This window comes from Cenococcum geophilum (assembly GCF_001692895.1).
Source record: "Cenococcum geophilum 1.58 unplaced genomic scaffold K441scaffold_34, whole genome shotgun sequence".
Classification (NCBI taxonomy): domain Eukaryota; kingdom Fungi; phylum Ascomycota; class Dothideomycetes; order Gloniales; family Gloniaceae; genus Cenococcum; species Cenococcum geophilum.
Genome location: NW_027137592.1, coordinates 919973 through 986701, shown reverse-complemented (window position 1 = coordinate 986701; position 66729 = coordinate 919973). Strand labels below are relative to the sequence as shown.

The following is a 66729-nucleotide window of genomic DNA, read 5'->3' as shown; positions in this document are numbered from 1 at the left end:
AAGGGGTCGCTAGGACCGATGTAAACAAATATATAGGGTAAGCCGCCAAGGCGCTAGCTTTAGGCGGGCCAATTGCAGGTCAGCAGAATATGGCAGAATTTGGTAGGTAATGTGCGATAGCGCCATTACATCGCCCCCCTCTTTAAAAGAAAGCCTGCCCTTAGGCTTAGTTAGAAAAAATAGGGTAGCACTAGGCTTATAAATATAGGATTATAAAAATATAAGATAAGGAGATAAAGGGGACACGAGTCCGTCCTAACTAAGTACAAAGGGCGATTGTGGGCTAAGTGGAAGCACTAGGCCAGAAAGAGTAGCCGCTAGGTCTTAGCACGGATCTAACTAATTAGACAACTTTAACCGGCGGTCGAAGTTCCTAGACATCTGAAATTTTACGGTACTAGCAGAAAACGGCAGAATATGGCAGAATTTGGCAGATAGCTATATTAGGGCTTTAGGGCGTTTTTGTCCCTATATTTTTCCGGTAACTTATTATCTTTATTATACTAGCATTCTATCTATTTATCTAGGTACTTTAGGGGTCTAGGCGCATTAGGGTATTAGTTATAAAATTCTTTAAGCTTTTAGGGGTAGCCTATAAAGTTCTACATAGGGTACTAGGTTAAGTTAGGATCGTAGCCCTTCTATTAGATACGGTATTTTAGCGCTCCCCATACTATCTTATAGGCTAGCATTTTATTAACCTCCTATTTATTATCACCGTTTACTTAAACTAGTAGGGGAGGCTCATTCTTTTATTTAGGTAATAGGTTATTTATAGCTTTCCGTAACTTATCTAGCAAGAAGATAGGGTAAACCCTAATTAAGTCTAGGAGCTTTATTTTATATAAGTTGCCTATCTTTTTAAGAACCTTATATAGTCCTACTATTTAGTAGTCTAGCTTACGGCTAGGTCGTTTAGTCCTCTAATTCCTTATTATAACCTAGACTATATCGCTAGGGGTAAAATCAGGCTCTTAACGGTGTTTGTTCGCCTGCTATTCTATTAACCTTTAAGCTTTTTTTAGGTTCTCACGGGCTACCGTCCAGGCCTCCTCCAATCGTTTAGCGTACTGTTGGGCCTTAGTATAAAATAGCTTCTCTTATACAGTTTAGGGTTCTTTTAGCCTTTTCCAGTTAAAGCTTATATGGGGTAAATATCCTATTTCTAGCTGAATTGGGGCAAACCCTATAGAGTTATAGGGTAGGGTTGCTTGCGCGTAGTCTATTAAGGGTAGTAGTTTAGACCAGTTATTCTAGAAATAGTTAATAAAGGGCCTAAGCCTCTAGTCTAGGTACTAATTTACAATTTCTATCTAACCGTCTATCTAGGGGTAATAAGCTATAGAAAGCTTTAGCTTAATACCTAAGATCTAGGTAAACTTATTCTAGAAGGCCGATATAAACTATAGCCTATAATTAGATATAATAGTATCTAGTAGTCTATAGATTTAGTAGACGTAATAAACATATAGCCGGGCTGCCTCTTTAGTATTAATATTCTTATAATATAGAATTAAGAACAGGCGTTTACTAAAGCGGTTAACTATAACTATAACTATATCGTATCCGTTACGGTCCCTAGGTAGTTTATAGAAGTCTATAAAAATATACTACTAAGAGCGCTTTAGTATTAGAAGTGGCTTAAGTAGTCCTAGGGTCTTATCCCGTGGGATTATAGCTCTCTAGCAGTCTTTGCAGTTCTATATATATTAATTAATATCCATAACTATTCTTAGCTAATAGTAGCGGCAGTTAATAATTTTACGGGTTTTATTCTTACCAGGGTATACCGTAAAGACTTAGCAATAAGCTTCGCGGATTAGTTTGGTCTATAGATTATTAATATTAGGGACTATAAGCCACTCCTAGTATAGAAGCAATCCTTCCTTTATCTTAAAATTAGGGTCTTTTTTTACGGCTTATTTACAGAGGGCCCTTAGGGCGTTAGCCGTACGGTTTGCAGTTAGGAGGCAGTTAATTAGCCCTATTAGCTTATCTAAGAACTCCTCTATTAGTGCTAGCTTGTTTTACTAGGAGTCTAGCTCCTTAAGAATCTATAGGTTAAGCTGTTTTAGATAAAGGAGGGCGCGTGTCTAATATTAGGTCTTTAGCTTATCCTAGGGTCCTACGTCTTATTCTCTTTAGGTTAGGGTATTAGCCTTAAAGTTTTACTTACTAGAACGATATATAATTATAAAGAAGAATTAGAAGAGTATTTTGGCCTACTAGGCTTATCGCCCTATAAGCTGCTTTATAGTTATAAAGTACTTTAGGGCTTTATAATCTATATATATCTTAATCCGAGAGTTTATACCTTTAAGCTCTACGCGCTATTAGGAGAGTAATTAAATAATAGCTAGCATTTCTTTATTATGTACTTTATAGTTATACTTAGCTAGGTCTATTATCTTTAAGAAAAAAGCTATAGGGTACTATTCGCCGTTTAGATATAACTGTAATAGGATTCCCGCTATAACCCTATTAGAGGCGTCTATTTTTAGCATTAATTTAAGGTCCGGGTTATAGTAATAAAGGATTAGGGAAGAGATAAGCCAATCCTTTACCTCTTTAAAGGCCTCTATATAGCTATTATTAAAGACAAAAGGTGTATCCTTCCTAGTTAGTCATATAAGAGGTTTTACTATAATTCCGTAGTTATAAATAAACTAGCGGTAGAAATTATAAAAACTAAGGAAGAATTGGATTCCTTTTACTATATAAGGGGGCTTCTAGTTATAGATTACCTCTACCTTTTTAGGGTTAACCTTAATTCCTTCTATAATTATAATAAACCTAAGGTATTTTATACGTTTTACTCTAAACCCGCATTCCTTAATATTAACTTATAAGCCCGCGTTCCGTAGTCTCTCTAGGACCTTTTTAATATAAACTTAATGCTTAAGTTTATTATCTAAGTATATAAGAATGTCATCTAGGTATACCGTACAGAATTCGTTAAGGTAATTAAAAAGAACGTTATTTATATACCTTTAGTATATAGCTAGTCCGTTTATTAGTCTAAAAGGAAGAACTTTATATTTATAGGAACTATAGCGGGTATAGAACGTTGTTAAATCTTTAGATATAGGGTTTATCTTAATTTAGTAGAAAGCTTAGCGGATATTAAGTTTAGTAAAGATCTTTACCTAGCTTAGACGTGCAAGGGTTTTGTTAATTAAAGAAATAGAATACTGGTCCTTTTAAGTAATAGTGTTTAGCTTTTAATAGTTAATATAAAAATAAAGGCCTTTATTAGGCTTTTTTATAAATAGAATAGGGGAAGTAAAAGGGGCTTAACTTAGCTCGATAAACCCTTTATCTAGGTTATTAATTAAGTACTACTTTATTACTTTTAGCTTATCCGTTAATTAATAGTAGAGGGGGCTATAGCCTAGCAAGTTATTAGCCTTTAATTAAATCTTATAATTATATATCTAGTAGGGGGGTAACTTATCTAAGGCCGCCTTTAAGAATGCATCCTTATAGCCTATATAAATAGTAAGAAGAAGGCGTTTAACTAATTCCTTATCGGTTTCCTTATCTAGCCTTTCCTTTCTATTATTAATAATTTGGTTAATCTTATATAGGCTTATTATAAAGACCTTATTATCCTTCTAGTATATATTAAAGTAGAACGCTATAGCGCTAATTGCGGTAATATCTATAGTAGGGGGGTTAACTAATAATAGGGGCGTATGTAACTTTAGGGACTTCTAGGGTATTAGCGTCATCGTTACTCCTTTTAGCTCCTATTATATCTTTTAGAGGTTATCCCTTATATCCTATTAATACGTTCTTTTCTATAACGGTTAGATCTATATAATTTAGATATTATCTACATTATTATCTATCCTGCTTTTATATGTAGAGTCCTCTTTAAATATAGCGCTTTAGAAGAGTATCTTTATTAGTATAAAGTTCTTTCTAGCTTCGTGGTGGGCGTCCTCTTAGGTAAAGGCTAGGTCACGGGCCTAGATATCCTACTAGTAGGTAGAGTTAGCCCTTACGGCTAGTGTATTGCGGTTAGTTTAGATCTCCCTAATAAAGGAGGGTAACCTTAGTCTATCCTCTGGCTAGATAAACTAACTTTTTTGTATGTTTAACTAAATATTAAAATAGGATATCTATTTTTGTTTAAGGATTATATCGTGGGACCCTAGGTCTAGAATATAAAAGAAAATACTATATTAGCGTTGTCCGTTAAGAGCGATATATAACTTTAAGATATAGGTAATAGGCCGACTGGCTTAGCCGTTATAGCCCTTTACCTAGATAGGCTTCTCTAGTTAGATAGCTTCTGCATTTAGAAACTTAGTAATATTATTTATATAGGCAGTATTTATAAAGGCGAAGCTATTTACTCTAGTATTAATAAGGGCGGTTATATTAACTCTATATCTATTTTAAGATACTATATATAAAACCGTAAAATGCTTTCCACCTATTAACTAACTAAGATTAATCTCTTTAAGATTAATAGGGTACCCTAAGGGGGAGTCTTTCCCTAGAATTCTTCTTTTCCTAACTTATTAGACGTTTCTCCTTCCTCTATCTCCTTAATATTACCTATATCCTTTAGCTCCAGGCAGAATAAGGCAAAGTAACCTTACTTATTATAGTTAAAGCATATAGCCAAGGCAGGGTTAATTAGAGTATTACGGCGAATACTAGTTAATAGCGTAGTATATAGCTGGTCGGGCAAGGCTTGCTAGTATATAGTTATAACCGCCTTTAGTATAAGAGCAGTTGTAACTTATCTTCCTACTCTAGCTTCTATAGGTATAGCTAGCGAGTTCTAATTATTATGGAGTCGCTTTTACTAATTAGGGCGGGCGTTAATCCGCTTTAGTTTTAAGTCTAATAATAGGTAATAAGCTGCAAGTCTTTTATAGGTTAATAGGTTATCTAAGGTTATAGCGATCTTTTCTTATAGCTAGATTGTTAGCTTATTATATAGGTCTAATTAGTAGTTCTTAAAGGGAACTTAGCCTTCTCCTATAAGGTATAGGAATTAAGTCTAGAATTTAGCAAAGGGTTAGTTTAGTTTTATTATTAGGTAATTATAGTTATAACGGGCATTCTATACTTTGTTCGGGTTAATATAAATAGCCGCTAGGTGCCGTATTATCTTATTAACAGATATAAATTAGATAGGGAAGTCGTCCTTAAACTTAGCTTAAAGGTGCCATTAGGCGTCCCCAGTAGTTTGACTAAAGAGGTAGAGTATTTTAGCTTCTTTAGAAAGGAAATAGTTATAGTTAACGCAGAGCTTTCCTTATACTTAAATCCTCTAATTTTTAAAGGTAAGGTCTATCCTATTAGACAGTAGTAGGGGGTTAGGGAGCTTAACAGACTTTAATTACTTTATTATTATATCCGTACTCCCTAGTATATTATATTTAGTAGAGTAAACAGGTTAGCTAGGGCTTTAAGAAGGGGAAGCTAGGCTATTTTATAGGGCCGTAAGGCTTTCTAGGATCTCTTATAGGGTCTCTTATATATTTCTCGCTTTAAGACAATTAGCTTCCTAGCTAGCTATAAGGGCGTAAATCTACTCGCGTATATCTATAACATTATTATTATCTTCAATTTCTAATCCTAATTGGATCTTAGATTCCTCTTGGGTAAAGGCAGCTCTCTTAGATAAGCTTACTTTAGGTGCCATTATTAGCTTCCTAAGGTTTATCGGTATTGTACGCTTTAGTTTTAATTCTGGGGGTATAGGTCCAGTCCTGTCTAGTTTATAAGGTAGGATATTATTTAGGCCTTCCTAGGCAATATAGAGTTGTTTTAGTGTCTAAGTATAGTACGTTAATGCGTCATTGCAGATAAAGTTTCTTTAGGGTAGGATATTATTAAGGCCTTCCCAGGCAAGGTAGGGAGAGCTTAGTATAATATCACGGCTTAAACAAATGCCTCTAAACCAAAGCTTAAACGAATGCTATATTACAAGATACTAAGCTAAAGAGAAGGAAAAGGGGTCGCTAGGACCGATGTAAACAAATATATAGGGTGAGCCGCTAAGGCGCTAGCTTTGGGCGGGCCAATCGCAGGTCGGCAGAATATGGCAGAATTTGGCAGGTAACGTGCGATAGCGCCGTTACAGATAGTGCTTTTTACAGCGCTAATACCTAGTAAGCTTGACTCGTAAGCCTATTAAATTTGCAACACTACCGGTAGGTATATAAGGCGTTATATTAAGCTCTAAGCTCTGCGAGGGCGTTGGAAGTTTATTACGGAGTTAATTAATTATTAATAGGCGAGAGCTACCTCTAGAGCGAGAGGCTGCTAGCTAATTTCCATCCAGAGTATATATAATTAAGAGGTTAATAGTTAGAGCCTTAATCTTGCCACGTCTATTAGTATATTAAGCCTATATAATAAGTTGCGTGTTAATCTTCTACTACTAATCTGTAACTTTAGAATCTATATTAAACCTAACGTCATGAACGCCTATATGCTGAGTGTTAACCTTTACCTTAATTGGCCGGAGCTTAACGCGAATACCTTGCTCTTAATAATATAGCTCCCTCTTACAAATAGGAAAGACTTAAAGTCGCTAAAGATTATAATATTAAAGGCTTGTATTAACAAGAGTTTTAGTAAACGCTGGCTCCTTTAGATATTAAATTAATATATTATAATTGTAAGTAATAAACACGCCGCCGCCAGCTCTTCCTATATTATTAATCTTACTCTCTACGCATAGGCAAGGTAGCGGAGTTATTTCTTCTTTATCCTTAATCGTATTTTATGGAGGAGCCCGAGAAGCCCAAGAAGCTTGAGGAGCTTGAGCAGCTACCCGAGAGGCTGTAGCTTGATATCGCGGTGTTGACATATTTGACTGTGGGTAGGTAGGATCCTGTGTCGGATACGGCGACTTATACGGCCTTGATTAAGTTGATCGGCTGATCTAACTTTGAGAAGCCTGTTGGCTCTACGTACGAGAAGTCTGCTGACTTTGTATGTAGTTAAGCTAAGCCTCCGTATCTTCCTTATTGTCCTTATCTATAGCTTCCGGATCGTTTTCTATTTCCTTAAGCTCCTCTAATATAAAGTCTGACTGAATGGCGTTGTATTCGCGTCTTGGCGGCTGTTGTAGGGCACCCTAGTAAGAAGTCTATAAAGGCAGAGGCGTATGCAATAAGGAGGGAGGAAGGAAGCTTTGTCGATTTTGTTGAGGGTGAGGAGACATACCTGTTAATTAAGCCGCTACGCGTTTTAAAGGAGGATTTATATTGAAGGCAAATTGACGATTTTATAGTACGATTTTGGATTGATATTAAGACTTTGGCAAGCCAGCCAGGTAAGTTCTGAATAGCTTCAATTTGATTGCCCCTAGCAACTAGCACGACCCTTGCGTGCAAGCACTCGGCTTCGCTTCGATTACTATGTATAGTTGGTGGCAATCAAGCGAGATTGGATGCGCGTACCGAATTCAAAATTTCGCAGCGCTCGCTAAAGGGGGGGGGGTGAAGCTGGTCGTGCATTTGACTGTACAGTGATGTGCACGACCCCCCCCCGTTTAGCGAGTTGCAGATTCGGTTCAGGTATCCAATTTCGCCTGATTGCCGTATGCTTGGCTACAAGAACTTTACTTCTGGCGGACTTGCGACCGGCCTTCCTCCGCAGTGTCGTGATCTTTGTCAAATATCGTAAGGTTTCCACCCATACGGTATTGCCAAATTTCATCGGCAATTGAAGAGACAGCGTTGTATTCGCGTTTTAGCGGCCATAACGGAGGCGTAGTTAAGGGGGAGAAGAGGAAGCGTACGTCTTCAATTTGGTTCTCCTGGCCAACCGCGAATCTCCAGGTCAACCAAAGCGATTCTCCAGGGCAACCAAAAAGGTCCTTGCGCGTAGCCACAGCCGTTCGCTACAATTACTATGTACAGTCGGTGGCAATCAGGCGAAATTGGATACCCGTACCGAATCTGCAACTCGCTAAACGGGGGGGGGTGAAGCTGGTCGTGCACATCACTGTAGCTTCCACCCCCCTTGAAAAAAAAAGTATATTTCGCTTCGGTACGCGGGCTCGCCAAATCGCGTACATGTAGTCGTAGCGAAGCCGTAAGAACTTTGCTTCTGGCGGACTTGCGATCTGCCTTCCTCCGCAGTGCCGTGATCTTTGTCAAATATCGTGAGGTTCCCACTCGTACGATATTGCTAAATTTCATCGGCAATTGTAGAGACAGCGTTGTACTCGCGTTTTGGCGGCCACAACGGAGGGGGAGAGGAGGAAGCGTCGTCTTCAATTTGGTTCTCCCGGCCAACTAAGGCGATTCTCCCGGCCAACTAAGGCGATTCTCCAGGGCAACCAAAAAGGTCCTTGCGTGCAGGCACATACGCTCGCTACTGTTACTGTGTACAGCTGGTGACAGTCAGGCGAGGTTGGATGCGCGTACCGAATTAAAAAATTTCGCAGCGCTCGCTAAGGGGGGGGTGGAAGCGCTGTGAGATTTCAAATTCGCTACGCGCATCCAATCTCGCTTGACTGCCACCAACTGTACATAGTAATTGTAGCGAAGCTGTATGCTTGGCTGCAAGAACCTGAAGTTGTTCGCGATTGGCTTTCCTCCATAGTGTCGTGATCTTCGTCAAATATCGTAAGGTTTCCACCTGTACGGTATTGCCAAATTTCATCGGCAATTATAGAGACAGAGTTGTATTCGCGTTTTGGCGGCCACAACGGAGGCGTAGTTAAGGGGGAGAAGTGGAAGCGTACGTCTTCTGCAGAATTTGATTCTCCTGGCCAACCAAGGCGATTCCCCAGGGCAACCAAAAAGGTGCTTGCGTGTAGCCACAGCCGTTCGCTACAATTACCATGTAGTAAAATAGGAAAAGGAAACTATATCCCTAAAAGAACGCAGAAAACCTTATCCTTAGCCCTCTTATTAGAACTATTCTACGGTGTCCTTCTGTTATCTATAGCTAAGATCTAATCTTCGTATTAGTAGCAACTAGGACAGCAATAAATTGGGAGTAATAGTAGCAGTGACAGTGGTAATAATAATAGTAGTAGTAATAGTAAAAAAGTAGATAGTTAGCGCGGTAAAATAAAATAGAATAGTTGGCGGTAGAACACTCGGTAGAAGAACTTAGTAATAGTTAGTAAGTAGTAGAATATCCGGTAGTAGAACTTTTAATAGTAAAATACTAGGTAATAGGATGGCCGGTAGTAGTTAGTCGGTAGCAGTTAGTTAAAATAGTAGTAGTAAAATAATTAAAACAGCGGAACGGAATAGTTAGTAGATATAGTAGTTGGGTTATCGCCAGCCAGTAGAAGACATGCATTGGCGAAAGTCGTTTTGGATTATTCTGAGCGGCAGACGTGGTGTAAATAGGAAGTTGCGGATGCGGCTGGAGATTTCCATCACCGCGTTCACGATACTGTTTCTCCTTACGCACATGCGGCTGAACCAGCGCCCAGCCCAACCACATCAATGTCAGCTTGGGTATAGGCTTCCGCAAAGATGTATCACAACCCGTACTTGCATTGATGGGTCAACATCGGGTGGCAAGACTCTTGTTGGGAGCAGTGTTTCATTCGCCGATTAAGTTGTAGCGCGACCGAAGGCCCTGGCACTTGATTCTGGTATTGAATCATATCGCAGGCAGGAAACGAAATGCCCTGTGCGAATATATAGCCACCCCCGGAGAAGCACACCATGCTGTGTATCTAGAGCCAGACTGGCCCGGGATACAGTCTTGGTCAAGGGCATCAGATCCATTCGGATGGAAGATTGTCTGTGGAGGTGCTATAACCTGAAATCGCTGATGTGTCGTCGCAGGAATGGCCATGCCCAGCTGTCTGGAGATTGACCAGTGTCATTAGCAAGGGCCGTGATCGCTCTGTTTTGGATCGTTTCAGTCCGTCAGGAATGACCAAGGATCTGTCTGGACCCCGGCGCCGTTCGTTTTAGATGGGGGGCGGGAGGCACGCGCTGAAGGCGTAGGTGCGGTTCGCAGCCGGACGTTGGGCGAGTCGGGTTCAGACTAGATCCAAAGGCCAATTAACTTCAATTTAAAGATCCACTGGGGAGTATTCCCAAGTGAAATCTGCCGTTCGAACTTTCTTTCATCAAGGAGTTGACGCTGCGGAGGAAGGCTGATCGCGAGAAGCTTCTTCGCTTCTGGATTTGATTGGGCACTTGCATTAAACCGGGCTCTCCGACTGGCTGGTCCCTTATCGATAACCGTACGACCCAAACATAAGCTCTCACGTCATGTCGGTGGTGGCTTGCAGTGATCCCCGCCTAGAAACGCGCCACATTCGGTACAGGAGTGGAGTCCAATTATTACTACCTTACACAACTAGACGGCAAATGACCTGAGCACCTTTCTCTCCCAGAGTGCCGAATATTTTTCGCAAAACCGCTTCATCACTGTCGACTGAAAGGTAATCTCTCTAGAGTTAACCTGCATAGCAAACACGTTTGATTCCAACAACTCAGCCGCAGTATGGGCATCTACTAGGTTATAATATGATCGTTTCGAGATAGATCCCTTCTCTAAAAGTTCACGTATAATCACCGCTCCGTCTTTGTAGTAACGAAGTCCAGGAAGAATTTCAACGGACTCAAGTTGATCTTCAGTTTCGTTGAACATCGTCTGGCGTATAGCTGTAAAGGTGGTAAGAAACTAACCATGTTTCCTATACAGTAGTACTCTATACGTACCTTCAATTGTGCTGAGGCTCGTTCTCATCCATGCTATTTATAGCAAGCTTAATTAGACTAGTCTTTCCAGTTCCGTGCTCTCCAATAATAAGGGGGTAAAGACGACTTTTTTCCGATGGTGTGATGAGCTTCCTTATTTCCTCAACAAGGGGCTCGCGTGGTACAGTAAAGTCAACTTCCTCCTCAAATACCGGTCCCCTCTTGAGCTTATCATAGATTGCACCGTCGCGGTCAGATTTGAGTCCACGTCTGACATGTGCTTGGTACCAATCTTCCCAGAATGACTTGGTGACATATCCGAAGACCTTTAGTTATTAGCATGTATAAAATAGCATATAAAAGGTAGCCTGCACGTACAATAGTAATTAGGGTGAAGGCCACGGTTATGTACCGAATCTCGACCCAGCCCTTATCCCCAGGCTTAGAAGATTTTGAGCCCTCAGTAGATCCGGAGGTTTTTGGAAGGGGAAGATTGGGAGTAGATTCTGAGTATGATCTGAAGCTGAGAATCAGCGGCGGCATAGGCCGGCCAGGATTGGGGCATCCAAGCTTGTTGACAGTCGCAAATGAAACAGTACCCTAGTAAGATAGTCGAAGGAGAAAAGGAGCCTTAAAGGCTGAATTGACCATGAACTTGCGCATCATGGTTGCAATGATGAGTGAGGTCTTGTAACGAAGGAAAAGCTAACGCGTTGAGGGGATTCTGCCAAGCGAGAGTGACACTAAATCCGAATAGGATGGCAAGGTTTTCTTGGCTCTTGCCACCCATTTGTGGTGGGGGCGGAAACCTCACGAACTTTCCATGTTGGTGAGATATAACAAGCCCGCCAAAGGCACATGTAAGGCATATTGCCCAGGTGTACGGTAGGGAGCAGGCAAGCCGAGCATGAGTCACAAGGAGAGTCGATGGAAGAGGACGATATGGTACGGAGGACGGAGCAGAAAGAAATTTCCCCTTCCTATTTGGGAAAAGCGTAGTTTGGTGCCAAGACCACACCAAATTTTTGACTTCGAGCAACTCTATACCGACTTTTTGATAGAATCTACTTACTTAATCGCTCGCAACGTCCTCTACATACCTTCTACTGTTTTTCCTTACTGTTCTTTAAGCCCAAAATGTCTTACTACGGCCTTGCAACGAGGGCGCAGGCCGTAGTAATAAAGGCTTTGGGTATACCCCTAAAACTAATTACTTAAGCTACTGGGATTAGCGGCAAGCACATTGGTAACCTATTAAAAAAGGCAGTAGAGAATGGCTGGCGTGCAGATTAGGTCCTCCTTAATAACTACCTTAAGAATAAGCCCCGCGTAGGGCGTACTAAAAAGATTACCCCCGATATTAAGCAGAGAGTCGTTAACGCCGTTACATACGATTGTTATGGGCGTAAAAAAAGCAGCTAAAAAATCGCTCGAGAAATAGGAATCTCTATAGCGTCTATTTAAACTATACTTAAAAAGCATAGCTTCCGTAAGACAAAGCTAATAAGAAAGCCTAGATTAACCGCAGCTATAAAGAACAAACGGTATAGATTTACAATAGCCTACCGCCACTGGACCCTAGAAGATTGAAAGGCTATAATTTGGTTAAATAAGACGAGTATTATTTTAGGCCACCGCCGAGGGGGCTACCGAGTATAGCGACGATCCTATAAGGCCTACGTACGCACCTACGTACAAGAGCGGTGGAAGGAGTACTCCAAGTTTATATTTTGGGGTTGCTTTACATATAACTTTAAAGGCCCTTACTATATTTAGAAGCCCTAAATAAAGAAGGAATTTAATAAGTTAAAATCTATTATTAAGATCTGGAACGAAGCTCTAGAGCTAAAGGCGCGTAAGGCCTAGGAGAAGAAATAAGCCTATAAAAGAGATCTATATAAACTACGCTATAAGAAGCGTATAGGCGGAGCACCTACTAAATAGAAGTTCACGGCAGCATAAGGAGCCTTTACCCGATCAGATAGAGGTAAAATTAATTAGTAGCGATATTTAACAAATATCTTACTGCTAAAACTTCTTCCTTTTGCCTAGAGCCTTACGTGCTTAAATCCTAATATAATTATATAGGAAGATAAGGCTACTTCTCATATTGCAAAGATTTACTAAACCTACTTTAACGTCTGCGAGATTCAACATCTCTTTTAGCCAGGTAATTCGCCTAATCTAAATATAATTAAGCCCTGCTGGAGCTACCTAAAACGGATCACTACAAAAAGAGGCCCACTTACCTCTCGTACAGCTACAGAGAAGGCTTAGCTTAGAGCTTAGCAAGATCTTAAGCAGTAGCGAATTCAGTAGTGGATTAAGAGGATCCTTTGCCATATTAAGAAGGTTATAGAACTTAAAGGAGGCAACAATTATAAAGAGGGAGCAGAGAAACAGTAGCGAAGCCAGAGGCAGCTCCGTAAGGAAGCTAATCGCAAGCTCTCTATAATTATTAAAGTGCTTAAAACTGGTTACCAGACGTTACGCAATTACTGTAGTTTACCTAACGCCTATCTATAATTTTTCCTTCCAAAGCAGAGCCGTAAGGAAATTAAGGAGATTACTAAGGAAGAGTGGCAAAAATTAGTTAATTTAGTTGTTCTAAATCAACGTTAAAACACCTAAGGTCCTAGCTTAATTGTAGATCGCCAGCTCTATAACCAAAGGAACGATCACAATTAGGTAGTAGAACGGGTAGAGAGCTAGACGGAAAGCTAGGGAGAAAGCTAAGGGCAGCAAAGGCAATTAAGGCCTCAAAAACCTCAAAAGCCTATAGAATATAAGGTGCGGTAGAACGAAATTAATCAGGTGAACTTTAGACACTAAAACACCACGTTTTAGAAGCTATATAGATGATATACTAGTATCAGAAGCTTCAATCACGTTGATTGAGTTGATTTTGGTGGGGTCTTGGCGCTCAAAACCACGCTTTTCCCAAATAGGAAGGGGAAATTTCTTTCTGCTCCGTCCTCCGTAAAGAGTATGGCAATAGCCTCGTACGGAGACGAATCGCTGCAAGCCCGAGGTGCTTATAAGGAGGTGCCAAGCCTAGCCGAAGGCTAGGCCTTGGCTACCCTTACAGCACACCTCACATCCCAAGAGATTGCACCTTTGGTTGAATCGCAAATGACTGCACAGGCACTCGCTACGATTACTATGAACACCGTCTCGACGCATCCGGTGACCAAAATGCGTACATTTGTACCCAAAAGTAGGTAAAAATACGTTTAAATGGCCGTGCTTATTACTTCAAAAGGTATAAATTCTGCCGTTTGATCACCAAGGTCGACCGGATGCGCCGGGACTCAAGTTGGTGGCAATTAAGTGAAAATAAATACGCAAGCTGAGTTGTACCCCTGTTAATCGGATCGACGCACGGTTCAATAAGAGCCTACCTAGGTATGCCCCGCGCTTAGCTCTGCGGGTAGAGAACGTTTCTATGGAGCTGGTGCGTTTGCCTTCAGCTGTGGCAGGCAAACCACCCCCTCTCAGCCCACATGTTGATGCGCGCAATCGCTGCGCAATATTGACCGGCCCCCACCCGTCCTGACCGGCTCAGAATGGCACGGAGTCGGAAGAAGTGCTGATAAGGCATGCTCTGCTAGTCGCTCAAAGCTCATGATATGCAGGTCACCTTACTGTTCTCCAGTCCACGAACTACTGCAGCCGCATATCCTATACGCCTTCTTGGCTTGGATACGTGGTCTCCAGACCCGACGCTAGCTTGAGGCTACCAATAATGGCTTCTCTCGATATTCACATAGAAGCTCCTCCTGACAAGTACTGGCACAAGCGGAGGACACATTACGATGTAGACACCGAACGATCCAGAGTTAGACTCAGTAAGAGCATTCCAGGACGCTATCATGACGGACATGCCGACTATGATGAAGTGGGAGTGCTCCTGATAACTTGGAAGGACGATGACATGTATTGTAAAGAGAAAGAGGTAGGTCCCACTCTAGCCCTGCAGCGCAGACAGGTTGAATAGCTTATGCTGTCCCCTCATTATTTATCAAGAGTTGTACTGACGTTGATTTCTAGGTTGATCGACTTCGAGACGTTTTTAAAAACCAATTTCATTTCAACACAGAAACATTCGAGATACCCTCGGATCGCTCAGCAAGCGCACTTTGCCTGAAAATATCGGATTTCGCATATCGCTACGATCACCCCAAGAAGCTAAGCATCATATACTACGGCGGGCACGCAGACTTTGTGGGGGAGAAGATAGAGAAGCATCGGCATAGTCAGGGCGGGTTGCAGATCTTCGCGTATGTTCAAAGATTAAATCCCATGGAAAATTTGCTAAATTTTATTAGGAACCAAAGAAACAATGACCCTTCGGCCTTTTTCAATGAGTGCATCCATTCGCTCAACATCCCGGATGCAGATATATTCCTGGTTATCGATTGCTGTCATGCTGCACAGGCGTTTGCGCGGCAGGAGGTCGGCAAGCGGAAGTTTGAGCTGCTGTCATCAACTCCCCCAGACAAAAGAGCAAGAGGCCCATCACAGGGGTCATTCACAAAAGCCCTTACGGATCTGCTCGAACATCTGCTAGAGGACTTTCCACGAGGATTCTCGACGTCCAAACTCTACAGGGAAATCTACTTCCAGCAGCACACCACGCTCAAGCCCTTTCTATTCGATCAATCACCTTTCGACTTTGGTAAGATCTGGCTCCGACCGATGAATCTAGATGAAAAACCATCCCTCAAGAACGACTCAGGGAGTGAGTCTAGAGCAACGATCGACCTGCGGCTACATATGACTAAGATGCCGGATCAACTTATGGTCAGCGAATTGGCCAAGGCAATGCAATACCTACCTTATGTCGAGGAACTTCAATTCGAAGACCTTCGGGCGCCCGATGCCCAGTTGGCAGAGTTTATAGTAGGTTTGAACAAGGCACGCGTCTTGAAGCCTTTGGTTGCAAAGCTACGCCGTAGACTGGCTGTGAAAAGAATGAAGCAACAAGGCATCGATGTATCCCCAGGCTCTGCACCTGCTCCCCACAATTCGCCCTTGAACACTCGTCCACGGAACTCACCACTGTACGACTGGTCTGCGAGTGTCGCCGAATTCAAGGATGGTACTGAAATGCGAGTGGATGGTTCAGCTGCGCCTGCCCTACCTACTGTTCCGGAAGGTGTCGAGCCACTAGAAAAGCCTCAAACACTCGAAGAGGCCAAACCCCACTCCTTTGGCGGCTTGTTTTCCTACGCATTTGTGCTCGATGTTAGTGAGATTAAAAGTTTCGTTGCAACACGCGAGCAATTTCTGTTTCACCATTCGTTCGCTGGGATGCATCGGAAGTTTTTCTTTTTCCTTTCGTTAGTCTTCCTTTCGTATGTCATCGTTATTCGATGGGTTCGTGGACCCTTTGTCTAATGAGGTCATTTCCGACCTCTGTACATGTAGTGTATTAGTGTCTCGTTGGCCGGGAAATTTTTATGGCTGGGAGTTCAGTAATATTCTAGGATAACTTGGGAAGCCGACTTATGCNCAGGTCTTTTAGAGACTCTTCGCAAATGCCTTTAAGGCCGAGAGGCCTATTTGATACCTAGATATTGCGTCCATGTCCAGGCATGCACGATCCGCCATAAGAAGCCCCGTTACTCAAAACGCGGCTGGTCAATAATGTCAGCTCCAGGCAGCCTTTTATGCACGAAGCCATTGCCACCCATTTATGGTGGGGGCGGAAACCTCACGTTGGTGCCTAACTACGGAGGAGATATAACAAGCCCGCCAAAGGCACACTTCGTATCCCAAGAGATTGCACCTTTGGTTAAATCGCACAAATGACTGCAGACGTGAGGGTCGCCTTTTGAGCCTCGCTTTTCCACAACGCAAACGCGCTAACGTATTTACACTTCAGGACCGGGGCGACCGGACGAATAAGCCAGAAGAAAACAATAACATTACCACAACAAATAATACTCTTCCAGAGGGCCCCGAATTTAGAGCTGATGTTGGCAGAGGGAAATTCAAAGCGGTACGTTGCTCACAATAAGCAGGCGGAGCTGCCGACCAACAGGCTGACGAACAGCCCCGCAACAATTTCGACCTTGATGAAGAGGTCTACATAAAGAGAAAACCACGGGGTCTAGACGGCCCCTGGACAATCATTCGAAAATGTCGACCTACAGGGCCAAATAATCCAGATTGGAGATATGACTTGCGACACGCAGATGGGAGGACGCGGATCGGCGTGAAGGAGGATGATCTTGGGTAGATAGTCTACAATACCTATCATTTTGCTGCGCCATCATGTTTCTTAATTCTGCATTTGGTCTCAGCTTTGTGGGGTTTGCCTGTACAGCCTCCTGGCGCATCCGGTGGTTAGCGTGTTTTATTAACTTTCCCTTAAACAGCCAAAGTACCAAAACTTCCCCTACAAAAAGGCCGTGCAGACATGGCTGCGCTAACCACCGGAATTGAAGAGACGCTGAAGTCCTGTCTCACTCTGTCCAATCTGCATCACAGCCTCTCGTCAACAACCCCTGTCTAGCTGACCGGTCAGCTACAATGAGCGGTGGCATTCCGGGCGTTACAGCACTGATACTGCACTGCCTTAACCCCTTGCTTAGGGCAATCACACCGAGGAGCCTCTGATTTAGAAGAGCAGAGGTCTGCCAGGTATTTTGCTGTCTAATTTCTCCATTTTACGAAGCAGACCACGAAAAGATGGCCCCCAATCCACTGACCCCGCCACCGTCTGCGCCATGCTCGCCGAGGATCGCTACCTCCCCTGCTGAGACCTCAGCGACACCAATTGTTGAGGAAAATAATGTCAACGACGCCGCAGTGACTGATGGAAGTCTCACTGTTGTAGAAGGAGAGGAACCGGACCGAGATCCTGAAAGTATGGCTGAGATCTTGTGCCGAGCATCGACGCTCTTTAACGCATTTCAGGTCTCGAGAAGCCACAGTTCAATCGCAGCGTCAGCAGTTATTTGAGACGAGTGTCGATAGCGCCTGTCCTATCAAAGATTCCGGGAGTCCGAAAACGGTCGGAGAAAGAAGCGGACAATGACGACCCAAATCGGAGTGAGTGATGCATCCCGCTACGATATTGTCCTGCATCAGGAAAAGAATATTCACTGAACGACTACAGTCGATGCACATCCAATGGGCTACCCAAGGCTAGCGGCTTTTCTAAATAGCGACGAGAACTTTCTTCTTTGTCGAAAATACGGCTTTCTGCACAACCGCGTTCTCCTTTACCGACAAGATGAACTTCGAGAGCTGGAAAACCAGCTCCTGGATTTGGACGCCGAGGATGAGGAGCTAGATGACAGAGCCCTTCGGTCGAGAGTCCGTGACGACAAACGAGAAGGCTGTCGTCGTAAAGCGTTGATACAAGAGGTCGATGACAAGCTAAAAGAATATGGTAAGTAGTGGGATGCTACCATTACATAGATATGATCTAATTAAGTGGCCCCAAGACGATATTGTGCTCCGGACCCGAGCGATGAACACTTTGCCGAAGGCTACGGGGCGCAACTATACCAGCGTAGACAATTGGATATTTCACAACGCGCCGCTCTGCGGACCGGAAGCCAAATTCATCAAAAATGACAAAGATTTTGTGGCTCTTACTGAGCCAAGGGAAGGGAGCTGGTTCGACGGTGCGGTTGAAGATGTTTTAAGCAAAATCCCATGCAAGCTCACTCGGGTATGATTCTTCCATCTAACCTCCCGACCGCTAGCTTACTCTCGGTCTGACTTTTCTACAGCTTCTCTTCATCGAGCCTCGAGAACGAGCCAGTACCGAAGACCACCTCGTTCGCCTATGGTCTAAGTCGCGAATTGATACTTTTGTCCGCCTCGTCATCACCTTCCTAGCCGTGGCGCTGCTTATGGCGCCGGTGGTGGTCCTCTTCAGCGCACAGAAATCCGGACCTTTCAAAATTGCGATTATTTTGATCTTTACCCTTTTCTTCTCTGCCGCACTATCGATATTTACAAAGGCAAAGAGACACGAAGTTTTTGCTGCCACTGCTGCGTAAGTCTCACCCAACCTCGATTTGTGCACTCAAAACATTCTATTCATTCTTTTCTCTATCTATCATATTACCATCAATGATGGACCGTGCGGGGCACGGTATTTCCACAGTACTGTATTTTTAACTAGCTAGTTGTGTGAATTTCTTTCTGTATTGTGCTCTCTTGCTCTTATCATCGATTGGGCATGCAGCTTAACCAGGCTCGCCGTCTAATGCCATTTTATTTCCAAGTCACTGTCAAATGTCAATCAAATCAGCAATGCTGTCATCTCGCTCCGTCTCACGTGTAATTCCTTGACCTTTGAAAATGATAAGCTGAGTGTCCCGTAGATACTGCGCTGTGCTAGTCGTCTTCCTCGGCAACTTCGTACAATCGTGATCACAGAAGGTGTCGTAATCGCACGGTGAAATCGACAGAACTGCCGAATCCCGGCGACAGAGGCTTAAGATGGAACGCCCTGCGGGCTGGAAGATTTTCCCAATTGGGTAATCTTACTATGCTCCACAAATCTCTCCCTGAATTGGGTCCACCAAGGACGTGATCTGGGAGGAGAATGACAACCGAGTGTTTAGAAGGAGAGAAGCATCTTTGGCTAGGGATTCAGATTCTGGAGAGAAAGAAGAGCCTGGCTCCGAAGGCTTTGGCCAAGAGTTGATGTAGATGTAATGGCCGCTAGTTTGCAACTGCTAATTGGAATTCCTGTTGCTGTTAGCTTAGTATGTTAGGACCTCTAAGCGAGCCTAGCACAGGCTGCACAGCAGTATGGTGGGTTCCGTATGCGGACGCTCTGACGGAGTAAGGCTGGTGATAATGGAGTCTATTTATAGGAGGGAACAAAATCAGTATGAATAAGATGACCCTGCTGAGTCTTGGCAGCCTCGCTGACATGACAGGTTTCAAAGTCTTAGCGTGGTTGTGGTGAAATGTATGTCTTGCCCCAAGGACTAGGCTGAGAGGGTAGACACAGAAGCGGAGATATGGTATGTCGTTGTTCGTCATGTAGCTGTATTGATTATCTTCGGCATTCTGAACCAATTCGTAAATAAGCGCGTATCTATTGAGTAGAGTTCTGTGGTAAGTCTATTTTATGTCAAAGACACATTAATCGCGCTTCCTAAGGTGCAAACAAACTCAATTGTCCTGACCGGCATTCTCCGCAGCAACATCGAACGCTTCCTTCCACTGCTCCGGCGGATACTTCCCAATGATCTCAACACCAGCACTATCATCTAACTTTAGAAGTCCAATATCAATCATCTTAACTAACAGCGTATCGTCATCTCGACTGTACAGCCACTTTCCGTCCAGCTTAATATCCAGCCTCATAACAGAGCAATGCAGTATCCCAATGTCTTCGATAATTCCACCCATCAAATGACTCTCCTACCATTGCGCAGGGATAAGATGGCAGACTTGATGTGGTTTTGGCAGCTTCAGACGGCGAAATATCGAAGGATGCATCAGCCTTGCCGAATTTGGTGAGAGCGGCCGTCTTGCTTTCAACACTGCCAGTAATTTGCAGAAGGTACCACCATTGCATGGACAAAGTACAACGTGCCTTCCTCGGGCTGCTGGAGATTCAGGATGTCAAGTCGCCGTCCACTGTTGGTGAGTCGTTTGTTGTGTCTCGTTCCCATCTTGTGCAAAGTTTTTTTTGCTTCTCTGTTCCAGAATTGCACGATAGCACAATGGTGTTAGTCTTTCGCACCGTCCCTCTCCGTTTATTCCGGGTCAACAATGGCCCTATTACGAAACTTCGTGCTTTCGATGCCCGGCCCTCGAGGCGATCCTTTGACCTTCTCACTATCAAAGGAAGAGCTGTCCCCCGAGCTCTGATGCCGGAGACCTACAAAGGTGGGCAGCAACGTTATCCTGTGCTGTTCAGTCGGAGTTTGACGAATGTGTAGCACCAAATGGCGCCTCTATGAGGCCCAATACGCCAATTCTGCATGAATTGGTTAGGAATTTTCGTGGTCGCCAAGTGCGGATCACGCAGATTGAGCAAGGTCATTGTTGTTGTACATATAGCTTTAACCAAGACTGAACGATATAGGAACCCTACTGCCTGGCTGTCTCCTCCTGGCCCACGAAGATAGGGACCATTTCTCCTTGCAGCCAGCGGAGGAGATGACCGTTGCCGGTATGTACGCTGGGTGTTCACTACTATGTATAATTCTCACCCTGTGTTAGAGTTGAATGCTAGGATTGATAGGTTCTTGGAGTCATGCGGCACCTCCATGTCAAAGGAGGAATTCTTCGAACGGCATCAAAAGCCGTCAGACCTTGCCACGCTCCTTGAGGCTGCGATCGCCTCCAGCGCGCCCTCCTCCAACCCTACCTCATAAATTGCGGTTCTTCTTGGCCTTGGGAAGGAAATAATTGTGCGAAAACCTCCTACTATGGCATCATCTAAAAGGGTTTGCTGTAGACAAATCATGAACATGTTCCTGATCAAGCTGACCTATTCTTGTCCACTTCCTATCTGTCGACTAAAATCAGGTTCCCTACCACCCTGCTGCCTGCCACCTTATTCAATACCACCTCGCTACCTGCCACCCGTTCCTTACCGCCCTTCCTCGCATATATATAAGGCTCCTTAGAACCAGTTTGAATAGACAGAGTCCTCATTCTTAATCTTCCAATCGATCCCATCTTCTGACCCTCTTCCTCTGATTGGCGATTCTCTAAGCGGGAGGCTTGCGGCGCCTTGGCATGATATCGCTTGTAGGCTCAGGATACTTTTGTAACCATTCTTCTACACTGAGGATTGACCCAGAGCTTGATAGGAAATTACTTATTGACTGGTTGAGATCTAGCAGGAAGGTCATCAGCCCACCCCCCGGTTTCTCTCCGATAAAAGCTTAACGATCCGGCTAGTGCTTACTATCAATATGCATTTCTTCAGCAGGCTGAAGAGACCAGTGATCCGCGCGTTCGTGCACGAGAATCAGGTCGTTGGGTAGTCGAGTCCCTACCTGGTTGTTAGCTAAAGAGCTTCTGTTGAGTTGTGCATCCAGCAAGAGAAGATTGCGGAGTAAAAGCATTAAGGAGCCTTTTGGATGTCGCTACAGTGGACAGATGATGAAGAACGGGGGTCAAATCCATTTAATTTTCTGAAGCCACCGTTTCCGGGTAAAGTTGAGCCAGGAAACACCCGGGCAGATGCGGGCTGCCCTACCTTCCTGAACAGCATACACTAAAACGTTGTTCCCTTCAAACCCATTCATGAGATAATGCTGATATGGAGAGTTAGGTCTCATAGACGCGCCGTTCGGAGCTACTGGATAATTAGAGGTAAATCCTAGGCAAGATTTGTTTGACTTACCTTTGTAGGAAGCTCGATCTAGAGCCTTGGGTAACGCAATATCTTCATCTGTAAGATATATATCGAAGCGACGAGGCTTTCGGAGGCTGTCCCAGGGTCTCAGTCTCACCAAGAGACCATTGTTGATACGGAAGAGCTCCTTAGGTAGGATCCTGTATGAGTTGATGAACGTCGTCATCACAGAAAACGTCCAGGGGGTTCTTGGATAAAATCCGATTGGAAGATAGTGAAAGCCTTGAAATGGGAGAGCTTCGGAGTGGAATGCGTTGTAGCAGGAAAAAAGCTAACGTGTTTGTTGGTGCAAAAAGAATGATAATCCTTGGCGTGCTTGCAGTAGCGTCGAAAAAAAAAAAACATGCCGGAGGTTTTGACGTCATTCACAGGACCTCCGGTCATGCAATTGGCCGTTTTGCGACACGACTTTTTCGAACGCTCACCGCCCTAATTAATAGCCAATTCCTTCGTACCAGCATGAGGTTATTCTCGAGCAGTGCCAAATCCAAGAACTTCAAGCTCTGATACAATAAAACGCTACTAGATCTAAAAAAATTGGACACTTACCGAACTTTTCCTGTATTCCCGATTTATTTGTGCACTCTTTCAAAATCAGCTCTTCCCGATCAAACCGAGAGTTTAACAAAATCCGGATTTGCTGAAGATGCTGCCAGGGTGTCTGCGGGTGGCTTTTTGTACCCGTCAGTCTCGAGAAAATCGCCCTGTAAGTTTTTGTCAGCTAGGACCATATGACTGCGATGGAAATCTCATCAAGGCACTCCCTTCACAGAAAATAACGACGCACTGTTCATGCCAAATACATACTTATGCAGAAACTGATTCGGAATTTTGTGAGGGAAGGGCTCGGCCTGGATCTCAGTTCAATCCATCAATCACTCGTATTGCGAAAGGCATGACATTCCGGGACCCTTTTTGTGCCGTCATGTTATTCTAATGCTGCTAATAGGAACACCTATCCCGAAGACACTCATTTTAATCTATGAGCACTCCGCTCGATTTTCTCTGCAGCCCGCTGATAAGATGACAATTAGTCGTGAGTTCCACTTTAAGGCAGTTATTGAGAAGTGATGGAGACTTATTGATATCTAGAGCTTTACCAAAAACTTGATAATTTCTACGCACAAGTCGCAGAGTGGACGGATGTTGAGCAATGGCCGGACTGCAATGGCTATGCTGACGCTCGTGACGACTTTGATATTGACATGTGGATGGAAGAGTAGCACAATAAATTTCAAGAAGGCATCGTCAGTAACGGTGGGATGAGCGTCAATTTGAAGGTCCGCCTGATTCGGCGGAACCTTCAGCAAAAGGGTTAGCACAGCGGATAGCCCTGTTAAATTGCATCTGTATCTTTCAAGCGTATGGAACTTTATGCAGTTGTCATTGTGGAAAACATATGCCTCTCAAAGGGGGACTCCGATTCCATCCTGCGGCCTATTAACCTGGAAAACATGAGCTCACCCGTAAAATCTTTTTTGGCAGATAATGAATGCTTTGTTTCCATGCCATGAAATTGATATCTCCTGGAGAGGTTTGGTATGCTTATTTTTCGCAATGCTGTTTGTGATTAAATATAGGGCTCCCAGAATGGTAACAAAGAGAAATCCCGCTAGAGGTGATGTACTGTAGTGGGGATCTTTAGCCATTGAACTTGACGGCATATTTACACTATTTTGGCGTGCATAGCCACAACCTAGGCCTAATTAAGGAGTCATCTCCGAGGATCGTCGGACTCGATATTACCAAGATCAATACCGTGTCCGACGCTTCTTGTAGTTAGATTGTAATAACTAAGCACGATATTCTTACGTGCCTCCCCTTTTTTTATAGGTAATGCTATATCACTTATATCTACGATATCGCGATTATTCATTCATATCACGATATTCTGGTTGGCTTATGAATTAAATGCGATATTGGGCCTATTTAATCATTCATTCATTACTGACACCACTGGTAGAAAGCAAGACACTCAGTTCTCAATGAGGGGATAGAATTGTAAAGTTAACCCTTGGGGCGAGAATTCCGCACCCAGCTACTATCTTTGATATGTAACTCGTACGCACCGTTATTCATCAAGGCACTGATCTATCATGTTAGGGTTATTTGAAGTCGGGCGGACAGTGAGCAAGCCGAATGGTGATGTTTTCCTTACCTTTCCGCTAACGAATTTGGGCTTTAGATGATAATTATAGTTTGACGCGGCCAAGGCTCTGAAACCAGCTCCTCAAACACCTCTTTACTTTGTCTCAGTTTCTTCGAACGCCGGTGACTATCTGAACCAAGTCGACTTCGTAGCGAACGTTTTGATACCTCACGTACTTTGACAAGCTCCGGAGATGCTATAAATCTTTGATGGATATACTGAAGGGAAAGCACTCCAACACGACGATAAATTGTTATGCCATTTGACGTGCCATCAGTACCTTCCAAGATGAGTAAATCTAATCGTCGATCTATCGATGGAAAGTGTTGAAGCATTTGCAACGCTGCGAATTGGCCGTTAGAGGAAGAGAACCTTTCTTCAACCTCTCCGATACTCTCTTCCTCAACGATATTCGAGACGTAGCGTTCCAACGCTGACATGGGCGTTTCCTTGCACTGCCATTGCTTATTGTAAAGCCTTGATAATCGAAAAATTGGGCCGGTAATGGTGATGTTCCCGCTCCTCACCGCGCCGAACGGATTCGCCCTATCGACAAGATTAACTTGCACATCTTCGATGACGGAGAAAGATCTGAGTCCATCCTGTCTTGCGTGATCGTTGACCACAACATCATAGCCAACACTGGCCCAGGTCCAAGATGGAAACCTATCAATAGGAACTGAGAAACCCTGTAGAGTCTTGCTTGGGATCAGTTTTGCGCCACGAACGTGCCATGAAAGGCCACGGACAATATCCTGTTTCCATAGACCGGCTACATATTCATCATTTCGGATCAGGTCTCCAAATATTTTCGCTATACCCGAGATAGCCACAAGACGATCCTGAATATATTTGAAACGGCGTGGAGTATAGTCTTCCACAAGCGCGTACCACAGACGGTACTTTTCGGAAAGTGAGGTTTCTGGGATTAATTGCAAGTACAAAGGCAAAGCCTTGAACTTTGAAAACGTATCAAAGTTCCAGATCTCTGTGCCTCCGGCATCGATGAATCCATGAACGACTTCCTTTGATGGCTCTTGTTTGACCCCTCTTTCGTACTCGATTACGGTGCAGCATTTCCAGATGATCTGGGTAGATGTGTAAAATAGCAAACGATTGGGAAGCAGTCCTTCCTGCATCGTCCATCCACGTGTAGTCCAGGGCCCGGTGATCTGGTCATCCTGTGAATTCCATGATGGAGAGATATGTATACGCTGTGGAGCTAAGCTGTAAAGTGGTTCTTCGGGACGTACTTTATGAGGTAACCAGCCGAGTGGTATGTATTGCAGCTTTCGCTCCTTCAAGAATCCCTGTATAACAGAGCTCGAGTTTGCTGCTACTATCGTTAAGGTTGAATCCCCGTAGATGATATTCATCTTAGAAGATTGCTCGATCCAATCTTGTGAATCGCGGTCCTGAGATATGCACAACGCATCAATCCACAGGTAAGTTAGACCCAAGGCCCTCGTGACCAGTATGGCATCCCGAATGGTAGCATCAAATCTGTCTAGGGGAATGCCCTGCTTCAGTCGGCCTATGTTGTCCTTGGTAAGTTTCATTGAGGGCTCGCCTCCCCAACAGTAGCTCAGTGCTACCCATCTCCCCGACCGGCTATCCGCAGCAGGCTCGACGAGAAATGGATCTGTAGTCTCATCGCCTACATTAAGCACTCTCTTTGGTAATATCTGGCCGCCGGGCACGGTCGGGGAGCAGTTGGCATGATTATTGACGCAACTAGCCAGCCAGTTGGAGGCAATCCTTAGAGAACCCTTAGAGCCTGGGTCTCCATGCATTTCCCGTAAAATTCCCAGTGGCTTCTTTTCGTCCGCTTGGATCAAATCTGAGAACCGCATCAGAATTAGGCTTGAAGGTCAGAGTTCAAGGGTGCAACATTCCCATAGATGAATGTAGCGAAATCACTCACCTTGGTGCATGTACACATCAAAACCACAAAGCTCAATAAGACCTTCAGGGCTTTCAATGCCAGCTGCGAGCTTGTTGTTGTTTCTACTAAACACCATTGGCATGCCTCTTGCGATGTTTTCATCCTCAACTTTTCTACCCTCAAAGGCTTTGATTATTACGGCGCACAGCTCGCAACCGCCGTCTGCGGAGCCACGGACCCCGAAGATGTCATCATGATGCTTAATCTGACCTTCGATATGTTGCGAGTGCCCAAACTCTTCAGCCTCTTGATAAGGCTTTGTTTCGAAGCCCTCATCGGCGAAGATGGGCAACAAAGAGCGAATGTCGATGCTGCTGCAGATGGAGCACAACATCATGGGACAGTTACCTCGAATAAAACCGATAATTTTAACATAGAGAAGTGGATCCTTTGAGTATTTTGACCGTAGGCGCATGAAAGGGAGAACGGCAGGGATTCTTGGTAGCTGGTAATGGTTCCTGTGATCAAATAATTAGTGCACTCTGCACCAAAACTTCTTTGTTGCCAAACAGCCATAAACTTCACTAGCCGGAAATCCACCCCGCAGACCCGCGGATTTGTTAATTAGTGAAGAGGAACCAACCAACAGCGGAGACGCTAGCCGATGGCAAATATGGAGGAGGCTAGCCGCTAGGAAACGTGGCCTAAAAGGCGCTGGGTTCTAGCTGCGTCCAAATTTATCTAGGCTGGTCAGCAAAGCCAATACGCAAAAGTGATAAGATAGGTTTGAGCCGAAGTTGAGCCGGGGTAATTTTGCCGATGAACAGGGAATACGGAGCTAGCCTAAAGGGGAAATTGAAGTAATTCAAAGATCACTCTCCAAAACTTGTTTATTCCCCGCCATCGAGATAATGTCTGGAAAGATTCTTTGATATAATATCTTTTTCTCCCCACATTGGTATTAGAGGAAGTGGAAGCTGTTCAAAGGCACGGCACAATTAGCTTCATGCCTTATCTCCTAGGACAATACAATATTGGTTATAGTAAATTTCACTTCCTATTATTGCTATTATATTTTGCAGCCTCTGGTAAGAGTATTTCTCAATAAAACCTTTCTTTCATCTCATCCCAGGTAGCCAATGCCAGTTATTTCGCACTGAATGGTCGAGGAAATTTTTCCACTTCGCGTAAAATTTGAAAATCGAATCAAAATGGAAACAGCCAGTGATGGCAATAACTATATAACCATAATCAGCCCCATGCGTAAAATTTGAAAATCGAATCAAAATGGAAACAGCCAGTGATGGCAATAACTATATAACCATAATCAGCCCCATGATTCCGATTATTATATAATCAAAGAAAGTGATTCTGATTTGGTTATATAGTTATATTGATTACGTCTTTTAGGCACGGGCCTCCACGTGATGTTACCTACACGTGAGTTATCACGTGTAGATAACATACTTGCCCAGAGCTCCCCTACCTCTCCTTCTTTTTATTTCCGCTATTTCCGCAGTTGATTATATAGTTATATCTACGTAACAAAATCAGCAGGTGCGATTATGATTAGGTTGGTTATGTTCCTATATAATACAACATAATCGTAACTAACTGATTATTGCCATCACTGGAAACAGCAGTCACAACAGGATCCATAACATGGTATGGCGTATCCTGATCATCCAGCTCCTTACTATGCCGAGTAAAAATACCCTCCTTGAGGTACTTCTTCTCGTCTGCGGGATCAAAAGTGTCGCTCAACTGCCACACATTATACAAACTGCCCCGCCAATCCTTCACAGCGTCACCCTTGCTCTCAGCCGCGTTGAACACCACAATGGCGTAGTTCACGAGATTCAGCTCTTCCTCGACCTTCATGTCAGGAGCGTTGGGATTTGGACAGCCAGCAGCCACTCAACAGGACGATCGACTGGCAGGGCCGCAATGACGTCTTTCTCCTTGAAATTCTGGAGCTCAGCGAGCGTCTTCGGCGGTGGCTGGCACAGCGGCGGCGGTTTGTTTACGACGAAGGGCTGGTAGTATTCCTGAAGATAGTTGACAGCGGTGTGCTGGGACGAGGCGATATAAATGCACATGGTGACTGCGTCGATTAGAACGTCGAGAGGTTTGATGTGGGGGAAGCTCGTCAGTCATGCGCCCTTGCTTACGACCTCCGCCCACCAGTTCTGGATAGCCTCGTCGTTGAGAACCGCCTTGTCGGAATTCAGGTCTGAGCTCTGCGTCAAGTAGCCTTTCACGAAATCGCGGAGCGCCTCCCACATGATCTTCATGTTTCTTGCGTAGGTGTAATTGTGGAACTGTCTATCCCACGGTTGATGACACTCGTCGCTGCATTGCACCTTACATGTAGCCCCCGGTGCGGTGTTGCACTGTTTGGAGCAGTTGCATCGATAATCACCCAGCTTGCTCAAAGGAAAGCCTCGTTTCTCCAAATCATTGGGGATGTACTTGTCCATGAAGCCGAAGTTCTCGTAGGAGTAGTGAATGAGCTCCTCACCCTGCTGAAGCGAAACGCCTGAAATGAGATGATAATCTGTGGTACGAGAGTGTCGCGCGCAAACGCATTGAGAGAGAGGGTGTTGAACCAATGTGGCATAGCAGGCTGAATACTGGATGTTTTACGGGGATTGTCCTATGGGTGGCAACGATGATAGCCTCATCGACCAGATGGGTGTCTGTAAGATGGATCCCAATCTCGTGCCGCAGCTAGTCTGAAACTTGAGCACAGGTTTTTGCGTAACGCCAAGGCCAGTCGTGTTTTTGGTCAGCGGCAGCGGCATAGGCGTCTAATTGCTGGTTGAAGATCACTACGGGGTTTTTGATGTTACCCTTATAATCAATTATAATTGCCAAGGGATGAAGGCGGCCTTTGCTGTCCAGATGGAAAAGCGATACAGTGCAGGGGGTAAAACGTGGTCCATAACCAAGCTTTTCACGTTGGGTCATGACGGCTTCATCGAACTTCAAGCCCACGGCCTGGCGGAATAGCTGCAGCCATGGGCATACGGAGAACTGGCATTAGGGCCGCTGAGGAAGTTTACCGCCGCGCCATTCCCTTGGTCCTTCGCTGTCGTAATGGACTTAGTAGTCCATTGGGATGCCAACCTAATTGTTGTCGGGTTTGTGCCGTAAATTGCTACTGAGCGAAAACAGCGTCTGTGTACCAATCCCGCCCGGGACAATCACCGACAGTGTCCTGCTGCTGGTCGGGTGTGTTTGGGTTCTTCTCGGTGCCGTGGGCTGTCGCTCTTTTCTTGCTCTGGTTATCGTTGTTAAATGCGTCCACGTTAGCGAAGCTTTATGCCCCCCTAAAGCCTTTGACCGAATTAGGCGTGATGAAGCCTAGCAAGGAGGCAGCCCTGGTCGGGACATCGTGGTTTGCGAACACGAGAGGCTTAATTTCAGCCAAGACTTTCGGATCGAATAGTTTGGCGGGTCCGTCTGCTCCTCGGCGAACGACCTTCTAAATAAGTCGAATATACCGTATTTGTACTTGAGATGTAGTAGATAAGCCCCGTTGTCGACCGTGTAAACATAGTTTCCTCTTCTCTGCAAGGGGTTGCAAGGCAGGAATGTTTGTCTAGCCCCGCCATATCGAAGTACGAGTTATAGCTTCAAATATGAGCTTTTTGGGTACAAGCAATTCCTAAAAGAGGGCTTACGGTTTGATGATTTCCTGGTATGTCGCAGTCAGGCCTTTTTAAGAATTGTTGTAAGTCTTCTCATCAACAACATCATTGGCCTCTTTGGCCGACTTTTGATTCTTAAAAACAACCTCGCACATCACCTCATTCTTCTAAACCGCTGGATCCCATGCTTTTAGACTGCAATATTCTGCGATCGGGATGGGGGTCGCAGTAGCCATGCTTGCAATGAGAAATAAGGTGGGGAGTAACAATAACTTGTACTGTTGAATAGGATTATGCCGCAGTACAGCGTGATACAGATCTGAGATGAGCAGCGGAAATATGAAAATTGTATACGAACTTTGAGACCACCTGGAGTAATTCCTTTTTCAGCCTGATGAATCTCCCAGCTTTCTTTAACATATGCAGTTGCCCAGCCACGGTGAGGCACTGAAGGCTGAAGTCAGCCAGCCTTGCGCGACAGTAAACATCTTAATGATGATCTAGGACTCTGGCACAAATCCTTACTCAGGGTGCCTGGCGGCGCCGGCAACGACAACGCTCTGTACCATTTCTCTATCAAGGCTGACGGTATTTGCCATGGTTTTATTACTCTCTTTCGATCTTCGTGGCGTCTATGTTAGAGTTGTGTCAGTCAACTGTTGCCGCACCTTACAGTTTATTAGCGTATCCCTAGCGGCGTCGGTGGGTTCTAGCCTGGTCGGGTCCCGTGCCGCTAAACTCACCCGAGCCTCTGCTTCAGCTACCCTTCTATTATTCAAACCAATCATATTTTATTTATTTTCTAGTAGTTCATCAGTACCCTCACGTCACAGATTCCCAGCGCGGGCTCAGTTACATTTTAAAAAGAAGCTAATGCGGGTAATATCATACGCGGCCCTAAAATTTCAGTTGGTGATAAGGCTGACTACTTCGACGAGCTGCAAGTGGCCGGCGTATTGGGAGAAAGGTTTTTGCCACTAGAGAACGCTTCGTTAGATTTCATCGCCACGATCAATTCGCGTAGATATTGGCTGAACAATATATCAAAATCTCGGGGAGAGTGACTCTAAGGATTAAATCTCATTTAACGAACACTTCCGAAAGTGATGGGGATTACTATGAAAAGCCTGCTGCGCCCAAAAATTCTCGTACAAGCCATAACGCCAGTTGTTTCACCCAATCACCTCCGGAACTTGCTGACAATGACTGCAACAATAAGTAAGACAAGTACAGTGATAATAGCAATTGTGATTATCCGATTTGTAGCCATCCTGAGATATCTGTCAGCATTCTTCAAAAGGATACAACACTACTTCATCTGGCTTTGCAGGTGAAAATAGTAGGGCAAAGGGAGATAAATACCTACGCGCCATCCCCCTCAACGTCTTGATACTCCGATCCGTATAACTCTCGCTCTCTAATAGGGTGGTTCTCGTATGTTCAATCGTCTCCCGTTGCCTTGATAAGTCCGCAAGTGTGTTCCGTCCAATATCTTCTGTCTCCAGCGCGATCCTTTGGCTCTCCCTTAGCCGCCCGCTACTACGTTCGAGACGATCTGTGCCCGACAAGAGTTGTTGTCGCTGTTCCAGCTGGTCGTCCGTAGTAGGACTGTCTGTGTACCGAGAGCCAAAGAGCGCTTTACGGTCGTCGGAGAGGGATTTCAGTTTCCTTTTTAGACCGTCGATATCGGATTCAAAGTTGCGGAACCGTTGGTTTATTTTCGATTTAGCGGGGGCGGGAATATTGGGTTTTTCGATGCGCATTTGATCGAGCTATACGATGCAACCAGGTTAGCATGCGCTCTTCCAGATGGAGTTACTCAGCAGCGTCTAGTGTGCCCTCAATTTCAATGTGTCGTCGTCGGCAAGGCAGCGGACTTACGAGCTCATTTGCCTCCTCTAATGCCCGCTCTGCTTGTCGCACAGCTGCCTTCCGTGGCTCGCCAGAGAGCTCTGGGATCTGGTCGAGTTTCTGGTTGAGGTCGGCCTGGACAAGCTTCAGCTCGGCTTCATAGCTGCTGAAGCGTTCGGAGCCGGCGTCTGAGTCTAGTAAGCCCGACATGGCAGGCGAAGGGGTTCGAGGCTGTTTTCGTGACTTCTATAGAGTCTGTCCGGAGGGATGAAGATTCGATCGACGTGGGTATGGTATCTGTTTGGTGTTAATGTTGGGAGTAGAGTGATGTCCGTTGCTGCAGGTGTCAAGAAGGTTGACGTTGGTCTGGATTCTAGGAGTCGCAAACACCGAGCGCCGGCCATCCTTGTTTGGAGAATGGCTGCCAGGGCTGAGATCACGTGCATGCGAGGCTGTAGATGTCTCGTCTTAGTCTGCGCCTCAACCACAAAAATGCACACAAACACTATCATGCATACCTGTCTTTTGAAGACGTCTTATTGCTTCGGTAGGGTCTCTAAGACCTATTCGGAGAAACTACAGCTAAGATGAAACTATTTCTGTTCCAAGAAGTCATGATCTCATGACTTTTCTCTTCCCTTTAGTTTCTTAGCTTCTTCAAGTCTTCGCATTCTTACTTCAACACATTTTTTAACATGGAAAATAGGAGAATCGCCATTGTTGGCAATGGAATATCAGGCCTAGGAGCTTTATGAGCTCTCTGGAACTCTCCCCATGAAGTCCACCAGTACGAAGCAGCAGATCGCCTTAGCGGCCATACCGATACCGTCGCTTCCAAGCACAATGGGCATAGTACTCAAGTGGATACGGGATTTATAGTGCTTAACGCAGCTACGTATTGTCAGTACGCCTACTAAGCTTGCTAGACCATCATTTCCATACAATCAGTTGAACTAATACCTGTTTCAGCCAACTTCATCGCGTTTTGGAAGGAACTTAACGCTGAAATTATACCCTCTAAAATAACTTTTGACGTCTCTCGCGATTACAGAGCTTTTGAATGGGCGGTAACATCTCCCTATGCCTTATTTGCGCTGCGTGAGAACCTCTTCCGTCCAACCTTCTGGTGTATGATTTTTGATATTGTTCGGTTCAATCAGTTTTCTTTGGATCATCTTTCAGCAGAAGAGAAAAGGTTCTACTAGAGTCCAGAAAGAACAGAGTATAGGAGACTGTCTGGAGAAAGAGGGCTACTCTGCCAATTTCTGCGGCGACTACATCATCCCTATGATCGCATGCGTCTAGAGCACGGGACCGGGCAAATGCGCGCTATAATTCCCGGCCACGTTTGTACAGTTTATGTGGAATCACCATCTACTCAACACATTCGCTGCACACCCTCCATGGTTGGCGATCGAAGGCGGTGCGCAGAAATACATCGATGCAGTCCTGAGGGACGCTCACAGGAAAAATCAATCTATCCACGCCAGTAGTATCAATTCAGAACTAGAAGGACGGAAAAGTTATTGCTAACCTAGGCGGAAAGGCCTAAGCAGACAGGAAGTCTTCGATCAGGTCATCCTTGGATGCCATGGGGATCAAGCACTTCGCATAATCTCGCCTCCCGCAACGGAAGAAGAGAAAACCATCCTGAGTGAATCCCAAACAACGCCAAATATGGCCTATCTCCACTCCGGTCTTTCCATAAGTCTCATTCTCATTTCCAATACATCTGCCCAAAGTAAGCACATACTGAGACGTTAAAGTTAATGCCCCGCCGGCCTCTCGTCTGGTCCGCCTGGAACTACCTTACCCTGTCCCCCCTCCTCCAAACCCTTGTAAACGGCCTTCCTAACCTACAACATAAACACCCTGCAAAAATCTCTCCCGATCCACCTTTGGCCCGATCCTCGTAACCCTCAACCCACCCCATGCACCGTCCCAAGCACTCACCCAAGGCGCCTTTCCCTACCGCCATCCGCTCTACACGGCACGCTCTGTGCGTGCGCAGGATGAGCTGCAGAAGATTCAGGGAACTCGCAGCATCTGGTATTGTGGGGCTTGGGCTGGGTATGGGTTCCATGAGGATGGATTCACTAGCGGGATTAGGGCTGCGGTGGAGGGCCTCGGCGGCGAGGTGCCGTGGGAGCGGGTGGATGCGAAGTTTGTGCGGGGCTGGAAGCCGGTATTAGGTTGGAAGGACTATGGAGTGAGAGCTTTTGTGATGGTTGGGTGGTTGGTTGAGCTTACGAAGCCGGAAAGAATTAGGGTCGTGGCGCCAGAGGCCTGGAAGGATGATAGTGGGAAGTTTAAGGAGCTATAGCACTTTTAGGTAGTTTAGGGTGTAGTTTTGATGTCTTTGGTGTTTTAGACAATGTGAGGGGGTCTTAGATAGAGCTATTGACAATGCCAGCGGTACTTCGCTTTAGACTGCCCCCAAAACCTGTAATATCAACAGCGCACCGCTGGCATCCCTACAACCCTAATTTTGCCTTTCCCACTAGAACACAAACATCAACCACTTCTCCATACCACCAATTCCTTTCCTCTTAAGTACTACTCCACCTCAAAAACCCAAACACACAATTCAGCGCCACCCCCATCATAACAGCGACCTGCCTCCTACGCGTCCACACGCCCTCCTCCCTCGCACCCCAAACCAGCGCGGCTAGCGGCCAAAAAAACCCCGTCAACCACCCAAATAGCATATCATCGAGCCCCCCATCCTCCACCCCAAACCCGGCACCCCACCCGTTCTCCCCCTCCGGCGTCGTCGTCATCGTAGCCGCAGGGTCCCCGGCCGCGGTCTCGTGCGCGGACGTGTCGAGCCAGCGGTCCTCAAGCGCACGCAGCGCGGCCCCGGACGGCATGTCGTCCGGGGTGTGGGTGAAGGAGAGGTTGGTCAGGAACTGGGAGCGCAGTGAGGCGATCTCAGTCGGCGTGAAGCCGGCGCCCAGCAGGCGGTCGAAGCCCTGCGGCGCGGCGGTCGTGGCCACGCTGTCGCGTCTTGCTGCCGCTCTTCTGCCGCCGCCGCCGCCGCCGCTGTTGCCGCTGCTGTTGGTGGAGGCGTCTTGGGTGGATTTTGTGGTGGTTTGGCGGGTGAGGGCGGCTTCGGAGGTTAGGGTTGCGGAGGCTTCGGCGGCAAGGTCAGTGGGTGAGAGTGCGTCGCTGAGAGAGCAATGGATGTAGAGGCGGGGGTGGTTGGGGCCGGGAGGCTCTGAGAGGTCCCGGATGGGTTCTTTGCCTTTGCTCTTGCTTTGTGACGTGTCGTTGGGAGGATTGGAGCGAGGTGGAGGAGGGGGCGGAAATTTGAGAGAGGAGGATAAGGGTGCGGTGTCTGCGAGGACTTTACCGGCGTATATGAGGCGGAGGCGGTTAGATGCATGGGATGGTGGGAGGTGAGAGCGGATGAGGCGCTTGAGGGAGAGGGTGGTGGTTGTTCTAGGTGAGGGGATACTAAGAGGAAGATCCGGTATCGAGGCTGTGAAGCGTATTATTAGGTATAGAATTTGTGAGGGGAGGGGATTGGCCATGTTAATGTAGCAGCGTAGTGAAAGCTCGGAGGCTTGGGGTTGAGGACAAGGTTAACGCGGAGCGCGATGCTGCGAGATGATCGATAAGCAAATTAGTGTACGACAAAGCCGACTTCATGACTTTATATTAAGACAGCAGCACTGTCTATAACAGTTTGTTCAGACGCCGCATCAGAAGTGGTATACTCGAAGTCATCGGTAAGTGGTTCCGCTGAACTAGAGCCCTAAATCAACCTTGGAAACGTCATATCATCACCAAACCTCTCAACTGCATCAATCCAGAATTCAATTCTGTCGAGTATTCCGTCCAAACCCAGAACAGAAGAATAAGCAATACAAAATGGGCATAATTCACATTGTGCTCTTTGAATTCAAGCCAACTGTAGGCCATAAGCAAGTAGAAGATGTGAGTGTCGGGAAATGAGTACTATTACATTTCTATCTAATGTTATATCAACACAGGCCTGCAAACGCATGCTCGCACTTCGGGATAAATGTCTACACCCAACTACCCAAAAGCCTTACGTAAAGTCATCCGTGGGTGGTAGAGACAACAGTCCCGAAGGGCATCAAGTAGTTGCAACCCCGTTTCTTTCTGTTTGTGCTTAACGATAGAGGCTGACTTCAACCTCTTCCTGCGCTCTAGGGTGGCTTCAGCCATGGTTTCGTATCGGAATTTGAAAATGAGGAGGATCGGAAATACTATCTTGAGAAAGATCCTGAGCAATTGGCGTTTGTGAAAAGCCTCGAGGGTATAATCCAAAATGTAAGAGTCGTTGATTTCGAGCCTGGTAAATTCTAGGATGGAGAGGAGGGAATGATAGCTATGGTTTTGATACAATCAATGCAGTATCGAATCCCTTGATATAGATGCTTAACGCCGAGGTCCTGCTTGCTATGCTATGCTATGCTATGCGCTCATAAACAGTTTGTACAAGATCATAGACAAACGGCCCGATTATGAGACGCTGAAGGACTCTCCACAACCGCATTGCTCCGCTACAGTCTTATCAGCGTAGGAATTTACAGGATAACGGGGAAGCTTACTGATGTTCGGGTTCCTAAACACGAATCGTCTACTGAGCTTATCCTCAACCCAATCCATCTCACTTCCAATTATGTTTATTAGAGCCTTATTGTCTATCAAAACCTTGACTCCATCCTGCTCTACTTGTTCATCCAACATCCCAGGTTTATCAACATATTCAAGATGGTACGCCAATCCAGAACAGCCCTTTGCTTTTGTTCCTATGCGAATAAGTTTCGGCTCAGGTTGGTCAAGCAGCTCTCTTAAATGCGTGACGGCCGAATTTGACAGCTTTATTGTTGCTTTGCGAGCTGCGAAGTTGTATCGTCTTGGTTTGAAAGAGGAAGGCTTGGGTGCCAGTGTAGGCTTGCTCTTCTGCGCTTCGCCCTCCGGAACACCAAAACTTGATCCATTCTCCAATCCTGATGCTGTTCCACTTCCTCTTTGTTCCGTCAAACTGGGAGGTCGCCTTTCGTTCATCTCGGGTATGCCACCGACTATGGAAGTATCCGGGACGCCCAAATTACGGGGGGGTAGCGGTTCTGGACTTAATGTCGACGGATGGTATGCACTCGCAGTCTGTAGTTGCCGTTTCGACGATTGCCGAAAGGCTCTGTAGGAAGAAAAGGTGCGGAGACATTGAGGACATCTTCGGGATGCTAATGGCAGAGCAGCAAACTTTAGAAATGTTGTGGTTGCACATGAGGCCAAGCCACCAGCAGTTCGAGGCAAGGACATGTTGGCTATTGCATACAGGACTTGCGTTCGATGTGCTAAGAAGCAGATGGTAGGTGTAAGGTGAGGGTGGTGAGCAATTAGTTATGTCGGCGATGGTGTTGAGCTGCAGTCTTTGAAATCCTGAGTCCAAGCGTCATAATCGCATGCCAGGCCAACAGCCAACCAGAGCGCAACGGTTACTAAACCAAAAAGTCCTATCAGATCCGCGTTTCTTAACATCAAATCCTCTAGCCTATTGCCACCCCAACTGCATGATATGGCCACCGCGTTACTTAGCTTTTCGTTCAATAATTACTCAACTCTGAATAATCAGTACCACATAGTCAGCAGAACTTATCTTTTCTTTAGATGCTGTCTTCCGGTCTGTACCAATATCAGTGAATCTCTAACACCTCGCATTCAGCCTTTTCAAGTTGTCTAGAAAGCTACACGTGTATTTCGGCAATCTCATAAATCTATTGACCCCCTAAGATTATAAAGAATCTGCATGATCTTTAAAGTCACATTCCGCTACATACTTGCAGCCAAGATATCCACAACTCCATCTCAATTCATCAAAAAGTTTAAACGCCTTCCATTTAGAATAATCTTTATCCTTTGGCTAGAGGCTCCTCACGTAAACCAAAATAAGGGCCTAATAATTAGGCAGACGGCGTAGGTGAACAACACTTTTCCAGGTATTTCTGGCGAGTCGTAAATCTAACAGTCAAGACCTTAAATTTGCGATTAAATATCTGCGACAGTGTGTGGAGCTCTAGCTTTCATTCACGGCGCCAACGGGCCAAAAGGTATATTGTTTCATCGAGAGGACGATCTAACAGCTGGATACATACAACAGTCGTGACAATTTTTATTTTTATTCATATAATATAGTTACCTTATAAAATTAAATATAATGTAAATATAAATGTAAATAACTTTTATTTAAAAGACTTGCTATAAGAAGCCACTTCAGGGTAAACTCCGTAGAAAACTGTATCATATTTCCACGTGCCAGCGATTGCTGAGCCACGCTGATGATAGCCACAGTAAGACTTCCTACTTTAGAGCCTCTCTTTAATGTTTCATCTTAACTGGGAAAGCCGCGTAACATACCACCTAGGTGTGTACCGGTTTCGCCGCTGCAAGGCGGCTGTGATGCTCCCTGTAAATAATATCAAGCCACTGACTTCTATTATCTTGAGCCCAGATTCCTGGCCATATGGCCTTCTGAGCGGCCAACTCGTCTCGAAAGCGGAGATATGACTCAATCTCCACCCTGTCCCGGTTAAGGCAATACTCTAAGAACTCTGGAAGAAAATCCTCGTAGGCGGTCCAACCATGCTCATCATGTTCTTGCGGGGCAAGCTTCACAATGAACACATCTCCCGCTGCTAAGCGATTCTCTCGACAGAAAATGAGTGGGACAGAACTATTTTCTGGGAGATCATCCAATGCGAATGAGAACCATTTTAAGTAGACTCCATTCCAAGCCTTATTCGGCTGGCCCTCAAATGTCATTTGCCCTACATCCCGAAACTCCCATCCCCGTGGTACCTTCCAGAACGCACGCAGATCGGGAACACGAGAAAAGCAGCTATCGGGTCCCTGGTATATGTGGTCGGAGGTAGTTGTGAGAGGTACTAAACAAGGCGCGGAGCCGTCTGCCGGAAATCTAGCGCCGATGATTGTGACTGCTGGCGGCGCTGGCTTAAAGAAAGATTGAAAAATTGACCATAGTTATTTGGCGGAAAGCGATTGAAACGGGTGGCACTCTTGAGTGCAATGTTCTTACTTATCTTTAACTCGTTCTCTAGGACTTAGGACAGTGTTCTTATCTCGATATCAAACAGGGTGCTCATCCGAAGTATCCCTTCCCAAGCTGGCGTCCACAACTTGGCACTAAGCCTATGGACAGCATTATCAGAGCCAAAGAGCCTGTGACCCTTATCGATATGCGTGGACGTAAACCAGCGTGCGGGTGGAAGCACCAGGGTGAGTTTTGTGAGTTTAGTTAAGGCAGCAAGGCAGAAATTGTTAATTAGGACTGCCTCATCAAAACTAGTTAAGAAAGTCGTGAATATGATAGCTGAGGCCCTACTTTAACCCTCCAGAATACAGATAATAATTAAAAAGGTCTTTATTGTGGACATGTGAATGACTATTTAAATTTGAGGTGTGTGGCGAGACCGCACTTACAAATCTCACCGGGTAAGCCACTCTGGTTACCTCAGAAGCTCAGACCAAGAAATCGATTACGGATATAAGAATATCCGCACCGTCCGCTAAGCTGATTTAGGACGGTAATCGTTTTCTTGGTCTGAGTTATCTCATGAATCAGACCCCCGGGGAGAAATCGCGCCACGACGTAGCTAAGGGCTAGCGCTACGCTTGTGGACCTTACCCTAGTACTGTGGACTCCTGGACCAATTAGATCACACCAAGAGGAATTTCTCCCCGAGGGTCTGAGAGCTTATAGGCGCCCTTTGTATAAGAACTCAATGTTTCTTATTAGGCGACGACTCTTCTATTACAACGCTATATCTCAACCCTTTTATAACGTCTAGTTATTATAAAAATACTATAAGGTAGGAGCTCTTTAATTTCTCTATCTATTGCAATAAATAACAACGTCGTGGCTATATTAGTTAGTCGTATTTTCGTTAGTTGTATTTTCATCGGTCGCAAAAATCGTCAGTCGCAAAACTCGTCGGTCGCAATCTTACCTCACTGCTCTGCTCAAAGCTCTGCATGAGGCTCTGCTCGAAGCTCTGCACGAGGCTCTGCTCGAAGCTCTGCTCGAAGCTCTGCACGAGGCTTTTCTCGAAGCTCTGCACNAGGCTTTTCCCGAAGCTCTGCACGAGGCTCTGCTCGAAGCTCTGCTCGAGGCTCTACTCGAAGCTCTGCTCGAAGCTCCATACCTTATATACTTCTCTACGTCTAATTATCTCTAAAATACTACAAGCTAAAAGCTCTTTTTCTTCTCTATTACCTCTACGTTATAGCAATATTATAGCTCTATTTTACAAGAAGTTAGACATAGGCAGTTGGTCGTTTTAGTCTATTTTATCGCAATCTTGCCTTACTACCAAAAATTACATACTTCTCTACGTCTAATTATCTCTAAAATAGTACGAGCTAAAAGCCCTTTGTCTTCTCTATCGCCTCTATATTATNGCGATATNGTAGCTTTATTNTNTAAGAAGTTAGATATAGGTAGTNNGTNAGNTTTGGCCNAAAATCTACAAACATTCAAATTTAAAATTAACTTACGTTCTACGACGATGTATCTCGCCCCCTAATATTCTTAGTAGGGGGTTATAATTTATAAATATATAGATATAATTACCTAAAGAATCTATTGCATCAATAAAATATATAATAAATCTCGTGGTTAGGACGTCGCTCGTAGAAATACACAAAATTTGATTTTTAAAACATTCATTTCTTACCAAAGCGACGCCCATAAGCTCTCAGAAGATTTTGCTGGTGGCAGGGGGGTGCGCAGGGGGGTAAAATTAGTGCACTATTCTGATTGGTTTAGGAGTTAGTGTCGCCGGAACAAATCTTTTGCGGAGCGTCTGATTCATGAGATAAGGTCTGAGAGACTTTGGCGAGATTTGTAGAAAACGTAAACACTGTTTATATGAGAAGACCTCATCAACTTTAACGAAATTGATCTACCCTTCCACAATACTTGTCAATATAAAAATTATACCAAATTATAGAGAAAAGCCTACTCTATATATCTATGAGATTCTTAGCTCCTTATACCCACGCGATGTTAAAAGGAAGTTGTCGTGGTAGAGGCCACAATTTTACCTCTGCACGAGGCTCTGCACGAAGCTCTGCACGAAGCTCTGCATTAAGCTTTGCACGAAGCTTTACTAAGGCTCTGCACGAGGCTCTGCCCAAAGCTTATCCCCTAGTAATAGCAGAGGCACTCTAGGCCAAGGGAGGATATTTTCAAGGAAGGACCTAACTATAGCACCTACTAGGTGTTACAATAGCTTTAAGTAGTAGATATTTATATATCTATATCGTTTTATCTATATTAGCAGACTATTTAATTAGATATAATATATGCTTACGCTTTAACGAAATTAATGTTAAGACCGAGCGATAGCTATATAATAAAATTTATACCATTTAGAAGCCCTAAGTCTTAAAAAAAAAGTGACTACGTATAGTAATAATAACGCGTTGTATAAATAAATAAATTAGATATCCGCAATATCCGTTTTACGGATTTTGCTTACGCTTTAAACAAAACTCGCCAAACGCTCTCAGACGTGATTTTGCCATTCGGAAGACGGCGTAGGTTATTCCGACACTAGCTAAAATATCACGTCTGAGCTCGCTGAGGTAACCACCCGGAATTCAGCCCGTGTCGTAAACCGCCAATGATAGCCTAGAATTATTTTCTCGCCTTGGATTGCCAGTTCGATTTGGAGTATTTCTAAGGATATTAGCTGCGCAACCCCCGCCTCGACTCATCATGCATGGAATTCCGCTTCAGTCTCTCCATTGCCAACAGGCTGCAGTCGCCAAATCCCGGCACGTTTCTAGATGTCCATCCTCCACACAATCTCAAAATCGTTTAATAAGTCAAGTACAATTCTCGTACGACTGCACAGCTTTGACGCCTTGAAGGAAGAATTTTGAATATCTTTATGAGGTCAGCGAAGGGACCCGCCCGGAGCCTCGACTAAGCCTGCTGCCTCAGACGCGCATATCCTGTGAATCTACAACAGTTAACCAATGGTGGTCTGGAATTCCCAACCAGCCATAAATTTTAGGTTTCAATTTGTAACAATTTCTAACATTAGCAATACCGTTGAGGCTCAAAGAAACTGCGCAACCCCCGCCACCGAAGTAGTCTCCAATGTCCGCCTTGTGTCTGCCTGGACCCTCAACCGGCCTACGAGGCATATTTTCAGCGCCAACATCAAACCCTGGTGCCCCGTGAGCAGCGCCCAAGGTGTAAAGACCAATCATAGAGCAGATTCTCTGCACGAGTCTTACTTGTGCTCGCCTCACTTTTCAATGTTGAGACGCTAATCCAGCAACATGTCCAAAAGTATACTAGCAAAGTGCCAAGCACAAGTCAAAGCCCAATCAGAGCGTGAGTACTCTGGTGACAGTGAATTTTCAGGTTCGAAATGACTGCAGGAATCTTTCACGAGTATGACAGGTTACTGCGTAACCCCCACTCCGTGAGTAATTTTCACCACTCCTAGAAATCAAATCTGTGGAAAACTATTAGCAGCGATTCATTATACGAGCTCTAGAGAGGTCGTTAGCAACAAGAAAATAATTTCTCATTAGCCTTACAGGCGAAAAGCTCTGTAGGGCGTAAACACATCAACCAGTAATCCTGTATGATTCGGTGGCAACCAGCAGCAGCTTAAGCGTAGTACCGAAGCAGATAGGCAGACCTCACAGAGAACGAGACAATTACTAGGTGCATGCGCGACATAAATCAATATTTGGTCCAGTAGCTGACATCTTTAGAACCCCCTGTTATTATCTAAACGTTCTTTAATCCACTAACACAACCATATATTCGATGAAACAGTATTATTAACCTTGTTTCTGAGCCAACTCCAGCGCACGATCCTCCGATGATACCTCCTGTGAGTTTAAATACCTTTGAAGTGCTGCTTGTTCTTCAAGATGCTGTTTTATGCAAGCTTGGCCAGTTACGGATTGATAGTGGCGTGCCAAAGCAGCAGCGAGAGCAAAACCTCTCCCACAACCCCATTCGCTACCATCTTGCAATGTCCCTCTACAGTAAAATTTCTTTTCTCCACTATGTAAATTTTCGTGTCTCTTGCGATCGTGTTGTCTTGCAAAGCCCTTCCCGCATATCCTGCACGGGAAAGGACGTTCGTCTGTATGCGTTCGACGGTGTGCTTGCAGGTTGTAAGCTCGTGTAAACTTTTTAGAGCACATAGGGCATTGAAAAACAGACGGCGTCTTTGGCTTGCGAGCGCTCTTCGAGACTAAATTGGACGTAGGGATGGCCGCTGGCTCTGGCGTTGAAGACCGCGAATTTGTTGGGGATTTGGACGGCGCTCTGGCAGGGAATTCTGATGGGAATTGGACTTCTTCCACCACAGATAACCCATGATAGTCTGCCATATGCTTGTCTAAATCTTTCGCTGTCGCACATCCGAAAGCCGCCATCTGACAACCTTCAATAGTACAGCGGTATGCGCGATCATGCTTTGATACATGCTGTTCACGCTGCTCTGAATTAGGAAAGCCAGCTGAGAAGAAATCGCAACTGAACCTAGGGCACTTGAATAAATTGGTACCGTACAGTCGCTCGAGTCTGCAGCGACTTGAATCGTCCGAGGCAGAAGAGACTTCGCGCTCCAGGGCTATCCGAACACGACTGACAAGGCCGGATAAATTCAAAATTGCTTCCTCAGACGATGTGCTTCCATGGAAGTGCAGTTTCTTTCTGGAAGCAACAGCTGCCTGCATGAGTCTGTCGAAAAACGGATAATCCTTTAATTGCTTCAGCCTCTCATAGTTTCTGTTTGAAACCACGACACGGCTCTTTGGCGAAGCCCAGTGCAGATCGAGAAAGTTATCCAAACCTTCGGCAAGCAACCGTAGTGACTCACAACTTATATCACTGCTAAGTCCGGCTTCCAAATGGCTCACCCAATATACCACAGCATAATCGAAGAAAGCGAAATAGCCTTTCGGAAGCAAGGACTGGATATCATCTCCGCAAAAACCCGGGAGGTTGAGGTAGTTTAAGCACAGGACTGCCATATTGAGCTCTTCTACATTGCGAACAATGTGACGATCATCAATTAGGAAGCTGGAAGCCATTGTTAGTATGAAGTTCATTGATATGCGTCGACGGTAGATCTATGCAGGCCACTTACAGTTTCGCTGTAAGGTGAACAAGTTCAACTGTTCCATCACCACGGATCTCAACAAGGGATCCGCAAAGATCCTTGGAGTCCACTCGGAACCGACGGCGTTCCATTTCAACAGAACGACGTTCAATGTCGATTGATTTAGCTCCTTGGATTTCATGCCATTTTAGAGGACGTTTGGTGCACACGAGCCAGCCTAGCAGCATAAGAGAGTCTTTTTTCTCAGGAAGAGAAATGTGGTCATTGAAGATTCGTTTTATGATTCTTGAATACCTGTCGCCACAATGTCAGTTGCATATGGACGAAAGCAATTAATACATACGCCTGGTTTATCTCTTTGGGAAATACATTCGGCTCAAGTTCCTCATCTAGGCTATCTTGGGACGTTTGATCTAGTAGGTTGCGGCTGATTAACTTTGCCAATAAGAACATGCCTTCAAGTTCGTTGAAGTTAGCGGTTTGGTAAGCTTCGAGAAGGTAAGTAGCTCTCCTCTAGGAAAGGTCCTACCTCCAGAAGCTGTGACTATTCTCCCTGCTATCTCGTCTCTGTTATCATCCTGAAGTTCAAATTTTTCTTGAATCTTTTTACTCCATGCGTTAGCATACAGTTCAATATCACATCTGTTATCCTCGCCCCTGATTTTCAGCGTTGGAAGCATCGAAAGATCCTTTCGACCCGGGCCATCATCCTGACTGATGAAAAGACAACGAATACTGCCGAAATCCGTCCGAGAAGGGGAGTCGATTAAATCACGGAACCAAGATGTGATCTCTTTACGATCCTCACGGTTACATTCATCCAGACCGTCAAGGATAATGTAGGTGCGTTCGCTGTTCTTTATCGCCATACTCAATATTTCTTTTACCAAAGAAGGTCCGGTCAGAACTGCTTCACCGCTAGTGGAGGCTTTCTCGTATAGGTAAGATAGTAGCATGTCATTCTGGCACAGGATCTGGGATATTAACCCCCGCGCGACTGCAACAAAACTGTTGCGTTGAGAGTCATCATGCCTACAATAAAAGAATAACACCGTCGTCGAGGTGAGTTTTCGGGCCCTTTCAATAACAAGAGATGCGAGGATCGTCTTACCTAAAGCTTATCGTCAGGAAAATCCGGAAGAAGTGGACTTTGAAATAGATGGAAATCATGTTATTGATATACTTACCAGCGCCAGGAATACCGTTGAGCCACAGTGCAGGTGTCGAACAGAATTGGGGGTCAAACCAGGCTTTAAATTTATTCATATCGAAAAGCCACCCACCAGTCTCCGGGTACTCTGATCGTATGGACGAAGCATTATACTGGTCTGTCTCAGTGCTGGCTGCGTGAAGCCAGGTGTTGACGGTAGTTCGGCGTCGAGATTCCTCTGCGTCCCTGATTAATTTGAACTGAGCTTCATGATATGCCCGAGATTGTTGGGATTCTTCAATCTGGAGCAAATTCGCTTGACTTTCTATCAAACTTCTATGCCGACGCATGCTATCAGAGAGACCAGAAAATTTAGACTTGAATGTTTTCCAAGTAGCTTGAAACAGTTGTCTCCACACTAACTAACATGTTAGCAAAAGGGTTCATAAAGTTGCATTAAGATAAAACAAACTTCGCTGTTGAAAATACTTCAGGGCTCTTCGGTGGAATTCAAGGATATCCTCGTACATCAAGGTTAAAACTCTAACCATATGCGGATTGTCTTGAAAGACGGATTGATACTGTAATAGAAGTGGCATATCCTGTCCAATTGTCTGGTACACATCTAAGAGTTCATTGAATGCCTCTGCGTATGAACTAGCGACCTGATGCATTATAAGCCTCTCGCAAGATTAACGTTGCAAGCTTTAGAAGCCAGCTTTTCCTAATTTGAGAAATGAAGAAACATTGTAGCTTATTTCATGAGTAAATATATGGTTGGATGGGTAAGAAAAAGAGACGTAGTAGTTTGAGACAGGGTTTGCGTCTGCGAGACATCTTAAACCCATTTATGGGACGGCCGTGTCTCTTACAGTGTACTTGACGACACCTGAGTAGCATGTGTACTTTGTTAATCTAACAGAAAAATCCTCATGGCTACTTAAGCAGCCATGGTGTCCCTAGAAACCACATGGTAGGACCACTGAAGATGCTTAGGCATGCGCGAACCAACCAAGCCAGGATTAAGGATATAAGTCTTGAGTACTTACTTGCAAAAGAAACTTCATTGGACCCCAAACGAAAGCAACGAATTCGGAGCTATTACAAAAGACTTCTACCACTTTACCGTATTGCTCCATCGCTTCAAGGAAAGGTTTCAACCGGGATAGATTTTGTAGCCTTCTTTGAGAGTGCTGCTTCTTTTGCAAGTCATCGATAGCGAGATTGAGACCTTTGATATCGGTGAAGGAAAAGTTCTGCTTTTCTTGCCTACTGAGGTCTTTCTTGAAAGAATCTAGAACTCTTCGAAACAGATCATCCTGGGGCGGAGAAGCGGTGCTCATGATGGAGGCTAGGTGTACCTAGGTATACGGAAATCTAAACGAAACTCCGTTATGGCCGATTGCTTGCTGTTGTTGTGGCGCGGAGTTTTCCACATGAAGGTTGAGTTCATAAGACCATGCAGCAGTGCAGATTATTTTGCCTCACCTGAATATCCCCGATGGAACGTGGCTGTGCACATCAGCCTCCAGATTCGCCTTGCCCCGAGTCGGGTTATGCTCCGCCACCTGGCTTAGCTCTAAGCAAATTTGACAGAGCATTAAGCAGACAACAATAATTTCTCAAGGAAGTTAGGCAGCCATATTTAGGCGAGCTTTCGTCAGTACTCATCCCCACCAGTTTTATGTCTACCGCCGCCCAAGCCTCGCATGAACTGAATGTTTAGCCTTCTGGGTCTTTCCAAATGATAACTACAACAACTCAGAAGCGACCATGCCCATTTACGGATGACACTCGAGATGATTTCGAACCGTCGCCGCTGAGATTCAGAGATCAGTCTCCTATCACCGAATTCGAGGCGGATGAAAACTACGAAGCAACGCACTTGGCAGCTTCGCCGGAGATATGTTATGGCTCAGTAAGGTTTCCCTTCCTACTACTCAGTCAATCAAAATGCATATAAAGCCTCGGAGAGGTAAAGACGAACAATTAATCAACCCACACCATCTAAATGTTTCCATTGCTAGGATGGATTCATGTTCTGTATCCTCGAAAACAGACCTGCCCCCTAAGAAACTATTTCTATATTATAACTAACTTAGTGTAGATCATCGATGTTAAAGCCCGGGTTCATGACTGCGTGATAGATTCAGTCAGTACTTCCATTTCGGGCGATGAATTTGTCAAGTTCGACCTTCTTAGGCGGAATGGCGTTTCAGCCCTTGCAACTTCAGCTGGATCTATTGCAGCAATCATCAACACCAAGACAAGTCTCGGGCTTCAAGGCTTAGACTTGGCAGATCTAAAGCTTGTCCGCCTGGAAGCCTTTGTTTCAGCCATGGAGTGGAATAAAGGTCTCCGTGCCTGGAGAAGTAATAAAGAACACGCAGTTATTATGGTGGAGATTAATATCTACGGTCCTAGGCAAGATGCCGAAGCAGTGGGAACGGTGCTTACGAAAGCCGCACTTTTTCTGCAACAGCCGCGCTATAATCCCGAGTCTAAAGATTACTTTAATCCCCATTACATACGACTCGTCGATTCCTTGGACGACATATATACCACGCTGACGATATTTACGGGGGATAGTATAGAAATGGGTGAGGCCGTAGCTGTGAACCAGGCCTCTACTTCCGACATCAGCTCAATCCTTGACACACTCTCTCACCGTGGCTATTTAAAAAATGGCACAACCGATCGCCGAATCAAGAGTGTATTGCTGGAGTATGTATTTTGTGTTTCTTGTTACATCACGCCATTCTGGGATATTTTGCTCTCGATATGTACAAAATGCAGGCTGTTTTTTGGGCAATAAACCCATATTAAACACGTAAGGCCACGCAAGGAAGACATACACACAAACCCACGTATTTTACTCACACACTGTATCTAGCTTCTTGTAATCGAGTCGAAGATCTGAGTGGCGACTTACTTCTTCATAATTGCTTTCACACTGACCATGCTAACTCTCTTATTGTGCCCATAGCCACCAAAAACAGGCGGTGGACTTTATCGCAAGAAGAGAAACAGGCGACTTGCCTCTCTCACTAAGTCTTTGGCGATATGAGAACCAGACATCTGAGGTACCTTAGTGAGTCTCTCCCATTAGAATAATATGAAACTATTGCTGGGAAACTGCACGAGAAGTTCAAAATTCAGCCAATAACTATGCTCATGTTTGTGCGGAGTCTCTGAAGTGGCTGGGTAAATTATAACTGGTTAGATTTGTATGGCGAGGATGCCATAAGATATCTTGACTGGACTAAGTTCTGTGAAGAGAGGCACAAACTGACAAGGCGCTCTAGTTATCAACACCTCATCAGTGGCGTCAAGAGCAGAACACTGGACGACGCTAAAGGGGGTATTCTTGCCGATGATATGGGTCTTGGAAAATCTCTCGTTATGATATCAACCATCGCGGGCTCACTCGAACGGGCCCATACCTTTTCGACGAGTGAGAACAATCTCGCGTCTGGAAATCGGCCGATTGTTGCATCTAAAGCAACACTAATCGTTGCTCCATCTCCATGTATGTTCGCAAATACTTGACAATTTGTGGATGTCTCTAACTCGCCTCAGTGTTAATAGACAGTTGGGTAGACGAGATTCGAAAGTGAGGCTTCTGGCAACCGTCTGCATAAGTAGCTGCTAATCGCTTCTATCAGGCACACTTATTCAAGCTCTCTAACGTTCCATAAACATCATGGCCAAAACAGGCAGTCTGAAATGCCTCGACTGTTTTCCTCCGAAATTGTACTCACTACATACGCTACAGTCGCAGCTGAGTACTGTCGTGGTGGAAATATTCTAGATCAGGTAAGATGGTTTAGGATAGTGCTTGACGAAGGTAATAAGCATCATTTCCCTAAATTATCAATTTCAAGATCCTGTAGCTTCGATTAAGCGCAACACATTGCATGCACAAGAATCAACATTTACGCAAGTTTACAATGCGTGAAAATTAGTAATGCTAACGATATTCAAGCGCACGATATTCGAAATAAGTCCACAAAGCAGTACGAAGCAATCTCCGCACTTCAGGCACAGCATCGCTGGTGTTTAACAGGCACACCTATCCAAAACTCTTTAGAGGATCTCGGAGCTCTTGTTTCCTTTCTTCGGGTACCGATTATGGAAGAATCAGCTAATTTCAGAAAATACATTGCTAATATGGGCAAATCTCCTTCAGCCGATTCGTTCTCAAACTTACGTTTGCTGCTGGGATCCATCTGCTTGCGACGGACTAGAGATATCCTGGATATGTCCACTCCAGTCACAGAGATACGTCAAATCCAATTTTCAGCAACGGAGCGTGCGGAATACCAGCTTATAGAGCAAAGTTGCAGGCAAGCAATTGACATGGCTGTCAGCGGCAGAAGACGTGCGCTAGTCAATCATACTGTGCTAGAATCACTTCTAAAGCTCCGCTTGTTTTGCAATAATGGAAGTAACGAGCAAACCTTCGAAGTTTTTTCAGATGGATTACCATCAGATTCTTATGAGGCGTTTACTTACCTTCAACAAATTGACCAAGCGGACTGTGCGTACTGCTCATGTAGTGTTTACTTCGTGGATGGCACACATGATTCAGGCGGGGCAAAGCTGACAGCGTGCCCTCACCTCATCTGTGTAAGTTGCATAGGGCGTTATCAGATGGAGCTTGAGCAGCAGCGTAAAGGAAATAAAAATTATTGTCCGATATGTCGAAAATATGACCGCTCTAACCACGCCGAAAGAACGGTTGAGAGATCACAAGAAAATAGCTTGGGCAAAAGCCAAAATTATAACAAGCAGCTACAACACCACTATCCTATGTTTTCGGATAGATCTTACCCGTCGAAACTTTTGGCGCTTCTAGAAGACTTGAAAAACTTGCGAAATGGGGAAAAAAGGTTGTATTTGTACCAAGTTCTTGTGGTCTTTCTAGCGTACTGTTGCTAACTTGATATTATATAGCATTGTCTTTTCCTCATGGAAAAAGACTCTCAACATTGCTGCTCGCCTTTTAGAGAATACTGGAATACGCTTTGATCGCATTGATGGGTCGCTAACACTTCCAGAAAGGAAAAAAGTGCTGGCAGATTTCCGGTCGAACGGAGGAGCAACTGTTTTGTTTATGACTCTCGGTACTGGGGCTGTTGGGTATGTCTCATTTCTATTCAATCAATATAGTCTTATAGAAAGAAGTCATCTTCGGTCTACATAAGATTGTAACATGGCTCACTTTCATCTGTTAAAAAGCCCTTGCCTTTCATACCGTACACGCTAATCTTAATAGCCTCAACCTCGCCGTAGCATCACGAATTTACCTTCTCGAACCTCAATGGAATCCTTCAATAGAAAATCAGGCTATCGGGCGTGCCCTCCGTATTGGACAGACGAGCCAAGTTACTGTAATCCGGTATATTATGAAGAGCACTGTAGAAGAGGTCTGGGCTAATGTCCTGGAGCTTTGGCAATCTGCTGATTCACAATCGTAGAGTATTCAAGCTCGTCAACTGAGAAAATTGCATCTCGCAGGAGGTGGTTTCCGTAAAGACGGCAAAGAAACCCAGCTGTTAAACGATATGATGGTATTGTTGTCTCCTTTAACATTGATTTATTATCACTGACTGTTACAGGATATGCTCCAACCAGGGCATTTTGCATGAGCTATGATATCCTGAGAGGGACACGACAGGAGAGTATCACATTTACCAATCACATAGATTGTCCCTTCCAGGGTTGCATTTTGGCGCTAGGGTATTAGAAAGTTGCTCCTAGAATGTTACTGGGCATTTGCGCTTCCAGCGTGCTTTTCTGTTTATTATATTTCCCCACGAATTCGACTAGGTTGTCCGCGACTTCCTTCAGGTGCGAGAAGCTGAGGAAATGCTGTCCGTCCTTCATTGTTACTAGTCTCGCATCAGGCGAGTTCTTGAACAGCTTAATTTCTTGTTCCGCATTTAGAACTGAGTAGACAGCATCACCCGTACCCTAAACTCATGTCGTTAGCAAAAATATTGATCTACTTCTGGGAGGTTGCTTGGAACCTTGGCAAACTTACATGTAACCATAACACAGGGCACTTGTCGACCTGAATCGAAGTTCCTTACTACCATCGTAATACTGTCTGACGACCTAGATCGTCTATACGAACTATGTCTCAGTTGTCTCATATCTTGAGCTCGTATGTCTCATCGAACGTCTCATTACCTGTTTCTCTTAACTATGACCTACTACATGACGACGTCGTCGTCATTGTATTTGGGACCTACCTGATGTATATAAGAGAGCTTCTAGAGCCCTCTTTAATAAAACAGAGTTCTCATTCCTGATCGTCCGTTTAACAGTTATAAGCCCAGGCCGTTTACTGCATTATCTTTGATTCCAAAGCCTTTATTCCCATTAATTTTAATTATTATCTTAATCGTAGATAACTACCCACAATGACTTCTTAACAAGAAACCCCTCCCGTTATTATATTATCCGTTATCCTTACAAGCCCAAATAATTAGGACGAATGGATTAAGGTTATTAAGTTAAAAGCGAATAATAATTGTCTCTAGAAGTATGTTGACCCATTAACACCTAAGACTAATCTGCTATAGCTTAAAGAACCTATTTATACCTTACCTAAGGATGCTAATAGCTGGGGGAAGACGAAGCTCGCGGACCTAGATAAGGAGGAGAAGGAGGAGCTCCATATGCTTAAAGCCGACTATAGGGACAATATAAAGCTATATAGAAAACAGTTGTTAGCTTTTAATACGTTACGCAGCCACATCCTAAGCTCTATCTTATGTACCTACCTTATCTACACGTTTAAATGCACCACCACCTATAACGTCTTAGTATCTCTTAAAAAGAGAATTACTCTAACTAACCACGCCCAAAAGCTTTAAATAGCCACTTAATATGCAAGGCTTAAGAAGGCGCCTCGGAACTAGAACTTTAAGATCTAGTTATAAGAGTGGGAGAAGGTGTACACTAAGTGTAAGGAGTAAGCTCTACCTAAGGTAAATAGTAATTGTTTAGTAAAAGACTTCGCGTATATAGTTAAATTAATTACACTAAGCTAGTTAGAATATTGGAAGAACGAGCTTAATAAGCGTAAGTAGGAGAAGAAGACGCTTTCTACCTTTTTTAAACTGGTTGAAATATACCGAAACTACTATTATACGGACCTCGCCCAGAAGGGCAAAACCCCATAAGGAGGATTATTTAGAGTTACCTTTAAAGATGACTCACCGAATTTAAAGCCTAAATTAAAGCCTTAATTATTAGCAGATAAGTAGAAGAAGGAGAGGCAACCGCTACTAGAGTGCCTATGCGGAAAACGTTACTACTTTAATAAGTGCTAGTACATCGTAGAGTTAATTCCTCGCCTATTGTGGTTTAAACCAAGTAATAAAATTTAGAAGAAGGTAGATAAGAAGATTGCTAATACAACACCTGAAATTAAGGCTCGTATTAAGTAAATTAAAAAGGATGATTAAGCCAATAAGGATAATCAAGCCAATAAAAAGCTAAAGGAAGGTAGCAATTAGAGCTTATAAGGGCCTACCGGAAACTTTACAGTTTATTATATAGAATTTAATAACACAACTTCCAATTACAAGCTTCGCGATAGTGTAATTCTTAACTTAGGAACCAGCCTATATATCTTTAACAATAGAGCTAGGTTTATTAGCGATATTAAGCCTATATTAGAACGTGTCTACATAGGCTCGCATATAGAAGAAATCGTAGGCTATAGTACAGCTATAGTCACAATTAACAACCTAAAAGGGAAGAGATAGATATAGCTCTTAGGAGCAGCCTTTATACCAGGCTTCTATACCAACTTAGTATATCTTAATAAGCTTAATAATAAGGGAGTCTACTAGAATAACAAAGAGAACACTCTCTTCTATAGCGACGACAAGACGTACGCCTACTATGGCCGCCACTATAGTTAAAACACCATTAAATACAATAAGCTAAAAAGTGACTTACCTAAGGCTTTATTTGCGACTTAATTAAAGCCAATAAAGCATTTATTAAAGCCTCTATTAAATTAGGTAGAAGGCTATATATAGCACTAGCAAATGGGCTATGTAGGAAAAGACGCGATTAAGTAACTACCTTAATTAGTAACGGGCGCGATTATAAAAGGCCCAACGACGGTAGAATATAAATCGTATAGAGTAAGTAAAGCTTATAAGGTGGTATCTAGAAGACCTCCAACTTAGTCACTGGTTCCTTTCTATAGAATCTACCTTAATTTAATACCCGGAATAGTCGCATTTAATAGCAATAAGTACGTGGTATACTTCCTTAATAACGCAACGCGAATAAATAAGGTAGAGATAATGGCTAAGAAGTCGTCCCTTACCCAAATTATCATTAAATATTGTAATGTTATTAAACAACAATATAGCTTTAAGGTAGCCATTATCCACATAGATAAAGAGACGTCTCTTATAGGCGAATTTAAGGAATAGGCAGCTAAACGAGAAATTAGTATTAAAAAATCAGCACCTAATACTTAATTATAGAACGGTCTAGCGGAACAATCTAGGGGGGTAATTATATAGAAGGCTTAGTATATAAGAATTAAGGCTTATCTACTAGAGAAGCTATATCTTAAAGTTTATAAAGCAGCTACCTATCTACTCAATCGAACGCCTAGTAGAAGACTTAGGTAAAAGACACCATTTAAGAGAATCTAGTTAGCTATAGGTATATCACCACTAAAACTAAATATAGGCTACCTATAAGTCTACGGCTGTAGGGCCTACCCTCTTAAGTATAATATTCCACGCCTAAATAAGCTTACGCTAAGGGCCTATATAGGATATCTGGTAGAATATAATTTAATAAATATATTCCGAATCTACATTCCTAGTTAAAAGAAGGTTATAAAAACTAGAGATATAAAGTTTAATAAGCGGTTACTCTATAATAACTTATAGCTAGATCTAGCAAATATACTCTAAGTTAGAACTAACTAAATATTAGAAGTTATTAATATTTATTAAATATAGGATCTCTAAAATAAATTAGAATTGTTATCTAACGAAAGCAATAAGACTTAAGACGAGATTTAAGTTAACACTAAAGGGAGACAATAGGTAGAATCTGGTAGAAATAAGGAAGAGCCTAATATTAAGAGTAGTAAGCAACAAGATTTAAGCTCTAAAGACGACTTAGCTCTAGGGCTTCCTACTCTAAATAAGATACCAGAACCTAACTTACCGGAGCCTCTACTACCGTCCTTAAATACCTCGGTAAAGAAGCTATACTATATTCTAGTTCCGACCGATAAAGCTAAGCCAAAGAAGAAGATTAATAGCGATGTAGGAAAGTAAAATGTAGTTAAAGGAAAGAGACTTAAAGGATGATCAAAGATCTACGTAGGCTTTTTTACTAATATTACTAACTAGAGCCTTCTAGCTTAAAGATCAGCCTTTAATATAGGGCTTACATTTTATAAAAAGCTGTACCGCGATTAGCTCCTACCGCCACCTAGAAATTAGAAGGAGCTTTAAAGACATTAATATAAGGAAGAGTTCGCGGCTACTGCCTAAAAGAAATATACGGACCTTTAAAATTAAGGAACGTTTTAAGTTATTAATAAGACAATCTATACTAAAACAGTGCCTATTATCTGGGTATTTATATATAAGACTAATATTAACGGATATCTAATAAGGTTTAAAGCTTGTTTTTACGTATAAGGTAATCTACAAAAGTTAGTTTACAAGAACACCTATACCGCAACTTTAGCAGCAAGATTATTTAGAGCCTTAATGGCTATTATCGCAATATTTAACCTGGACTACTAATAAGGCGACGCTGTTAATGTATTTATAAACAGCGTAATTAATAAAGTTATGTACGTTAAGTATCTAGATAGATTTCTAATTAAGGGCAAGTACCTACTTCTCTAAAGAGCCCTCTATAGATTAAGGCAATTACCTCTACTATAGCATAGTAACTTAACAACAACGCTAAAAAAGAAAGGCTTAAAGCTAGTGGCGGAGGAGCCTTGCCTATATCACAACAATTAGCTAATAGTCTTCTTCTACGTCAACAATATCACAGCTATATTTAGGAAGAAAGACCTACTTAAGCTCTAAACCTTTAAGGAGCACCTTATAAGAAAGTATAAGATAAAGGACCTAGGTAACTTTACCTAGTTCTTAGGAATTTAAATTATCTATAATAAAAAGAATAGGAAGCTCTAGCTTAGCTAGAATTCCTATATTAATAAAATTGCGACAAGCTTTAAAGTTAAAGATTATCGTAAGATATATATACTAATGGGTATTAAGGAACTTAAGCCTAATCTAGAGTAAGCCTCTAAGTAGGATACCTACGCCTATTAGAGGAAAGTCGGATCTATGCTCTATACAGCTAATATTACTTATTTAGATATAGCGAGAACAGTAAGTAAGCTATTAGAATTCTTACAAAATCCATTACCAATTCATGACGCAGCTGCTATAAGGGCAATTGCCTACCTTAATTAAACCAAAACTCTTGCGATTAAGTACTTAAAGGAGAATATAATAAACCAGATCTTTACAAGGGCCAGCGATATATTATTTGGCAACAACCTAGTGAGTAAAAAGAGTACAGAAGGTTATCTATTTACCTTATTTAGAGGGCCAATTAACTAGCGATCTATAAAGCAGAAGTTAGTAATAAAATTAAGCATAAAAGTAGAGTTTCTAGCCCTATCGCATGCAGCTACCGAGTCAATTTGGTGGCAGCGATTCTTTAAAAAAATTAGATTTAACCCTAATAAGAAGCAAATAATATATTGCGATAACCTATAGACGATTTAACTACTTACTAAAAGCGATGTGGAGCTTAACACTAAGCTTTAACACGTTAATATTTATCACTACTAGCTCCGCCAGGAAGTTTGTAAAGGAAGCATTAATATTAAATAGGTGCCTACTGCGGATATAATAGCAGACGGCCTAATAAAGGCTCTACCTTGTTAAAAGCACGAGACATTTGTTTAGTAATTAAACCTTATTAATATTAAGGATCTAATTTAATTCGATTTAAATAATATTTAGGCAAGGTAAATATATAAAGGATTTCCTTTAACTTAACACTAAATTGCTATTATGACTTTTTAGTATTTTCTACAGCAGCCCAGAAGGCTCTGTGCAGCTAGGGGGGTGTATCAACCTAAATCGAAGTTCCTTACTACCATTGTAATACTGTCTGACGACCTAGATCGTCTATACGAACTATGTCTCAGTTGTCTCGTATCTTGAGCTCGTATGTCTCATCGAACGTCTCATTACCTATTTCTCTTAACTATGACCTACTACATGACGACATCGTCGTCATTGTATTTAGGACCTACCTAATGTATATAAGAGAGCTTTTAGAGCCCTCTTTAATAAAACAGAGTTCTTATTCCTGATCGTCCGTTCAACAGCACTCCACACCCCAGAGTCTTGGGTGCAGTCCATCGCGGTCACGCAGGTTTATAACAGTCATTCGCGCTCTGCGTCTTCCACCATCCCCTTAATAGTTCTGCTTGATTGTCTTCTTCTAGAATTCCCGCACTTCCTTCGCACAGTTCTTTCCAAATCCGATATCGATCAGGGAATTGCAGTAGCCATCATCTGGCTCGAAGTTAGGCGCGTAGCCATTAGTAGTCTAGGCATCGATGGTTCCGGTGAGTAACTTTGGGGCATCCCATCTTGGGGAGCGGGTGTGGTCCGACCTGAAGTCCAGAGGTACCGAGAGGAATTATTCCTTAAATCTACTTCTAGGTTAATTTTATCCTTCCATAGTAGTACGCACTTTGAATATCTCTCAAAACTTCCTTCGAAAACCTTTACTAGACCTACCCTCTTCAGTGCAACTAATGCCATTCTTATAGTGATCCATCCACAGTGTGTTCGACAGGCAAGCCGCTCAACAAGCGCGCCTGCGATTGATTGATTATTAATCAATCAATCGCAACCAGGAATTGTCATTAAGTAATTAATTACAACCATGAATTCTCATCAAGCGCCTGCAATTAATTAATATAAAATCTCACTAACAGAGGTGGTTCGTGATAGACTTTTAGTGTTAAGGTGTCCGATTTTAATAAGGTGTACAGTATTAATCTAATTAGATTACTTGGGAATACAGTAATTAAATACGCTAAGATTAACAGGTTTAGCGTAGTCTGCCACTAGAACGCGTTTTATTATCTATATTTACTTACGCCTGTCCCTATAGAGTTTACTTAATTGTCTTCTAACCTCCATTACCTTAACTACCTCTAATACTATATCTCTTAACCCCTTTTAACGAGCCAAACGAAGGCCTAGAACCTCGCCCTTACCCTTACTATCTTCATCATTATTAAATTTAACACCGTTAACACGTAATTCCCCTATTCTAATTAATAACGCGCTTAAATTATAGGGTAGTAAGGTACCCAAAATACTTACTTTACCTTAACTAACTCTATTAAATATATAACTAGGTAACGCTTTAGCTTCTTATATCTTTACGATTAAGTAGGACAAGCTTCGCTATAATTTAAATCTATTAAAAGAACCTCGCTATTAAGCTAGGCACAAGTAGCACGTTAATACTAGTTTTACACCCTTACTAATCTATAGGTATAGTGCAGATATTAAGGATAAAGAGGGTAGGCGCTAGTGGGTTTATAAGCTCTGCTATATCTCTAAACAATACTAGGAGGGCGTATATCTATTAGAAAGTACTACTAGAGCAGTAAGGCATATAAGAAAATAGTATAATATTATTATTATATAAGACAGCGGAAATATTAAATTATTAACGTCTTTACCAGGCAGCTCTTTTAAAGTTGCCGTTACCGCAACTTTAAAGCCTACTACTAAATCTAAAGCAGCGAATTCTTAAATACTATTTAATAGTAAGGAATATAATCAGAATTATATAGATTAGATTATTGCTAATAATATAACCTTTTAGTAGGTATATAGCTTACGGCTTAGGAAGCTACTTATTATACCTTATTTAGCTACTACCTTAGCTAGCACTATTAGTAAATAGGTGCTTAAAGCTCTACCTAAGCAACGGCTTGCAATTAAAGGCCTTCTAAGGGAGAGTATTAGCAAGGTTAATATTAGTAGCAACCTTTAGACGGGAGGAAATAAGCGTAATTACGTTGGCGTTGTTACTTACTAGATTAGTAAGTCCAACTTCTATATTAATAAGTTATTACTTACCTAAATTAGCTGCTAAAGGCAACCTTTCTACTACCCTTATTAGCCTCCCTTAATTAATTAGCTCCTATACTAGCTCTAATATTACGCGATTAATTATAAACGTAATTATAAAATATTATATAGAGGAAAATTATTAGCGACTCAGTCAATTGAGGTATGGGCACGGCAAAGGGGACGCGCAAGCCTATACGATTAGATTGTCTATAAACGAGAATCTAAAGCTAGGGAAAGGAAAGGAGAAAAAGAGCAGCGCCGCTCAATATTTTATAAGATCTTCGCGTCACGTGACCGTAATATACGGCAATCTATAGTAACTTGCCGGTGCGAAGTTCTGCCAAGTTCTACTAGTGCTATAACATTACCCCCCCTTCTAAAAAAGCCTGCCCTTAGGCTTTGTCGCTAAAAGTCTTAGTAAGAAAATTTAACTAATTAGATAACTTTAACCGCCGGTTAAAGTTCCTAGATATTTTAATACCTTATATAACTAAGAAATTTCTAGGGTATTTTATCCTTATATTCTTCTAGTAGCTTATTATCTTTATTATACTAGTATTCTATTTACTTATCTAGGTACTTTAATAGTCCGGGTTTATTAGGGTAATAGCTATAAAACTCTTAAAGCTTATAGGGACTACTTATAAAGTTTTATATAGGGTATTAAGTGGGGTCTAGGTTATATCCTTTCTAACTAATATAATACTTTAACATTCCCTTTATAAGTTTATAGGCCAGTATTTCTTTAATTTCCTATTTATTATTACTATTAACTTAAATTAGCAGGGGAGGTTTATTCTTTTATCCGGGTAGTAGGTTATTTATAGCTTTTTATAGCTTATCCGGTAAAAAAATAGGGTAAACTTTAATTAAGTCTAGGAGCTTAACCTTATATAAGTTGCCTATTTTATTAAAAATCTTATACGGTCCTAATATCTTATAGTCTAGCTTATAGCTAGGCCGTTCTATCTTCTAGTTCTTTGTTATAACCTAGACTATATTACCTATAGTAAAGTTAGGCTCGCGCCTATACTTATTCGCCTACTATTTTATTAATTTCTAAACCTTTTTTAGGTTTATATAGGCTACTTTCTAAGCTTCTTCTAAGCGCTTAGCGTACTACTAGGCTTCCTTATAAGATAGTTTTTTATATACAGTCTAGGGCCCTTTTAGTCTTTCCTAGTTAAAGCTTATATAGGGTAGGTAACCTATTTCTAGTTAAATAGGGGCAAGTCCGGTAGAGTTATAGGGTAAGGTTGCTTAGGCGTAGTCTATTAAGGGTAATAGTTTAGCCTAGTTATTCTAGAAGTAGTTAATAAAAGGCCGGAGTCTCTAGTCTAAGTATTAATTTATAATCTTTGTTTAACCGTTTGTCTAGGGGTAATATACTATAGAAAGCTTTAGCTTAATACCTAAGATTTAGGTAAACTTATTCTAAAAGGCTAATATAAACTATAGCCCGTGGTTAGATATAATAGTATTTAGTAGTCTATAAATTTGGTAGATATAGTAGATATATAGTTAAGCCGCCTCTTTAGCGTTAATATTTTTATAATAGGGAATTAAGAACGGGCGCTTGCTAAAGCGGTTAACTAGGATTATAACTATATTATATCCGTTACGGTCTAGAGGTAGCTTATAAAAGTCTATAGAGATATATTACTAGGGGCGGTTAGGTATTANNAGGGGTTTTAATANTCCTAGGGTTTTATCTTATAGAATTATAAACCTATAGTAGTTATTACAGTTCTGTATATAGCGGTTAATATTTATAATTATTCTAGGCCAGTAGTAGTAGTTGCTAATAATTCTACGGGTTTTATTTTTTTTAGGGTAGGCCGTAGAGACCTAGGTATATGCTTTGGTAATAAGCCGAGTTCGTAAGTTCTATTCCTCTACTACTACTAGCCGTTTATAGTGCTTAAGTAGTCTACTTTTAAGGGACTATAGGCTAGAAACGTTCTTTGCCTTTTTACGGTACTCCTATAAAGAAGGGGCCGTATAGTTTATCTATAGTAGTTTATTAATAAGGTCTAGTTCTATAGAGTTAATAGGGCATATCTTAGCGTCTAAAGAGTTTATATTTAGTTCTGCCCGTATTTAGGAGTTAAGGTACTCTGGTTATAGTAGCGCTTAGGTTTATAATAAGATCTTTACAGCTATCTAGTTATTTATATCCTGTTTATGCCTTATAAGAGTATCCGTACGGTTAGTAGCGCCTAGCCTATATATAATTAGGAAGTTAAACTAAGATAGGGTATCCGCCTAGCGCACCTATTAGGCTGTAAGGGCCTTTATTATTATAAAATATTCTAAGGCCTTATAATTAGAAACTACCTAGATAGACTTAGGGGTGCCTTCTAGTTAGGCTCGCTAGTGCTAAAAGTTAGAAATAATAGCCAGTATTTCTTTATTATAAATTAGGTAGTTTAGCTTAGTATCTACTATAGTCTTTAAATAGTAAGTAATAGGGTGCTATTCTCTGTCTGTCTGCTTTTAGGAATAAACGCTAGCTATAATACTATCTAAGGCATTAGTTTCTAGTATTAAGGGCCGTTTTAGATTAAAGTAGGTAAGTAAGGGAGTAAAGACTAGTCGTTTCTTAAGCTCGTTAAAGGCCTACCTATATATAGTGTTAAAGTAAAAGGGCTAGTCCTTATGGGTAAGTAGGCTTAGTAGCTAGGTAATCCTACTATAGTTTTTAATAAAGCGTTAGTAGAAGTTATAGAACCCTAAGAATAACTATACCCCCTTTACGGTCCTTAGGGGTACCTATTAGTTAATTATAGCCGTCTTTTCTAGGTTTGCCTTAATTCTATTTATACTAATAATAAACCCTAGGTACTTTATATACTTAATACTAAATTCTAACTTCTTAATATTAGCTTAAAGGCTAGCTTCCTAAAGCTGTTATAAGACTTTATAGATATACTCTTTATATTCTAATTTATTTTTAGAGTAGATTATAATATTATCCAGGTATACTATATAGAAGTTATTAAGGTAGTTAAATAGTATATTATTTATATATTGTTAGTATATAGCTAGTCCGTTAGTTAGTCTAAAAGGTAGTACTTTATATTTATACGTTCCGTAATAGGTCTAAAACTAATAAAGTCTTCTAATTTAGGGTCTATTTTAATTTGGTAAAAAGCCTAGTGGATATTAAGCTTTATAAAGATCTTAGCTCTACTTATTTAGGCCAAAGTCTTATTAAGTAAAGGTAGTAGGTAGNGGTCTTTAAGGGTTAAATTATTAAGCTTATNGTAGTNNATANAGAAANAAAGTNCTCTATTTAGNTTTTTAGTAAAGAGAATAGGAAAGTTAAAAGGGGCTTAACTAGGCTTAATAAAGCCCTTATCTAGGTTATTAATAAAATACTGCTTTATGGCATATAATTCGGCAGTAGATTACTATTAGAGGGGGCTATAACTAAGGGTAACCACCTTATCCGGCTTAATTTTAATCTTATAGTTATATAGTTGGTAAGGCGGGAGTATATTAGACGCTGCTTTAGAGAAGGTATTTTTAAATTTCTAGTATTAACGGGTGTTACGGCTCCATAACGGATCTAGTCAGGGGGCTCGCTTAAGCCTTGGCATATGTATATAGACGTGTCCTTTTCCACCTTCTGCTCCTCATCTTAATATCCGGGTCCATAGACATTCTAATTATACAGGCTTGCATACGTTCTAAACGGCGCTCGTGCCTCGATTGACTGAGTCGCTGTGACAACGGGGTAGTTTCCGTTCTACTAGCTCCTTATCTATAAGCTCGCCTTTCTCTTAGGCTAGGGCTTCTTTCTCTTTAATTATTTAATTAATTTNNTATAAGCTAGTTNTAAAGGNAANNGTATTANGCTAANCTAGGTTNTNGTAGAATCCTATAGCGCTAATATAGCAGATATTAACTAGTAAAAGGTCTATAGGTTTCTTTACGGATGTTTATTAGGCCGTATTTTACGGTATAGGGTTTATAGTCTTTCTTAGCTTATATTCCATTTTCTATAAGTTATTCTTTCAGTCTATTAGTTTAGTATATTATTTAATATCCCTAGCCTTCCTTTATAGCTACGTAGGGCCTAGGTTCTCTATTAGGGATTTAGCTAGGCCCCTACTAACTTCCTAAGTCTTTAGTGCGGGTGGTATAATATAAGTAGTCTAGGGGCGGCGTAATATACAGATCTATTACAGATTAAGCTATATATCCTTCTTAAAAGCCTAGTCCCTACGCGTTGTATTAGCCTAGTAAATAGTATCTATCTATAGCCGTATAAGGTTTTCTATTATAATACTAATCTCTTTTATAAAGGAAGGCGTTAGGGGNATAGTTTNGGGCTANATAAGCTNNCTATTCTATANNTTAAGCTATAAGCCTAAATAGGCGAGCTATTTTCTCCCTAAGATTATATTATAGCTTTTAAGGTCTATAATAAGGAAGGGGATGTTATACTACCTTTATCTATTAACGCAGAGGTAAATCTATAAAATAGTTATAATAGGTAGCCCTATCCGTCCGTTATAACCGCAAATAGGGATTAGTTTGGGCAGTTCTTTAAGGGGTATATTTAAAAAGTTAGCTAATTTTATAGCGCACTTTGTATTAATTAAGGTAAAGGTATTTACTCCTAAGTTAGCTAAAGTAGAGGTTAAAACTTAATATTTATTACAAAATAAAGTATAAGGGATAGTGCAGCTTTTTTTACTAACTAGCCGACCTAGATTAATATGTAATATATTAATCCCTTTTAACCCTAGAAAGGAGTCTTCCTCTAAAGTTCCTCTTTTTTTAGCTCTGTACTATCCTTTTAAATTAATAGAACCTTATTTATCTTTGCCTTTATTAGGCAGTTTCTTATAGGGTAGCCTATTTAACCGTATAAAAAGTAAACTCCTTAATCGCTAAGAGCCTATATATAGGGGTTGCTATATATAGGCCGGGTATATACTAGGCCCGTAGTAGGGGTAGCTACGCGGCTAGCTGCTAGGTTAACTGTAGGAGTTACTAATTATACTAGGGCACTATAGGCCGTACTTATAGTACCTGCGGCCTAGTTTATAATGTTTCTAGTTTTTAGCCGATTAGCGCGTGCCTTAATTTAATAGAGGCCTTAGTTAATAGCTAGGTAATAGTCTATAAGTTTCTTTAACGTCTATACTGTAGTATAAGCTAGTAATACGGCCCGCTATAGGTCTAGGGTAAGCTTATTAAAGAGGTCTAGTAGTAGGTCTTCTTAGGGGATTTAGGCCTATTTAGCTATATATAAAAAGCGGGTTTAGAAGGCCGAAAAGGTCTCCGTTGTTTTTATATTTAGGCTTTTATAGCTAAGGCGGGCATTCTATACTTTAAAAGGGTCTTTATAAATAGAAGACAAGTATTTAATTATTTCTTCTTTAGAGATAAAGGGGTCTGCTAAGTCTTTAGTATATCGCGGGCGTAAATACGTCTGGGCGTCTCCGCTAGTACAGCTAAAGATATAGGCTATTTTAGCTCGGGCGTTAGGGAAGTAGTCTGCATTAACTTTAAGCTTATTCTATAATTAAAGCTTCTAATTATTAAATATAGGGTTAGTTTTGTCTGTAAGTAGTAGGGGGTCCGTAACCTTTATTAACCGCTTCGGTGCTATATAGGTTTTAGTAGGTCTACTAAGGCGCTAAGATAGGGCCTAAAGGACTATAGTAAGTCTTTAGTTATCTAATAATAACTTATTATTAGATATAGGGGTATCTCTGGCTTTAAGCAGCTCTCGTAGTTATTTAATTTCGGCATTAGCAGCCGCAAGCTCCGCCTAGGGGGTTAAAACGTTAATTATTTCTTTGTCTGAAGTATTTAAGGGTCCTATAGCTGCTTTACCTACTACTATGGTTTGTAGTATAGTAGTAGGGGTGTTAGGTAATTTTAGGTAATTTCTTTAGGGGTTCTAGTCTGTATATATCTTATAGGTTCTTTCCTTAGGGTTCTATTCTTTTCTTTTAGGCCCTGTCCTTATGGTCCTATTCTATATTCTTGTCCTATTTATAGTCTTATAGATATATTTAAGTTCCTTCTTAGGAAGAAAGAGTAGAGAGAGCTTTAGATAATATTAGTAACTTAGTTAATTAAGGCATAGGTACGGTAAAGGGGACGCGCAAGCCTATATAATTGGATTGTCTATAAACAAAAATCTAAAGCTAGGGAAAGGAAAGGAGAAGAAGAGTAGCGCCGTTTAATATTTTATAAGATCTTCGCGTTATATAACCGCAATATGCGGCAATTTGTAGCAACTTACTGGTGCGAAATTCTGCTAAGTTTTACCAGTGCCGTAATAGAGGAAAATATTGGCGCCTTTATAATAATAATTATTCATTGCTTAACGTCCGATTCGGATCCCTATTAGGCCCACACGGACTACTCCTTATTTACATATGGGGAGAAAACTCTATTTAAGAAAATGAGAAAACCCCGTGATCTATCTCCCTACCTTTTAGGACTCGCCTGCGGAGCGCCTGCGAGTTACCTGTGGTGCTCTACTACCTTACTTTTTTAACCTCCTTGGGAACTACTACTGCTGTAACAAGCCTACGGACGCGCTAGTATTGTAAACTTAACTCTACTACTGTAGAGTTATTAGGGGGCGCCTAATCCTTGCCCCTTTACCTTCTATTACCATTTCCTTTATAACCCGGAACTAGTCTAGTATATTTTAGCTAATAAGCCACTAGGTAACCGCCTTAAGACCTTTTTATATTAAGAGCAGTGTATTATAGTTCTCTGTACCAGCTACTAAGAGCATTATTTCTCGGTTAGTGCGTAGGGGGCATAATAGTATTACGTGCTTTGGTGTCTATCTTAGCCAGCTATATTTATATCTTAGGCTACCTACTAGGACACCCACCCAGTGGAGCCAATCTTTTAGTCCTATTATTCCTGTTCTTAAGAGTATTGCTATTATATTTTCTACCTTTATTAGGCCTTCTCGGAGCCCTTAGGTATTTACCCCCTATAGTGTTAACTATGCTACGGCTTAGGATCCTCTTGCCTAAGACAGCCTCTATACCTCTTTAGTATTAGTCCAACTAGTATTGTACTGCGGTAGATGGTTTCCCGGTACTCTTTTATGCTCTGCTTTAGCTCCTTTCTCTCTCTTACTGTTGTCTTTACTAGTCTCTTACGCGTCTCTCCTCCTCCTTAATATAGGCCTAGGCCCTAGTACGGCACCATTCCTCTTCTACTTTCTCTACCTATTTCTTTAATATATCTTCCCTACTTTAGGGTTATTAGTTTACTCTCCTATGGGGCGCCCTAGGGTCACTCTATAGTTTGTTTAGGCGTGTCTTAATGTACTTTATAATATTAGAATTGCGCTCCCTTTGCACCCTTTGTATTGTAGCGGCTTTAATATATAATTATAGGGGGGGGATATTAGCTTCCTTCTTAAGCAGAGCTGTAGCTATTCGCTTATACCCGCCTATTATACTCCAGAGGTAGGCTATTTAGACCTTTTGGAGTAGTTTAAGGAGTAATTTAGGGGGGCCTTTCTCGGTTTCTCCTATGGCCCAAATACTGGATCTATATGTTATAGTTGGCTAGACAACTGCTGTGTATAGTAGGCGTAACCTCTAGAAGCATGGACCCTATATAGAGTTAACGATCCTAGACATTATAATATACTGTGCTTGGCCCTTACAGGCCGCTTATAACGCATATGCGCTCCACTAGAGCTTACTATCTACCCATACTCCTAATACCCTTAGGCCTTAAACTGGTTAACCCCTAAAGCCTTAAATATAGATTGCATACTAGAGATCTGCAGATTGGTTGCGTTTTCTTATAAAATAGATTAGCTGGTATTTCTCTAGTAAGAATTAAACTCTATGTCATCTTGCCTATTCTATATAGGTGTTATAGGCTTTCTCTAGTAATCTGCAATTCTCTACGGCTGTTAGACCGTATATAATTAGGTTTGTATTATTAATAAAGCCTATCCCCTAGGTCGCCCCTTCCTTAAAGGAGTTAAGTAGGTTGCTTATAAAGAAAAGGAAGAGTATAGGCAAGAGGGGTAATTCTTATGGTATTCCTATTGTAACTGCGATAGGGGGGCTCTAGTATCCGCTAAAGACTAGTAATGTTTCTTTCTGGCCTATAAACCCTTAAATAAATTGTATAATCCATTCTGGGAAGCCCTTTGCCCTAAGGATATATAGGAGGCGCTTGTAGGGTACGTTGTTGTAGGCTCTACTAATATCTAAGCTAAGCATTAATACTATGAAGTCCCTTCACATCGCCCATGCAGATTTAATAGTGGTAGCGAGTAGCGTAAGTGCTAATAGTGTTAAGCGGTTCTTTCTTGCCCCTATTTAACTTTGTGGTAGTAGGGCGTGTTTCTTAGCCGTATCTACTATATGGTCCGCTATTACCCTTTCTAAGATCTTGCTAAGGGTGTTTTCTAAAGCAATAGGGTGGTAGCTTTCTAGGATTGAGTAATCTGCTTTGCCTTCTTTTTATAGGATAACCGTCGTTATAGATCTTCCGAGTTGTGGGTAGTAGCCTATAGCAAAGTATGCTTTAGCTACATCTGCAAGCTAAGGTGCTATAAGTGGTCTATAGGTCTTTAAGGCCTTATTTAGAATTCCATCTAGTCCTAGTACTGTGTTATTTAAAAGGCGGCTAATAGTTCTAGCCATTTCCTCTATT

The 66729-nt window shown here is 42.7% G+C and overlaps 16 protein-coding genes across 16 annotated transcripts; 7 read left to right on the top strand and 9 right to left on the bottom strand.

The window, feature by feature from the left end:
- Nucleotides 1-10507: 10507 nt before the first annotated feature.
- Nucleotides 10508-11383, bottom strand: K441DRAFT_192804 (uncharacterized protein). The gene is made up of 2 exons (XM_067640442.1): nt 11037-11383; nt 10508-10984 (listed from the first exon to the last, which is right to left on the bottom strand). Exons 1-2 carry the CDS (start codon nt 11199-11201, stop codon nt 10682-10684), a joined length of 468 nt encoding a protein of 155 aa, XP_067501540.1. The 5' UTR covers nt 11202-11383; the 3' UTR covers nt 10508-10681.
- A 3020-nt stretch (nt 11384-14403) lies between these two features.
- Nucleotides 14404-16058, top strand: K441DRAFT_571800 (uncharacterized protein; the record flags this gene model as incomplete). The annotated part of the gene is made up of 3 exons (XM_067643998.1): nt 14404-14613; nt 14709-14923; nt 14996-16058. 3 exons carry the CDS (start codon nt 14404-14406, stop codon nt 16056-16058), a joined length of 1488 nt encoding a protein of 495 aa, XP_067501539.1.
- Nucleotides 16059-17354: 1296 nt separating this feature from the next.
- K441DRAFT_688605 (uncharacterized protein) lies at nt 17355-18679 on the top strand (the record flags this gene model as incomplete). The annotated part of the gene is made up of 5 exons (XM_067652213.1): nt 17355-17532; nt 17583-17717; nt 17785-18060; nt 18116-18345; nt 18407-18679. The coding sequence occupies 5 exons, from the start codon at nt 17355-17357 to the stop codon at nt 18677-18679; spliced, it is 1092 nt and encodes a 363-aa protein (XP_067501538.1).
- A 1686-nt stretch (nt 18680-20365) lies between these two features.
- K441DRAFT_688601 (uncharacterized protein) lies at nt 20366-21022 on the top strand (the record flags this gene model as incomplete). The annotated part of the gene is made up of 4 exons (XM_067652212.1): nt 20366-20531; nt 20585-20683; nt 20731-20817; nt 20868-21022. The coding sequence occupies 4 exons, from the start codon at nt 20366-20368 to the stop codon at nt 21020-21022; spliced, it is 507 nt and encodes a 168-aa protein (XP_067501537.1).
- Nucleotides 20909-22287, bottom strand: K441DRAFT_663718 (uncharacterized protein). Its single transcript, XM_067649245.1, has 4 exons — nt 22003-22287; nt 21856-21954; nt 21562-21648; nt 20909-21489 (listed from the first exon to the last, which is right to left on the bottom strand). The coding sequence occupies exons 1-4, from the start codon at nt 22178-22180 to the stop codon at nt 21362-21364; spliced, it is 492 nt and encodes a 163-aa protein (XP_067501536.1). The 5' UTR covers nt 22181-22287; the 3' UTR covers nt 20909-21361.
- Nucleotides 22288-22418: 131 nt separating this feature from the next.
- On the top strand, nt 22419-23546 carry K441DRAFT_663715 (uncharacterized protein). Its single transcript, XM_067649244.1, has 4 exons — nt 22419-22720; nt 22787-22907; nt 22964-23050; nt 23107-23546. Exons 1-4 carry the CDS (start codon nt 22661-22663, stop codon nt 23235-23237), a joined length of 399 nt encoding a protein of 132 aa, XP_067501535.1. The 5' UTR covers nt 22419-22660; the 3' UTR covers nt 23238-23546.
- Nucleotides 23547-24001: 455 nt separating this feature from the next.
- Nucleotides 24002-26373, bottom strand: K441DRAFT_640657 (HET-domain-containing protein). The gene is made up of 2 exons (XM_067646624.1): nt 26088-26373; nt 24002-26003 (listed from the first exon to the last, which is right to left on the bottom strand). The coding sequence occupies exons 1-2, from the start codon at nt 26188-26190 to the stop codon at nt 24196-24198; spliced, it is 1911 nt and encodes a 636-aa protein (XP_067501534.1). The 5' UTR covers nt 26191-26373; the 3' UTR covers nt 24002-24195.
- A 1248-nt stretch (nt 26374-27621) lies between these two features.
- K441DRAFT_706933 (Lipoxygenase) lies at nt 27622-29018 on the bottom strand (the record flags this gene model as incomplete). Its single annotated transcript, XM_067653692.1, has 5 exons — nt 27622-27923; nt 27953-28193; nt 28233-28605; nt 28658-28747; nt 28799-29018. The coding sequence occupies 5 exons, from the start codon at nt 29016-29018 to the stop codon at nt 27627-27629; spliced, it is 1221 nt and encodes a 406-aa protein (XP_067501533.1). The 3' UTR covers nt 27622-27626.
- A 1835-nt stretch (nt 29019-30853) lies between these two features.
- K441DRAFT_663712 (vesicle transport v-snare protein VTI1) lies at nt 30854-31777 on the bottom strand. Its single transcript, XM_067649243.1, has 3 exons — nt 31583-31777; nt 31064-31473; nt 30854-30972 (listed from the first exon to the last, which is right to left on the bottom strand). The coding sequence occupies exons 1-3, from the start codon at nt 31760-31762 to the stop codon at nt 30882-30884; spliced, it is 681 nt and encodes a 226-aa protein (XP_067501532.1). The 5' UTR covers nt 31763-31777; the 3' UTR covers nt 30854-30881.
- A 470-nt stretch (nt 31778-32247) lies between these two features.
- On the top strand, nt 32248-33875 carry K441DRAFT_688598 (uncharacterized protein; the record flags this gene model as incomplete). Its single annotated transcript, XM_067652211.1, has 7 exons — nt 32248-32271; nt 32341-32452; nt 32522-32697; nt 32765-32851; nt 32909-33041; nt 33099-33248; nt 33499-33875. 7 exons carry the CDS (start codon nt 32248-32250, stop codon nt 33873-33875), a joined length of 1059 nt encoding a protein of 352 aa, XP_067501531.1.
- K441DRAFT_706930 (uncharacterized protein) lies at nt 33695-35424 on the bottom strand. The gene has a single exon (XM_067653691.1). It carries the CDS (start codon nt 35083-35085, stop codon nt 34102-34104), a length of 984 nt encoding a protein of 327 aa, XP_067501530.1. The 5' UTR covers nt 35086-35424; the 3' UTR covers nt 33695-34101.
- Nucleotide 35425: 1 nt separating this feature from the next.
- On the top strand, nt 35426-35887 carry K441DRAFT_571624 (uncharacterized protein; the record flags this gene model as incomplete). Its single annotated transcript, XM_067643990.1, has 3 exons — nt 35426-35491; nt 35548-35658; nt 35732-35887. 3 exons carry the CDS (start codon nt 35426-35428, stop codon nt 35885-35887), a joined length of 333 nt encoding a protein of 110 aa, XP_067501529.1.
- Nucleotides 35549-36942, bottom strand: K441DRAFT_663709 (uncharacterized protein). The gene is made up of 2 exons (XM_067649242.1): nt 36133-36942; nt 35549-36084 (listed from the first exon to the last, which is right to left on the bottom strand). Exons 1-2 carry the CDS (start codon nt 36848-36850, stop codon nt 36044-36046), a joined length of 759 nt encoding a protein of 252 aa, XP_067501528.1. The 5' UTR covers nt 36851-36942; the 3' UTR covers nt 35549-36043.
- Nucleotides 36943-38146: 1204 nt separating this feature from the next.
- K441DRAFT_477841 (uncharacterized protein) lies at nt 38147-38542 on the bottom strand (the record flags this gene model as incomplete). The annotated part of the gene is made up of 1 exon (XM_067641890.1): nt 38147-38542. A coding segment is annotated over one exon (396 nt), but the record flags the coding sequence as incomplete, so codon positions are not given.
- A 3752-nt stretch (nt 38543-42294) lies between these two features.
- Nucleotides 42295-46303, bottom strand: K441DRAFT_663706 (putative zinc finger protein). Its single transcript, XM_067649241.1, has 7 exons — nt 45907-46303; nt 45330-45522; nt 44895-45275; nt 44237-44818; nt 44051-44162; nt 43735-44001; nt 42295-43667 (listed from the first exon to the last, which is right to left on the bottom strand). Exons 1-7 carry the CDS (start codon nt 46198-46200, stop codon nt 42413-42415), a joined length of 3084 nt encoding a protein of 1027 aa, XP_067501526.1. The 5' UTR covers nt 46201-46303; the 3' UTR covers nt 42295-42412.
- Nucleotides 46304-46559: 256 nt separating this feature from the next.
- On the top strand, nt 46560-50839 carry K441DRAFT_663704 (uncharacterized protein). Its single transcript, XM_067649240.1, has 11 exons — nt 46560-46775; nt 46965-47581; nt 47844-47948; nt 48163-48386; nt 48437-48470; nt 48523-48704; nt 48843-49749; nt 49814-49999; nt 50136-50286; nt 50338-50430; nt 50479-50839. Exons 1-11 carry the CDS (start codon nt 46602-46604, stop codon nt 50506-50508), a joined length of 2703 nt encoding a protein of 900 aa, XP_067501525.1. The 5' UTR covers nt 46560-46601; the 3' UTR covers nt 50509-50839.
- The last annotated feature ends 15890 nt before the right edge of the window (nt 50840-66729 follow it).

Coding starts and splice junctions, on each gene's coding strand:
- K441DRAFT_640657 (XM_067646624.1), bottom strand. CDS start 26,190: ATGCCAATGGTGTTTAGTAGAAACAACAACAAGCTCGCAGCTGGCATT. Junction 26,004..26,087: donor TGATGTGTACATGCACCAAG/GTGAGTGATTTC, acceptor TGCGGTTCTCAG/ATTTGATCCAAGCGGACGAA.
- K441DRAFT_706930 (XM_067653691.1), bottom strand. CDS start 35,085: ATGGCCAATCCCCTCCCCTCACAAATTCTATACCTAATAATACGCTTC.
- K441DRAFT_192804 (XM_067640442.1), bottom strand. CDS start 11,201: ATGCCGCCGCTGATTCTCAGCTTCAGATCATACTCAGAATCTACTCCC. Junction 10,985..11,036: donor CCTTCACCCTAATTACTATT/GTACGTGCAGGC, acceptor TAATAACTAAAG/GTCTTCGGATATGTCACCAA.
- K441DRAFT_663715 (XM_067649244.1), top strand. CDS start 22,661: ATGCTGCCAGGGTGTCTGCGGGTGGCTTTTTGTACCCGTCAGTCTCGA. Junction 22,908..22,963: donor AATCACTCGTATTGCGAAAG/GCATGACATTCC, acceptor TGCTGCTAATAG/GAACACCTATCCCGAAGACA. Junction 23,051..23,106: donor TGATAAGATGACAATTAGTC/GTGAGTTCCACT, acceptor ATTGATATCTAG/AGCTTTACCAAAAACTTGAT.
- K441DRAFT_663706 (XM_067649241.1), bottom strand. CDS start 46,200: ATGAGCACCGCTTCTCCGCCCCAGGATGATCTGTTTCGAAGAGTTCTA. Junction 45,523..45,906: donor CAATGAAGTTTCTTTTGCAA/GTAAGTACTCAA, acceptor ATAATGCATCAG/GTCGCTAGTTCATACGCAGA. Junction 44,819..44,894: donor CAACGGTATTCCTGGCGCTG/GTAAGTATATCA, acceptor GATAAGCTTTAG/GTAAGACGATCCTCGCATCT.
- K441DRAFT_663704 (XM_067649240.1), top strand. CDS start 46,602: ATGATAACTACAACAACTCAGAAGCGACCATGCCCATTTACGGATGAC. Junction 48,471..48,522: donor TGGGTAGACGAGATTCGAAA/GTGAGGCTTCTG, acceptor CGCTTCTATCAG/GCACACTTATTCAAGCTCTC. Junction 50,287..50,337: donor TGAAGAGCACTGTAGAAGAG/GTCTGGGCTAAT, acceptor TCACAATCGTAG/AGTATTCAAGCTCGTCAACT.
- K441DRAFT_663718 (XM_067649245.1), bottom strand. CDS start 22,180: ATGACGACGTTCATCAACTCATACAGGATCCTACCTAAGGAGCTCTTC. Junction 21,649..21,855: donor AGTGTATGCTGTTCAGGAAG/GTAGGGCAGCCC, acceptor ACAACCAGGTAG/GGACTCGACTACCCAACGAC. Junction 21,490..21,561: donor TGAAGAAATGCATATTGATA/GTAAGCACTAGC, acceptor CCTTCCTGCTAG/ATCTCAACCAGTCAATAAGT.
- K441DRAFT_663712 (XM_067649243.1), bottom strand. CDS start 31,762: ATGTCGGGCTTACTAGACTCAGACGCCGGCTCCGAACGCTTCAGCAGC. Junction 31,474..31,582: donor TAGAGGAGGCAAATGAGCTC/GTAAGTCCGCTG, acceptor TGCATCGTATAG/CTCGATCAAATGCGCATCGA. Junction 30,973..31,063: donor TTGAGGGGGATGGCGCGTAG/GTATTTATCTCC, acceptor CAGATATCTCAG/GATGGCTACAAATCGGATAA.
- K441DRAFT_663709 (XM_067649242.1), bottom strand. CDS start 36,850: ATGTCCTTGCCTCGAACTGCTGGTGGCTTGGCCTCATGTGCAACCACA. Junction 36,085..36,132: donor GTTTAGGAACCCGAACATCA/GTAAGCTTCCCC, acceptor ATAAGACTGTAG/CGGAGCAATGCGGTTGTGGA.